The sequence below is a fragment of the Hibiscus syriacus genome, unplaced genomic scaffold (genome assembly GCF_006381635.1).
Source record: "Hibiscus syriacus cultivar Baekdansim isolate YM2019G1 unplaced genomic scaffold, ASM638163v2 tig00110622_pilon, whole genome shotgun sequence".
Taxonomy (NCBI): domain Eukaryota; kingdom Viridiplantae; phylum Streptophyta; class Magnoliopsida; order Malvales; family Malvaceae; genus Hibiscus; species Hibiscus syriacus.
The window spans coordinates 436105-508193 of NW_024062803.1; the positions used below are offsets into that span (position 1 = coordinate 436105).

The 72089-nt window shown below is 32.6% G+C and overlaps 2 protein-coding genes and 3 pseudogenes across 2 annotated transcripts; 2 read left to right on the forward strand and 3 right to left on the reverse strand.

Annotated features, from left to right (window-relative positions):
• Positions 1-11521: 11521 nt before the first annotated feature.
• Positions 11522-32351, reverse strand: LOC120136320 (annotated as a pseudogene).
• LOC120136321 lies at positions 21769-25200 on the forward strand (annotated as a pseudogene).
• Positions 32352-36832: 4481 nt separating the features above from the next.
• Positions 36833-38537, reverse strand: LOC120136318 (annotated as a pseudogene).
• Positions 38538-55120: 16583 nt separating this feature from the next.
• LOC120136324 (transcription factor MTB1-like) lies at positions 55121-57307 on the reverse strand. The gene has a single exon (XM_039152385.1). The coding sequence runs from the start codon at positions 57235-57237 to the stop codon at positions 55390-55392; it is 1848 nt and encodes a 615-aa protein (XP_039008316.1). The 5' UTR covers positions 57238-57307; the 3' UTR covers positions 55121-55389.
• An 8120-nt stretch (positions 57308-65427) lies between these two features.
• LOC120136294 (ethylene-responsive transcription factor ERF023-like) lies at positions 65428-66015 on the forward strand. The gene has a single exon (XM_039152366.1). The coding sequence runs from the start codon at positions 65446-65448 to the stop codon at positions 66001-66003; it is 558 nt and encodes a 185-aa protein (XP_039008297.1). The 5' UTR covers positions 65428-65445; the 3' UTR covers positions 66004-66015.
• Positions 66016-72089: the final 6074 nt, after the last annotated feature.

Consider the following 72089-nt stretch of genomic DNA (forward strand, 5'->3'; position numbering starts at 1 on the left):
CTGTCATCGTTCAAGAGGCCTCTCCTATCGTTCAAGAGGCCTCTATCATCCCTCAAGAGTCCCCTCCCACCGTTCAAGAGGCCCCTGTCATCGTTGAAGAGGTCTCTCCCAACATTCTAGAGCCCGATTCACACGGCATATTATATCGAATTATTGAGAAACCCCCTCCCGTGCCAGACATGATGGATGACTGTTGGCTTTCGTATAAGTTACCGGCCAGTACCATTCCGGCAGATGAAGTGGAGAGGAAAAAACTACCGGAAAGAATTCTGGATAATACCCTTTGGGCTAAGACCGCAGTTGATTTTTATCTACATGAGCGGAGCCAGGGGTGTTACGCTGACATATACAAACTCAACGATGATATGTATTTGTTGATTGATCGGTCTTGGTGGGGTGTGTTATTAGGGGTTGAAGACAATGGCTATTTCGATGGGGGGTAAGTCTTATATTTTTCTTCTTATATTTCATTTTGATTAATTTTTTTAAATTTATGTAATTCACTAATATATGTCTTTTTTTGTAAACAACATATTGATGCATGGGTGTCACGTATTCTAATAATAAGGGAAATCAAGAAAAATAAAAAAAATACGCGATATACAATTATGTCGATGTCTTTTCACATAGTTCACATGAAGAATCAAGGACAGGAATCATATGTGTTGGCTAATGGACAAGCTAAACTTTATCCTGCATGGTGGGAGGTCGATAAGGTTAGTATTTATTTTTTAAATATTTTAAAGGTGTTTATAAATAAGTGCGCAGTTGAATTATTACTTATGATTGTAGGTGTTTATCCCTGTTTTGGAACGTACTCATTGGCTTATCGTCGAGCTTCAGCTTCCATCCCTGAAGACAATAGTATATGATAGCATGATAAATTACATATCATTGTCTGATTTGAGAGATATTATTAAGGGATGGAGCTCTCATTTGGCTAAATTCTTGGATGCGATTAATTATTGGACTTATTCTGGAAACAAGAAGCCAAAGAAGTTTAATATTACAGTTATCAGAGACGAGACCGCGCCACAATAAACGCAAGAAGCCTGAGGGGATTGTTGTCCTCTCGTATGCATGTGCTTGGAGCGTTTGACGACAGGAAGTACAAAGTTTCTACCTCCCACCGATAGAGATAGAGGTGCAGTAGGCTTGTGGTTTCGGCATTTTATGGCTAGAACGATATATGCGAGACGCTGCCTACCTGCATCCGCGTTATGAAAGTATCCATAAACAATTGGTAAGTCAAATGCAAGTGTTGTTAAGTACCTAGAATTCAATATAATTTGATGTTTGTTGGTTTTAGATGTGTAGAAAGTGTTGTTTGAGCAAATGTTTGGTTTCTGCAGGTTAATCCTGAAGTCAGCTGCGTGAAATTGATGTGCATAAACAACTGTCTGGGGTACACTTTTTTTTATTGTAATTGATTCTTAAAAGTCTTACTTGTTTAATTGATGATAAAAATAATATAATAAGAGTTGATTTGTTTAATTGATGTGTAAATAATTCTTATTTGTTTAATTGATGTGTAAATAATTATTATTTGTGCTTATTTAATTGATTAAAAATTTATTATTGATGTGTAAATAATTCTTATTTGTGCTTGTTTAATTGATTGAAATGTAAAAGTTGATTTGTTGATTTCAATCTGCATCATATTCGCGTTGCGATAGTCTAATACACTTTGCGATTTTCTCGTTGCGATAGTCAAATTCCCGTTACGATAATCAAATTCGCGTTGCGATAGTCATTTCGTGTTGCGATTATCTCAGTGTGATAGTCAAATTCGCGTTGCGATAGTCATTTTCGCGTTGCGATAGTCATTTTCGCATTGCGATTATCCCGTTGCGATAGTCAAATTCGCGTTGCGATAGTCATTTTCGCATTGCGATTATCCCGTTGCGATATTCAAATTCACGTTGCGATAGTCATATTCGCGTTGCGATAGTCAAATGAATGTGTAATAAGTGATAACAACTGAATAAATCATAGCAATGTTCAAACTCAAGTTACTAATATACATGGGCCTAACTGAAAATGTTAAAAGTTTACACATAAAATACACATAATATAACGTTTGCATTTAAAAATCACCTAAGTTAATAGTCCCAAAAGGTGAAGCCGGTTGTGATTGAGATTTTGATTTTGATTGCGATTTTGATTGCCTTTTGCTTGACACCATATGAGCTTTGGATTTTGATGATGATCCATATTTTGGTAGAGGAAAAGATGATTGTGATGGCACTGGTGATCCACATGTCAACCTTGTATGACCACTTTCTTTGCACTGACTACATATCGATCTCTTATTCTCTTCACCCTTAGACGGTATACGATCGTGACTTTTTGGTCGGCCAGGTAGCCTTCTGTCCATGGCTGGTGGCAAAACTGTTTGTAAGTTATCTGGTATGTCCTACTCAGAAGGATGTGGAATAGGGTAGATAATCTTGGTTTAGATGAAGAGCAACTTTTATAACATGGCCACACGGATAACCAGATGTTTGCCATTTCATACAACTACACGTCTTTGCATTTAGATCGACAAGCCCATTTAAGTTATTATCCAGTACTTCAAACAAAGTGTTTGAACATGGTTCAACTCTCCATGACGTTGACTTCACAACACGTTTCGTTATCTTTTTTTCAGTCCATGGTGTAACATGATGTTCCAATGTTCCTGTAAATTTAAATAAATAATACTTAGTAAATTATATGATAAGTTACGAATTTAAAGAAATAATACCTTCCTGGTTTCTTTTCTTGTAGTACCACTATTGAATAGAGGCTCAAAAAAACTCCATTAACATAGTAATGGGTAATTTCCGGGAATGACGACTTAGAGCGTTGATTGATTCTGCACTATTAGACGTCATGAAATCATATCTTGCTCCAAGTTGGTGTACTCTTGACCATCTTTCAAACCCGACATCTTCTAGTGTTTGAGCACACTGAGGCAAAACACGTCTTAAACAATTTATATGCTTATTAAAATCCACTTCCCGATAAGCTTTTACAGCCTTCTAGTATGTCAATTTGTGATTTTTTATACCAGCAGACCTTGATTTTAGATTTCTATATAAATGAACACCACAAAGTCATGAAAAGCATCTGGGAAACACCTTCTAATAGCGTTGTCAATTGAGTTTGCCCTATCGGATATGATTGTCAGATTGCTAATAGGACCTATGCAATCCCTAAGATGCCCCATAAACCATGTCCATGAATCAGAGGTTTCAGATTTGCCAACCCCGTAAGCTATTGGTAGTATCCCATTGTTAGCATCCATGGCTACTGCTAATAAGTTTACTCCAAGGTATCGACCTTTTAAATGTGCTCCGTCAACTATAATAACTGGGCGCATGCAAGTAATAAACGAATGAATCTACAAAATCATATACACAAGAAATATAATCATTTAAATGTGAAATGCATGTAACTAACAAAAATGAGTCAACAAAATTATATTGATTTACTAACCGCATCACCAATGGCGATAAACAGCAACTCAAAGCGTCCATCTCTATCTGTTTTGATATGAGTTACCGACCCAGGATTTTTCAGCTTTAAATTGTGACAATAAGCCGACAGTTGGGCAAACGATGCTTCTGGCGACCCCCTCAACAATTCTAAGGCATAACATTTGGCTCTCCAAGCTTGAGAATATGAGATACTAATCTTGAACCGAACATTCATGTCAGTCATAATTTCATGTCCCCGATATACCCTGCCATTCAAAAACATTAACTCAGCCAGAAAACCACCCAACACCTTTTTGTTTGTCTGTCTATGGTGAGGAAAAACTTGGGTTCTTGAACATGTATGTTTATCAATAAAAGTCCTAACTTGAAACATTTCGCAATCTTTTATCATCTTTGCAATCATACGCCACGTACAATTTTTGTCAATCATACACCTTATTTCGAAACGATCTTTGCTTGATTTGTTAACTTTTAGTTGATAGCCATCTTCCACACATTTCGTATACAAATCTATCTTCAAGTCTTCCTTTGTATCAAAACAATCATCTTTCTTGATACGAATAATTTTTGTGTAACAATCAACTGTTATTTTTACCAACTCTTCTTCCGGTATCTGAAGTAATTCTGGCATATTCCAGTTATACTCATGTGGCATTTTCTTCGGGGATTTCTTCTTCTTCTTTTTCTTCTTCAGGGTTATATAAATTACATAATGGATGTTCAGCATGTTCATTCACAGTCGTAACTTCCTCCTCATTATCATCAACAATATCTTCCTCGACAGTGGCTGTTTCATCATCAAAATTTGGGTATTGACCAATATCAAAATCATTACACGTAGGGTTTGTTTCTTCTTCTGATACATCATCAAAATCTGAGTATTGACCAAGATCAAAGTCCGGGTATTGACCAAGATCAAATTTCGAATACCGACTAGTACTCACAATTTTTTCTGTTGGCTCATCATCGTTTAACTGGTTAATACGAAAACCGGAATTTGGTGCTGAAAGTTTATTGGGATTTGGATTAGGGAAAGGTTGTGGGTTTTGAGATTGTGTTTGGTATTGGAAATGTGGTGAAACAAAATTTGCTTGGTGATGAAATTGTGGTGGAACCATTAAATTTTGAGCACCATAAACTGGGGTTGAAAAACTTAGTTGATTACTACCCGCTATTGACCCAACTTCACTACTTCTAGGTTCAACAACATACAATGTAACATCATCTTGTGAACACTAATGTAAGCAATGAATCGTTCAACATCTTCATTGTCGGTTAACAAATAAACTTTACCTTTTCTCTGATAAGATAGCCTAAATCCACTTAAGGGCTCTAAATTCAATTTATTTGCAACACGTAACATTAGAGTTTCATAAGTTAACTTTTTTAATGACAGTTTTAGTTGAAGATTCATGGGTAAAGGCATATATTGTAAAACACCATGAACATTCTCCCATGACCCTCCAAAACACAAATCTATCCAAATATGATCAACATTAGATGATTTCATTATTGTAAATTAATTTACTAAACAAACGAGCTGCGAAACTAAAACCTGTTGCCTAATGGGGAAGGATGTCATTGGATATAGGAACGGATGTCGTCGGAGAGAGTGATAGATGGAGATGGAATGTGTTGCGATTTAGGGATTTAGGTTATGAGTTGATGCTGCTGCGTAGTAGTTATATACCCATTTGTGTTGCGAAACTAAAACCTGTTGCGAATTTGAAATTTAGTGATGCGTTAGTCAAAATCGCATTGCGATCACGTATTATCGCGTTGCGATAGTCAGAATCTCGTTGCGATAGTCCGAATCGCGTTGTGATAGTCAGAATCGCGTTGTGATCACGTGTTATCGCGTTGCGATTTACATATTCGCATTGCGATTATCTAAAATCACAACGCGGATTTCAAAAATCGCAATGCGATGATCAAAATCGCGTTGCGAATCTGGAAACTTAATTGCGATAATGGAGATTGCGTTGCGATTTTGTTGGTCATTTTGGCAAATCATAAAAAAGTTGGTTAAAATCGTATATTAAAAGAAATTTTCGATCACTGAGGTTATTTTCTCAACACATAAACCATTTCTATGTATATTATGTTGTCATGTTCTCAAATTGTGTAGTCAAATAGTAAAATTTCAAACTTCTTTTAATAGTTTAGAATAAAAATAATATATTTATATTTTTTTGTTGCTTTTCCAGTTCGAAGGTTTCACCTTAATTAATTTTATAATTTTTTAACTATTAATATTGTGTGTGTATATATATAGGGTTAGGATCCAGTTACACAATTTAAAATTCTTTAGTTTTACACAGATTTAGGACCGTTGGATGATTGAAAATAGATGGCTGAGATTGACTCCTTATTTTTTCCTAGTGAATATCTTCTCATTTCCTACTGTTAATCTCATTCATCTATTTTCACTCATCGAACGTATCTGTGTAAAATAAAAGAGTTTTATATTGTGTAACTGGATCTTATCCCATATATATATATATAAACATAATTGTTAGAGTATAAATCTTTTTTAAAAAAATAGTATCTTTTATTCGTCATTGAGACCACTCAATACATTTAGTTCTGACATTTATGAACTCGGTTTTACTAAAAAAATATATTATCCTTATAGTATAGAAGGAACATCCAAAATATATGTAACCGTGAATATAATAAAACATATAAGGTGTTTTCTTTTGTTAAGATAGTCAAGTAATTAATTTCAAATATATATATATATATATATATATATAATTACATTTAAAATTAAGGATTTAAAGCCTTAAGATTGTTAATAATCCTGAAATTTAAATTACAGTAGTAAAGTGAGTATAAAAGAAATTAACATATCTCTCTTGGTTTTCTCATTTATTTTGTTATCATTCGACAAACACTTTCAATTCATTTATTTGTTGTCTTTTTTCCTTTAACTACCTTAGATTTCTTTTTCGAGGATTAATTTATGTGATTAGTTTATAATTTTCTCCGGCCGACAAAAATCATCGAAAGGACAAGTGTAGAGTTTTTATTTTTTATTTTTCCTCATTCCCTTTTCAGTTTCTTTTATTTATTGTTTATAAACACGCTTACAAGTACCTTATAAAATAGCTGACAGTTTTACATTTATTTTCTTATCTAAAGTTTGAATATGTCTAACCTCGATCATAAATAATCCTACATCCACAATCTATTTTTATATGTACACATTCTTAACTAATGTCATGTACGCTGTATTTAATTAATTTAACATGATTTGATTTAAATTTTAAGATATATCATATGATAAATATGATCTATTGTATTTGTGTTCTGAATATGAACATGAGAATAATTTATTATTTTTTAATGATTTAATATAATTAATTTTATGAATTCATCTATAAAAATGATGTGACATGTGATATGTTATTTAAAATTGACTTTGAGGGATGTGATACATGTCACGTCACTTAACGTGATGATATTATATGTAATAATTCACTTAAGATAATGATGTAATATGCACTACATAACTTATAATGATAAGATAACATATATTACGTCACTTAAGATGATGATATGATATATATATATATATATATATATCGTATCATCTAGAATGATGATGTGACATGTGATATATCACTCAAAGTTATAATACCCACAACCCGTACCCGACCCGGATATGAGTCCGAGATGTCACATTGACTTTTCAAACAATTACTTTTACAAAAGAATGAAGAATTTCAAATTAATTAAAATAATTGGTTTACAAAACATACCAGAGCGTATACTATTCAAATCTCTTAATTACATGCCAACTATATTCATTAAAACAAAATACATACTAATCATTTCTTTTTTGATCTGATCTTCGGAAATGAGAGGCTGACATGTCTTGCTCATATTTACTTCTTAATCTTCTCGGAACCTACGTATGAAACATTCACACGCTAAGTATATGACTTAGTGAGACATATAACACGTATAATCAAAACTCTAGATATTTAACTATGCATGAACATTTCACATTTCAAATATTAACATCATATAATAATTCATATTGCAACTATATATATGCACATATATCAACACTGTCCTAATCACATCATTGTCATTATCATTAATCCCTTTAAAACATATAATCTTGTATTTAAACTTTGGTAACACTTCATACCACACATATCACAAACAAAGCACATAGTATCATACAAGGTTTATTTATATCATCTCTTTTTTTATTAGTCCATGTATATATATGAGAACTAAAGATATACGAGTACATTGAGGTTGTGCACCTATGTTGTCACCACAGCTCGTATAATTATATTGATGGCATATGAAATTTGTCCCGATGGACCACTATGTCCCGAAGGACCACTCCTTAAGAACCATATACATATTCCAATTGATCAAATAAGTGTACCAAAGTACCGCATATATGTTCCAAAGGATTACATATATGTCCCGAAGGACCACGTAGAACCCTCAACTCTTGGTATACCAACTATACCTCTAGCTCTCATGACACATAACATGGGCATTATCATTTATATCATTTCACATATTCACATATGGTCACGTAGTTCACTTTCACATAATACATTTTCATATAATTCACATATCACATATCTCATGTCATATTCTCATATGGTCACATAGCTCATATCACTTAATCTCTTATGTTCACATATCACATGTTCATATCATTCCTTATGTCCATATCATATAACTTATATAATCACATAGATCAATTATATTGGTTCATATGGCTTATCACACTAGCATATATTCATACAAATCATGTAACACATGCAATAACATATAAACACATATACTCATATCAAACATATGCTTACATTCATGAATTTATGTCTTCTACTATAAGAAATAGACTCATCGCAAGTCCTATTTCCATTAACCATCATACATCACTAGTATGCACTTACCTGGCCTCACTAGTCAATATTGATCCCTTATCTCTTCTCGATGACTATTACTTGTTAACTTGCCCGGACTTTATTCTCGATCGATATCTACACAATCATACACTCTATATACATATATGCATTCTAAATATCATAATTCGATCCTTATTTTCTTAGACCAAAAGAAAGGCTTAATTCCATTTTCTACTTGGAGTAGTATTGGTACCCCTTGTAGGGTATCAATACTTCCCTGGCTATGGTATCGATACCAAGCCTGGGTATCGATACTCTTTTTGCATTCAAAATCCTTGTTTCAACAATGGATACCGATACTGACCTTATGGTATAAGTACTTTTGATATTGATACTACCCTCTAGGTATCGATACCCCATGAATACCTTTGTCATATTCAAGCTTATAGTATCAATATTGTTTAACCAGTATCGATACCCCTATACCAATTATCACTCTTTTACTCTTGAAGTATCGGTATTGGATGAAGCAGTACCGATACTCATAGCCCAGAATTCACTTTTCTTACCCGAAAATCTTACCAAACGTACTTAATTCTTATACCATAACCTCCTTTTAGTCCTTTAAGCTTAACTACACTTATTCAAATCTTATATCCAAATAACCCATCATCATCTTTAATAACTCAACTTAATTCTTGAAACCAAGAATCTTACAAAATTTCCAACATGTTTGTAATTCATTTCTATTACTTCTATCTTCTTAATTATACCTTTGACAAGTCAAATGTGACTTCTAAATCCATTTAATCCTTCTTTTTCAATAATTCACTTAAAAACTCATTTTACTTAATCTCTCATAACTTGAAATTCTTTTAGTATTAAGCCATTCTAAGCTTCCCTTAAGCTTACTCAACATCCCAAGAATAAAACCAACTCAAAACTTGCAAGAATTAGCCAACTGAAAGCATTCTCACCTTAGCTATGGAGACACGGGAAGAGAATGAGAAGAAGCTTGCATTCTCCAAACTTTTCCTTTTTCATTTCCCATTTCCACATGTTATATCCCTTAAAAAGAGAATAATAAAAATCTTCTCTTAGAAAAGAACATAATACCCTTATTACTTTCAAACTTTACTATTAAATCCAACATCTAAATTTCTGAACTTTTTAATTTTTCAAAATTGAACACAAAGTTTTCAAAACTTCCATTTTAGTCACTAGTCTTGATTTTAGGATGTTACAAAAATGATGATATTATATATGTTATGTCATCGAAAATGATGACGTAACACTTGTCATATTATTTTGGTTGATGATGTGGTATGTGATACGTCAATAATTTAGTACATAAAAATGTGATGTCAATAATATAAGTTGTTCGTTAGTGAATTAATGGTTTTCATCTAACAATAGTCATTTTGATTGAAAATCGGAATGTAAGAGAATATAATAATTCAAAAAAAGGAATTAAAGTAACTATATTAATAAACATTGGATGCTATTTTGGCATTATACGAATTATATATTAGCTATATAATCCAAAAGATGTTATCTTGGTTAAATTTAAAAGTAATATTATATTAAATTTGAAAATATTATTTTATGTATATCAAATAATCATTGAATATGAACACATCAAGTGATCTCGGTGATAAAAGGAAAAATTGTTCTTCCTAGAGGTTCTGGGTTTGAGGAGCTACGTCCATAAGGTGTGTTTAATTTGTCAATTGATTTAGAAAATTCTAAATAAATACTACCTTGTAATCGCCCCAGACTATTCAAAGAAAATAATAATCATATGTATATATATAATTTACGTTTTATCTTTATTATTAATATATTAAATTTAAAAGGTCTACTCCTTATTTTAAATTTAAAAATACTCCAATATTAAGTTTTAAAATATTATTTCATACATTTAAAACGATTTTGAAATTTACTATATAAATACATGAGGTTATTCTAAGAATGTTGCATATAGAATTTTTCGAACACCATAATAGATTTATATCATAAATAAGTATTTAAAATATGTTTTTTAAAATGTTTAAAATATTTTTTTTATCAAAATAAATATCTAAAGATTTTTTTTTATTAAAATGTGTACTTAAAATATTTTTTTAATCTTAATCAAAATAAACACTTAAAACATTTTAAAATAATGATAAAGAAAATATGTTGATTAACATTTATTTATTTATAAATAAATGACAAGAGTAATTGCAATTAATAATAATTTTAAGAGGACAAAAGACAATATAACATTTTTTGTTATCTAAATTTGTTTTGCTATAATTATTATTTAATTAATTGATCCATTAATTTTAAATAAGATGTTATACAAATTTATTATGAAATAACTCTTTTAGCATAACTTGTTTTTATTTATTATTCAAGATTTAAATCTTAAATAATATTGAAATTATATAATATTTTATATCATTAAATCAACCGATAATTAATTAAAATAATACTAACTTTGCTGCAGGGTAGTTGAAAACTTTTTGGACGACGAATGAGTGGCTAGCTTTATGAGAAACAAACCTGGATAAGGAAAGTTAGGTTTAGGGACCTATAGCTCTTCTCCAACATGTTATCCATTTCTCTAATCATCTCCACCATTATTATTAGAGTTATTGGGAAAATGGTTCACGTCATTTTCAATGCAATTTATATTTATGTATTAATGGTAATGAGTCAAAATTTAATAGCATTAGATCACATCAAAATGTCATTATTTTTTTTGTTAAAAAAAGTTGAATTTATAATAAAATGACGTCGTTTTAGATTTCTACAAAATCATTTTTCTTTATTTCCCTCGATTCATTCTTTACTCAGATTTCGACTCTATTGTTTATTGTGATCAACCATTGTGTCGATTGCCATAGGTCGTCATCGAAAGTAACCGATAAATCCTAAATTTTCCTATCAAATTATTGAATCAATAAATTCTCCAAACTCTACAAATCAATTTTGAATGCTTTGATTTTTTTTATCTTTATTATTTATATTTAGGTAAATTCCGAACAAAGATATATTATTTTTCACCCTAAAAAAAAGCCAATACATCATTCAAGAGCTGTCTTATATTCAAACTACTGATCATCTACAAGTCCTGTTTTGTTTTGAAGAGCTAGCATAACAAGCAATGAGTCCTCTTCCACTTTAATTTCCTCATATCCAAGACATGCAGCAAAGTTATTAAAAACATGTTAAAGTATTATTTTTGAAGTGAAGCTGAAACGCTAACCTAATCTTTCTAGATCCTTTTATTTCATTCAAGTAATCTTACTATAAAAGAAAAGGGCCAAGCGGCAGCTCAAAAATTAATAAAAAGAATACCATGACAAATTAGAGTTAGAGAGATAATGATAGAATGGTCAAGGGAAATTAATCTTTAAAGTTGAACGATTACATTAAAAGTTCTTAAACTTTAATGACTAAAATATGAGTGAGAATAAAATTGATTGGTAAAATTTAAAATTTACCCTATATTAAAAAGATACTATTACGTTTTGTTCTGCAATCTGCATGCATTATGCAGAAAAGCCTGAATAACCGACAACCGAGATGATAACCAACACAAATCTAACTCTCTTCTACATATATGAGAGGAAAAATCCCCGTTGTCTTTGAATATGGGGTAATATTTTGGTGATTGATGAAAAGATGGTTAGGCCTTTATCTTGATAGGGAACCACTGCATTTTCAAACATGTTTTTATTTCTATAATTAAGATATAGTTGTTTGTGTACGATTGACTACTGCAAAGTTGAGGTGTACAAAAATATTCAAATATATATATCACGGCTAGTGAAAACATTTTAATTTAATATTTAATAATTTTATATTTATTTTACGAAATCATGTTAAGGCATGACAAATTATCTTGATAAAATGATGTTTAAAGTTTAAATTTGATCTTTCCTTTTAAAATACAATATATCTTGTCATTATATTCAATATTTATGGATTAATAAAACGTTTACGGATATAACAGACTTTGAATTTATTTGGACATACAATGAGATTAAATGCTTAGACTTTTGGTAAAAAATACTGGGCTACGTGAAAAAAAGAAAAGAAATAAGCTTTAAAGATATAAACTTAAAAATATATTGATAGAGTATTTTTATGTGTATCTATAAAAAAAAATAATTGAATCGAAGTTAAGATGCATCCCGAAAAAGAAGTTGGGTTTGGAACAAACAAGTTGTAGTCGTTTTCAAAGGTCTCCATTCCTACCGGCCAAAGCAATTATGCAAGCAGCAGCTTTGAATGTCGTTTTCAAAATTCTAATTTAACTGATGATTTTTAAGCACGTGTTCTTCGAGCTTCATATATGCGCCGAAATCAAATACGTACGACTATTTCGTGCAAATTTCGATAAGATAATTCTTTAGATTCTATATTTAATCAAGCAGTACTTACTACAAAAATAGAGAAATAGGGTTTTTATTGCTCAATGATTCAAGTTAAATATGAGAGGATAAATATAGACGAACGTAAGATTTTATGTTGGATGACAAACTCATAAAATTTGAGGGATGAAAACAGATATTCAATAAAAATTAATACAATAAAATATCTAAATATTTAGTACTTTGAAATTTTTAGAGAGTTGACCGCTTCACCCGTACCCTCAGCCCGCCTTGAGAAAAATAATTGTTTCCGCCGTAACAAGAAATGAAAGAAACAAAATGGCTACTCACGTGGTGAGACTGCTTTGGCCGTTAACCTTTGCCCTTCCCCAATACCACGACAAGATCAAGTCGACTGACCCTCTGAAGTTGTAATCTTTGTTAAAATAATACTAGTTTCTTTTTTCCTTTATCATCACGTGTTAAACGTCTGCCTTTCTCTTTAATTGCTTGATTTAACTTTGCTGCAAAACATACATCAGTGCCTGCCGCACTTGGAGCTCTTTGTCCTATAGCACCATCACCGACTGAAATGGCTGCTGAACATAAGCCATTCGAATACATAACATGCCCCAATGGCTTATAAACTATATTAATCTTATAGATTTTTTTTAAAAAAAAAGTATGCACTACGTGTCCTACTCTTCCAACGTACATGTTCTTTCCTGCATGTCGATTGTCGACATTGGTCAAATCTTCGCCAAGCAATCTCTTTATGTCCAAATCTATTGGCAACTATGAGTGTCATTAATTACTGTCACATGCCACATGCATGCAGCTATATCAATTGATATTTTATTCATAACAATTATCATATATGTTTTCGATGTAATCAACTTAATTATTTATTCTTTAATAATAAATATTTAAAATTTATTAAATGATTTCAATGATATAAAAATATTATTTTAAAAAATTAGTATTCAAACAGTTATATCTGTAAAGTGTGTGTATTATCAATATGTTAAAAGAAATTCTAAACAAACACTATTTTTTAACCATTCTAAATTATTAAAGTAATGATTATTTAAGAATTTGAAGGAATATGAACAATTTGGACATTATATAAAAAACTTCCAAATATATCTTTAAACATTGAGTTACATTATTTGTCCTAATATTTTTTCCACCGTTATTTATGTATTTTAATGTGGTCTTAAAAATGAAAATGGAATAATAGGAAATCTCACTAGTTCACTATTGGAATATTTTGTCTCATTTAACTTTGTTGATATGTTAAAAATTGAATATCACTAATAATCCATGAATGTTGGATAGGATACAATCGGGAATAGATATAGAATTCTATGTTAGAGATGCTAATTTTTAAAATTTTAAGAGGAGATGAGCTTATAGAGTTCTAAGGAGAGGAAACATGTTTTTTCAGAGAAAATACATAGAAAAAATATAAAATATATGATAATTTTAAATTTTCAGGAGACGTCTGTCCGCCCACCCCTTGATCCATCCCTAGATACAACTATAATCGTCCTATTCATCCTTCCTCCGCCTCCCATTTGATAAATAAAAGTAGTTATTTCTAATAGATTTAATGTGCATTTGATATATAAAATTGAAGATAATCGTCCTATTACTATATTTTTCTTCTTTAAACAAATCTAACTTGAATTTGGCTTGTTGTTTGAATTTGATCCATATATGATTCGTTGATTGTCCTGAAAGTGATTCTTTGAACTGACCTGAAGCACACTCACATTTGTAACCCGAATCAGATCCATAATCGTCCTATAATCAAACTCGACCTGTAAGCTCTCTGACTTGTATCTATTGACTGTTTACTTTAACATGTTAGCTTTAAAGTTTTAGCTTAAAATACTTTATTTCAGTTCATATTTATTATGTATCGATTGATTTAATTATTTCTAAGTTTCTAAAGGTACCTAATTCATTCCATAATTTGTCCAATTCAATCCAAGCCAGTTTATTCAAATAACTTGGAGTTTGATATCGTGTATTGTGTTGTATAGGTTGTACCGGAGAATTTAGAGTTTCTTTAATACTAATAATTTTGTTGAATAATCGAAAATTGTATTGATTAGATGTCGTATTTTGTTATTATGACGAAATTTTTATCAGCGTCATCTTTTTCTCGGTTATAAGATAAACATTTGTCTATATAAATTGGATGCTGTTTCTCATATCTGGAATTTGTTGTTTAGGGTTGTCATGTAGGTTTCAAAATTGTAGACAAGAAAGAACTTAGAAGCAGGGGGGACACGATGGATGTTGGTGTTCCCATAAAGTCCCAAGAGCTGGATATGCAAGGTAAATCTTGATTTTAAAGATATATATGGTTCCAATTTCATTATGAGAACACCAACATATATATGATTCCAATTTCTTTTTCTTTTTAAAAATAAACAGTTGATTTTATTTAGGGGATAAATAGATACTTAGTGAACTTTTCAGTGCATAGATATATATCACAGTGTAATGTTCCATCGAGAGAAATCACTAGGAAATTCCCAAGTATGGCCTTGATTATGATATACCAAAAGCTACATCTGACATATGCTTTGCAATTTTCTTGAACGTATTTAATACATTATAATATCAATAAATACGTTAAAAAAATATGGTAGATGAGTACAATTTCGTGAATTTCGCACTGTTTATTCTCTAATTGAGGTGGGTGTGGATAAAAAGTCATACTCGTCGTGGATAGTGGGTAGGTGATGGGTTTGAGGCCTCACTCATTCCGTATCCGCCCGCCCACTAACTATCCAACATATAAATTTTGGATCATTATGAATTTATGTATAATTTTAGAGATTATTATATAAATCTTAAGATTTTATAAGACATGACTTGTAATTTAACCAAATGTTAAGGTATAAATATTTTATTATGCTTATTAATGGATGTGTTTGTTTTATGTTTTATTGCTAAAGTAATATGTGAGGTTGTTGACTTGTTGTCCGACATGTATAAGATAGATAGTGAGTATTTAGTTAAGTAGTGGGTGTGGGGTAGAGTTGAGAATGTACTCGCATGAACGGTTGAGGAATTAAAAAGTTTTATTCGTTATAGATAGTGAATATGAAAATATTAGATAGATATAAAGATTGGGGAATAAATATCTACACCCGCTCCCCTTTGCCATCCCTAAATTCGCATTGCTTAAAATTATATATATATATATATATATAAAGAGGATTAGCATGTTTCATGCCCTCACATTTTTTACAAATTATTCAAATATTTATTTATATAATATTAAAAAAATTATTTATCTTCTTTTAAACTGCTACACATATATACACATAATAATAATTATTTCTTACTTTATGCTTCGTGGAAAGCAAACTAATTGACTTTAAAAATATTGATGCTAGTGGACGTTGAAATGTTTACCTTAAGTCCCTGCCAATAGACCTGTAAGCAACTATAACGAACTTAAATGAGGGTGTATTTATGTTCGACTATTTAATTTTAACCGAATAAACGAATGAATACGAATAATTAAATAAATATAATTTTTTATTTGATTTTATTCATGTTCATTCATTAAAATAATAAACATACATAAAATATATATTTTTTTAAATCAATCAAAAATTCTTAAAAGAATATAAATAATAGAACATAAATATAAATTTAATTAAACAAACGAACATAAATGAGTGAATTACCGAACGAAAACGAACATAAATGAATGGATTATCGAACGTTCACGAATGTAAATGAACGAACAAGGCCTTTGTTCTTGTTCGTTCATTTAATTAAACAAACAAATAATCTTATTCATGTTCGTTTGTTTAATAGAGAAACAAAATTCTCATAGAACGGTTCACAAACTATTCACTAAACGTTTGGTTTGTTCGTAACTCTACCTAGCAAAGAGAAGCACAGTGGATTATGCTGCAATGTAGAATTACTATAGTAGATACAGCGAATTTTGTTACTTGTAAATTGCAATGTATGAAAAGTTACAATTCCTACTCCCCCGCGAACAGAAAAAATATATGAAATTAGTTCAAATTTTGAACCTTTAGAATTCATCATGTGCTAAAAATTCAAGAACGCGGATTGTATTGTCGGATTATGTTCAGAAAATTAGATGACAACCGTGGGATTTGAAGATATTCACCAAGGAAGATGCGGCCCAATGTCCTTCTTCCGAAGTTGTTGCTCATGGTTTCTACCTATTAGTTCTTCTGTTTTCAATAATATTAAATGAGGTAAGCGATTAAAAAGAATATTATTTTTTAAAGATTTTAAATTTAAGTGATTTTATTTGTAAATATATTTACATCATCAATAATTTAAAAAAATTAAAACTGATATTATCCTATAATCATTTTAAATTATTCAAAAAAAATAAAAAGTTATATAACGTAAATTCAATGATATAAATGTTATACAAATATTAGAATTGATGAGGCACGCCAAATATAATATAAATTTAATCGCATAACAAATTATAGTTTTCCAAATCATATATCACATGGAATATATATACGTTACAAAAAAAAAATATCAACCAAACAGAACGTTTTAGGAATTTGTTTGAACACAATTATAATTTTATAATAAACCTTAATTTAATATCATATATACAAAAATAAACATCAACATAAAATATCATAATTTACGTCAAAACTAAAAATTATGTATATTATTATAATATAGTATTTGGACAAATTTTTAATTGAATGTATTGGATATATAATTCCTAATAAATAAATCTACTAACTTTATTTATTTACATATTTTAATAAAGTTTAATATAAAAAATGTTCAAACTATACACATTTATCTATTTAGATACTTAAACTTTTTCCGGTCAATATAGGTGCTTAATGTTTTCAACGTTACTATTTTAAGTGTATGATTCGTCATGTCCGTTAAAAAATTCCATCAATCACTCAAAATGTGACACATTATGTGTTTATAAATTTTTGAAAAAATATTTTTAAAAGAAAAACTTAAAATGTTTATTTTAAACAAGCCCCCAAATTTATCTAAAATATCAACAACAAAAACCTAAACTCCTATTTTCAGACCCCGTTATCACCGTTGACCATCTTCGGCCGCCACCATCATCGTCGGTCGTCTATCAAATGGTTTCCGGACTCCACTGCCAATTATCCACCTTACCATCACCTCTAAATCTCCAAATCTCCCTAAATCCCCAAATGACACAGCCCTAAAATTCTCAAGCAGTAAGAGCTCATGCTGACTGTTATCGTTCGATTCTTTGCTATTTAAAACAAAGCCCAAGGCATTAGAGCAAATGCAATTCGCCCAAAGCATTGAAACGAATTGGCGTATTAAAGTAAATGGAAAGCAGCTCAATTAGCTGCCGACGATAAGGGCAATGACCGATTAATGAATGTGAGATGATGGGTGATCAGCATGCAGGCCCGGCCCTGAGTGTAGGCGAGGAGGGCGACCGCCTAGGGCCCAAGTTTAGAGGAGGGCCATTCTTAAAAATATTTTTAAGTTTAATAATTAAAAAAAATATTTTTATATAATTTAACTATAAACACCATTGTTTTTATTTCAAACCCCACTCCATGCTTCTTACACATCATTTTTTTAATTCAAAACTCACCTTTTACCCATGCCTTTCCCCGTATGAAGCACCATAATTGAGCATATCAAGACCCTACCCATGCTCCACTATACACTAGTGCCCATATTCCCACCCACTCACGCATATCCGGGAGCACGCCAAGCAAGGAAGATTAGTTTAGTTTTTCTCTACCAACAATGGGGAGCAACACATTATGAGGATATATAAAAACATTAATGAGCTCCAACACATCCCACTCACCTGCAAAAAAAAACAGAACACAAGGAAGTGGAATAGTTTTTTATTCGATTGTAACTGGGTATTTAAGGGCCTAAGAAAACAAAATGTAAAGGGGATTCGAAAAAAATCCTTACAAAGACACTGTAAACTCATCTTCAAGGAATAATAGATTTCAAAGGTTACTTATTACTCAATGTTTTTTTTATTGTTCGAATGCATGTTTTTTTTATTGGTTCATTTCTTATCTTGCAAACCATTATATTTACTTTTAGTTCGTATAAAGCATATTACATACTTTTTTTACTGTGATAATTCTTCTAAAACCCAGATCTAGCATTTCAAATATATAATTTTTTTCCTTTTCGAGCATGGTAGCGCCCATATGTTTTTAGGAGCCCTTATCTCTTATTTTGCCTAGGGCCCTTAAAATGTCAGGACCGGCCCTGTCAGCATGTGAGTAGGTGATCGACGACGATAATAGTGATGGGTGATGATGCTAGTGGGTGATATTGAATGGTAAATGAGATCTTTTGAAGAATTTTGGGGAATTATCTAAAAAATAAAAAAAAATGAGGGTCTTTCTTAAATTCATAAATTTTATTTTTTAAAAATTAAAGAAAATTAAAATTTAAGCCATGTGTTATATATTAATTGGTTGACTAATTTTTAACAGTTTTTTAGAATCATTTTTATAATGTAAACACTTAAAGTATCATTTTTGTAAGTTGAATACTTAAATTGACAAAAAAACTAAACACCAAAATTAATATATATATATATATATATGGGCACTTATTTTTATATTGAACCTTTCAATTATTACTAGTATTTAATATTTTCAGAGCGGCTCTTATTCATGACGTGGCAACTGAGCAACGCCGTCAAATAATCATCTATGTTTCCGTTTCTGGCAAACGCAATCCACATTAAAATACATGTCAACCACTGAAATGGTCACTTTTATTTCATAAATATTCACTTCTAGTCATTGAATTTAAAACATAATATTTCAGTCACTTATGTTATCTATTTATAACTTTTCAGTCACTAAAACATAAAATGTTGCTAGTTTGATGAATATACGGTTAGTAAAAGAGGTTAATTTTTTAATTTAATCTCTAAAATTGAGATAAAAATTTAATGTAACTCCTAAACTTTAGATAAAAATATCAATTTAAACTATAGATCCAACTAAACTCTCTCATTATCAATCACGGTGATGATAACCAGTAAATCTCAAAATTTTCAATTCATTTTTTTTATCTCTTGGATGCGGGTTTTATTTTTATGGGATGTCAAAAATAGTCCAATAGCCTGTCTAAATAACATTGAACACTAAACATGTGTTTCAAACTATTTTGACTTTATTAGTGGTTTGTGTTATGAAAATGAATGGTGCTCCTTGGGCAACAACTTTTCATCAAGTACTCAAGGCATTAATAAAACATAAGTCAATAAATCAAACTTTGGAACTTGCATTTGGAAACTTCTTGACGATGATTTGTGTAAATACAGGTGCAACTATTAAGTTTACTTTTGCTACAGATAAAACTACACTGCTATTGGCTCTAAGGATGATTGGGTGCTTATGACAAATATAGCCGAACATGTAAATTTTCCAAGTAACAGATAAAATATAATGTAGTTATCAAATGATGAGAACAAGAAATTGAAGCCGAACAGGTAAATTTGACAAGTAACATCAGCTTCAAAGCTTTGCTTTGTTTGGATGATTGGGTGCTTATGATATAAACAACTATCAAATAAAGGCAAACGGGAACGGACATTAAATGATGTGATCATGTTCAGCACCAAATAGAATCGCCTCGTATCATTAAATTTGTGAAGTTATAGATTTTTCCCCAATGTAACGAACATTGGATTTAAATTCAATAGGGTAAAAATAAATACATTAGAAATTTTAGAGTGCAACAGTCGTTGTTGATGACAACGACAGAGGATAATCGATACTGATTGGAAATGATGGTAAGCGTTGGTTGGCGGGGGAAATAATGATTGAATTTAGGGATTAAATTGATATTTTATCTAAAGTTTAAGAGTTAAATAGATATTATATCTAAAATTTATAGGTCAAATTAGGATTTTATCTAAACTTCAATGGTCAAATTAAAAATTAACTCCTTTTACTAACATACTGCATCATCAAATTAAAGGAATTTGATGTTCTAATGATCAAATTGTTATAAATCGATAACTAAGTGATCAAAATGTTACTTTTTATAATTTTGTGACAAAAAATGAATACCTATGAACAAACGTGGCCATTTGATAATTTTCTCAGCTACTCGCGAGTAGTGTTAGTTCCTTTTTCTCGCTTCCATCTTTTCGGAGATCTAATACGATGTTATCGAATTTACCAAAATAATAATAATAAGATGTTGTCGAGACCAGCGGATTATAATGGGGCTTTCTGCTCGCCCAATCACTTTCCTCCTCCTGCCCAGCTATCACCAAATGCCATGTTGCGTTTGGCTTCCCTTTCTACAAATTTGGTTTATTATTATAAATCCAATTTACTCATGAAAATGAGCTGGGAATACATGTACTCTACTTGAGTTTTAATTAGATTTTTTTAATAGTTGATGTAATTATAAGGTAATATTAATTTATAATTTTTAAATTTATTGATAATATGCATATTTTATAAATATAATTGTTTGAACTTAGGTATGCATGAAGAATAATATAACTATCAAAATAAAATAAAATAATATTAATAATCATTTATATAGGAAAAAATATGATGAACGAAATAGGAAGGATATAATAATATGGTGATTAATGTTTTTTATTAATATAAGATAAATACAATATAATATTTATTCAAAGATAATTCTCAACCTTTTGATATTAAATACGTATACCTAAAATTTTTTATGTTTAAACTCGACACTTTAAAAAATAATAATAAATTATTTTATCACCGAAGTCACCGATTCAGTGCAAGAATGTTTCAACTTGAATTTTAATTAAATCGGTGAACAACGTTGATTAACCCGTTTTCGACTTAACCCAAACACGCCTCAAAATCTTGCAGGAATCCCACCTAACAAAGCACTATTAGATCCCTCCACGTGACACACCGTATACCTTTCACCTTCTACAGTAAACTTGTCCAAACACACGCGCTGTTTGCAACGTCCCACACGCTCTCAAATAGTTGAACATGAGGTCTCACGTCCTCCATCCGTCACAACAACACCTCTAACACAAAAACTAGAAAACAAGGGCAAGAGAGGAATGCGGAGCTTCGTTTCACTGTGAATTGCTTCGGAATTCTGATCCTATTGACGGCTGGAAATACCTAACTGATATCCCGATAGATTTCGTGGGGTTTTGTAGCGAGAAAGGGACTTGCCTTTTTACTCTGTTTTTTTATTACTGTTTTTGGTTTTTAATGGCTTCGGAGGACGTGAAGACTAGCGAAACGGCGGTGTCGACGATCGTGAATCTGGCGGAGGAAGCGAAGCTCGCGAGGGAGGGTGTTGAGGCCCCTAGCTATGCTATACTTAGCATCTGCAAGTCTCTCGTTGCTGGCGGCGTAGCCGGTGGAGTGTGAGCTCTCTCTCTCTCTCTCTCTCTCTTTCACTCTATGGAGTGATTGTTTGTGTCGACTGAAAATGTCTCCGACGACACTGATTTTTCAACTTTTGAAGGAAACCGAAAATGGATCTTTTGTTTAATTTGTCTTTTTACATGCAGGTCACGAACTGCTGTTGCTCCTTTGGAACGTTAAAAAATCTTACTTCAGGTTCATTTTGTTTTAGTTTCATTTTCATTTTGTCTAGATCAATGAAATTAAAATTTTTATTTTCTTAATTAACTTTTTCTCCCTTTTTTTTTTCCTTCAATTGCAGGTTCAGAATCCACATAGTATAAAATACAATGGAACAATTCAAGGCTTGAAGTACATTTGGAGAACAGAAGGTTTACGCGGATTATTCAAAGGCAACGGTACTAATTGTGCACGCATTGTTCCAAACTCGGCGGTCAAGTTCTTCAGCTACGAGCAAGCGTCAAAGTAGGATCTCTAAACACTGTTCAATCAATTTATCATACTGATATTGTTTATTGTTTTTAAAACTAAACTTTACTTATTCCGCGCAATATTGATAATCGGTGAATTTGTGACTTTGGACAAAAAGCATATCTAATAATACTATGTATCATTGTCTTTGGTTATGCAATTGCAATCCATCAGCATTAGGGTTCCTTGAGAGTGCAAAGTTTTCTTTTCTTTGCGCTGCACCTACCACGCATGTTCAAGTTTTGAACTGAAGGAAACGTTTATGTTTCCGCTGCTGATTGTTCCTTGTTATTGTTTGTGACAGGGGAATCCTATATCTGTATCAGCAAACTGGCAATGGTATGGTTAATATTGTCAAAATCTTTTTGCTGAGTAGTCATCTCATGTTTGCATTATATGATAGACATAGACCTCAGTTATGTTTTAGGTTCATTTGACTGCATTTATGGGAATGCTCTCGTCCTACGAGGATGTTATAAATCATGAAATTTATGTTAAGATGCACTTAAAATCTTGGAAGCTCATATGATGCTTTTCTGTTACTGCAATCAATTTTGCAGAGGATGCTCAACTCACTCCTCTTTTACGCCTTGGAGCTGGAGCATGTGCTGGAATAATTGCCATGTCTGCAACTTATCCAATTGACATGGTACGGGGCAGCAGGCTCACTGTACAGGTATTGTCTCTAAAATATCATTTCCACAGATGCATGATTTACACTTTTTAGTGGAATATAAAGCGTCAGAAAAATTTTGAATTCTACTTAATTCTTTACAGAATATTGATTTCTTTTTGAACTGCAACATATTCTTTCTTTGATGTATCAAATTGTTTGTTGCCGATCGGCTGAGCATTTAATCATTTAGTTGTGTATATCGCAGACAGAGAGCTCTCCTTATCAGTATAGAGGAATGTTCCATGCTCTGTCCACTGTGTTGCGGGAAGAAGGCGCACGAGCATTGTACAAGGGTTGGCTCCCTTCAGTCATAGGAGTTGTGAGTGATTTAGTTCTTCTATTTGGTGTTTCATCGTCAAATGGTTTTGAATGTTGTGGATATCATGAGTGCTCGCCTTCTGTGCCAAAGATAATGGATTAAAATAGAGAAATGGGGAGAAGTGATTTCTTTCTAAGGGTCACATAATTATGAGATCCACACTCATTAGAAAAAGCTTCTCCCACTGCATACCCCCTGGCAAAGAGAATGCTTTATTTTTTGTATGTTGATTTGAACTAATCTTATGATTGCAGATTCCATATGTGGGCCTCAACTTTGCTGTGTATGAATCTCTAAAAGATTGGTTAATCAAAAGTAGACCATTTGGGATGGTCGAAGACTCTGAGTTGAGCGTGACCACCAGGCTTGCTTGTGGGGCTGCTGCTGGAACTGTAGGCCAAACTGTTGCTTATCCTCTGGATGTGATTCGCAGAAGAATGCAAATGGTAGGATGGAAAGATGCGGCCTCAGTTGTCACTGGTGATGGGAGGGCCACTCTTGAATATACTGGCATGCTTGATGCTTTCAGGAAAACTGTTAGGCATGAAGGCTTTGGAGCATTATACAAGGGTCTGGTCCCTAATTCCGTGAAGGTTGGTGTCTTTCAATTCATTTATTCAAATGTGGATACATGCAGGAATACTGTTTCCCATTTGGTTGGTTCTCTGATAAGAAATTTTAGTTTAAGTTTTGGATGAGATGTCTATAAAAAACGGTTGCATGGGAGAAATATTTCATCCTTAATCTTTTGTTTTTCGGTTCTTTGAGAAAAATAATGATACTTTCCTGTTTTGCATTATCATAGACCAAATTTATGAGCTTTTAGACCTCTGCATATTATTTATTTTTATCTTGATGAGTTTAGGCGTTGATATGGGCTAGACTAGACTGACAATCTAGTTAAAGTATTGATCCTGTGTTGGTTGAATGCGTGAAATGGTTAACTTGCATATTTTCGCAAAAGTTTGCCCCATTAAGCTTTTTGTGTAACCAATGTGAACAACTTCTGTCTTCCCCTAATGGCTTATAAATCTTGTATCCAGTTACATCTCCATCCTTCTACTACAAGTAGTGGTGTAGTATTGAAATGAACCTACTTAATTCCTTGCTATTTTTTTCTTTGGTGGAATTGAGTATACAAATATCATCTTAAAACGGTCATTTTCTAATATTTGTGTTCTTTTTTTTTTCCAGGTTGTACCTTCAATAGCTATTGCATTTGTGACATACGAGATGGTGAAGGACATTTAGGAGTCGAGATTAGAATATCAGACTGAAACGGTGCCAATTCAACTTAATATTTATGAGGTGTGGTAATTTGTAGGCCAAGGGGATGGAGAGAAAGGTAAAGTAGGGGTGATCTTCTTAACCTTTTTTGTCTTGCAAATGAGCTTAGAAGCTTGCACAAGCCTGTTCATAATTTCTTCCCATGTTTTTCTAGCGAACGTTGCCGCTTTAAACTCCTCATTCACGTGCTGTGTCGACGAGGATGAAGGAATAATTCTAGAAACACAAGTTGTGCACCTCTGCATAAAAGTAGAGAAGCAATTTCGAAGCCTTCTCTGTGATATTGATTGTGTTTTCTCTGTGGTGTGTAGAACAGCTCATCTCAGTAAGTTTGTTTGATTGAGCTTTAGTATGCAATAAAATTCAACTTTAAATATTAGTTGATAGGTTTCCTACTATGTTTTGGATCAACATGAATCTGGTTGCTCATCTGTCAATCCATTTCACCTTTGTTTGCATTTGATGTTTGGGATGATGTGTGTGCTCTTCTAGTCTCTCATTTTTAGTAATGTGTAACTGCCTCATTTCATTCCCTAATTATTTCAATTTCTTAGTTGCACTCAATTTGTTTATTATGCTTACAACGGTGGTTATCGTGCAATGATAACGAAAGGGATGGTAGCTTAGGTGCTAAAATTTGAACCTCTCACCTAATATATTTTTTTATTGGTGATGGTAGGTGGCTAATGTCTCAAATTACATTACATTAGTCAAATTGGGTTAACTAATAATCATTTTATTACCTATTTACTACAAATTTAGATTGACCATTAGACATGAAAATATATTTGGGTTGGTTTTAAGTTGTTTCTTGGATAACAATATTTTGACTCGGATAATAATAATAATTCTATGCTAAAAATATTATTTATAAATCTAGATCAAATTTAAAACTTCAGGCACATCAACTTCATTCTAGAGTAAGAAAAACTTCAATTTAAAATGTTTACATCAAATCAACATCAATAATTTTTTTAGAAAATGAATTGTTAATACAAAAAAATGAGCTGTTTTTGAAAATATTTTATCTACTGAAATGTACATATGGGATTATGAAATTAAGTGATGAACTTCTGGCATGCATATATATATATATATATATAAATGTGCTTGTGATAACTTAAGTTGTGATACCTATGAAATTTAGAATGATTCATGAGATTATGATGTGCGTTGTTGTCCTAGTAGATGGCTGCCATACCCTAGAATGTTAATTGATGTGAAAATATGATTGGTCTTGTCAATGTCATACGAGTATAGGGAAACATGACAAGTTTATAACATGTTATGATGTGCAGGTTGAAAATTCTTATAGATACACTTGATATATGTGATAGTACATTCATGGCTTTGAGAATGTTTGGCGTGTTTAAAGTTGTAACTATGCCATAATTATATATGAGAGATTTAATTATTGTTGGAATTGTGATATATGGAAATGCTTGTGTCTGATTGTAAAAAAAAACGTTAGAAATATGTCTTAGATGTCAAGTTGCATATTTGGTGTGAATGGCTTATGTTCAGTGTGTATTTTCACAAGATCAATTATACAAAAAAATTAGGAAGTTTTCATGACGTATTGATATTATATGAGTAGATTTAGATATGATATAAATGCTGGAATAATCATTATCCATTAAATTGTACTACATTGAACAGTATTAATATATCAACAAATTCATTATAGATCTCCAAATTAATAATATAATTAGTGTTATATGTGTAAATCATTATGTCAATATGATTAGATGTAGCATGTGTTAATGGAATCAATAATATTGCAAAAAGAGGCTCTATTGGATCATTGATGCATACCCCATGATACCATTTGATGCATATTCTTGTAATGTTCATTGTAGCCCTGCTGTTAATGTTGAGGATTCTTGAATTCTGTATGAATATTGGAGGCTTAAGCCGTTTCTCAATTGTAAAGAGAGTAACTATGCTGTAAAATATTGAGATAAGCGATCTAAACGAGCTTCGCTATCGAATCCTTCCCTCCATGAAAAAGATGTTGGTGTAGTGAATGAATGGTACTAGGATTACTTTATCTTGTTATTAAACGTCATCGTTTATAGCTCCGAAAGGGTTTAGCGTTCTCCGTGAGCCCAACGTTCCTACAAAACCTCCTCCACTCTTCAAAGCAAAAGCAGCGTCTCTAAGGCTTTTTACCAAAAAACCTTACAAATTATTTACAACTTTGACACATTTAACTAATTGTTTATCAAAATGATATAATTTTTTTATTGATTCAACGGATCAAGTAGAGTAAAGGTGTGCCTGATCAGTATCAAAGAAATTGTTTTATTCCATAAAAGATAAAAATGTAAAGTGCGTTTGAGTATAAACGTTTTTATTTTCTTGGAGAATCTCTGCACTCTAATCTTATTTAGTTATTTTTATGATTATAATTATGTTTAAAATCTGGAGGTTTGATATTTATAAGAACAGACAGTGTTGGGTGAATTTTAAAAAAATAATATATTTCTCCTAATTTAGAGTTGATCTCATTTCTAAAGTTAGAGAGTTCACAGATACTAGAATTGAAAAATAGTCCAATTTTTACATAATTGAGTATCACAATATAAATACTTCATTTATTTTATATTTGTTTATTATTAAAAGTGTATTATATGTTAATATTGTGTGATTATTTTGTGGCCATCTCGTACGCTTCTTGCAGTGCCTTCCCAACTTCTAGGCTGCAACTGTAGTTTCGGGCTTCGATCTCGTCACCCAGGAAACGAAGGAATGCCATATAGAGGGCCCATCCCGAGCTGGAAGGCTTCGAAATGGAGACAGAAGTACTGAGTCTGACCAAAACCGTGGAATACCTTTATAGATGACAGTCTATTAATTATAGTTCAGTTCACAATCAGGACGAAGGTGGTTTAAGAAGAGTGCTCTTACCGTTAACATCCACGTGGCGTCTTCTACTTCCCGAGGATTAGACTTCACATACGATGGTTGAACGTGCATCCAGAATGCATTTCCACCTTGTGGTGATCCATTAGATGAGCAACAAGGGACGGAATACCAAAATAACGCACATTCTGATCCAGCACACAGGCAATTGTATGGTCTGAAGTTACATAAGGCCTCATGTTTGAGTTTACTGTAGTAAGGGAAGATCTCCGGGCATCCAAGTGAGGTGTATTTACAAGGCACTTCGAGCGATTCAGCTACTTTCTCTAGTGCCAGACACCTAATATCACCGAACTCCGGTCTACAAGTGGGGCACCGATTGGTAACCTTTTACGGGTTGAACAAGAGTATGCCCATTGTGGCACTGTGGAACAACAAATCGTTAAATCGCCGGTAGTAAGTTGAGAATTCGTTATAAGAGATGAGAAATCCCAGTTTAGTTTACCAGCATTCTAAGGTGATGAACAAAAACATATACCCTAATACATTTTTAAATTACTTCAGTTATAAATACAAACAATCTTACCAGAATTTTTATTTTCTAGATTAAGCCAAAATTCAAATGCTTTTTTTTACTGCGAAATTATTGCCATTGAAAACCATATATTTATGATTTTATTGTCCAAGATATCCTAGTAAACTGTCATGAAAACAATTAAATGCATTGTTTACTTCTAATTTTTGCAGCATGACTACTCCTATTTGCTCCTTTTCTATCCTACTCATGGAGATGCTATTATGAATTTCATCATTATATGAAAGGATTCATGCACTGTAATTATACAGCAAAACTTAACAACAGAAGATCCAAAAATCAAATTCTCAAAAGATACAACTTTAGATACATGCCATCCTCCAACCCATAAAATTTTCCAATCAATAGCCCTAATTCTAACAAAAAGAATTATGATTTAACGTAGAGACGTTTCATGGACACTGGTGGTGCTCGACTGAACCGTTGATGACACAACACTGTTGTTGCTGTGAGACTTCACAAACGAGCACAACTGATTATGATAATGATGAATCTCATCCTCATCATCAATGGCATCCGAAGATGTCACAAAAACCAATGCTATCAATCTCCATGGCAAAAGGAGATGGAAAAATCACCAAAATTGACCCGTTATTTCCTGATGGTGGTAATCCTTCTTGGAAAGACAACAACTTTGGGGTTCACTTTGTTTGATGCAAAAAAAAGTGGTAAATATTGATCAATTTTTCCTCGTTGAATTCAGAAAATATAATATTTAATCATTTTTTTATTTTTATTTCATTAAGATGTGATCATATTCATTTTTATTTGATGATATGTGAGCACTTATTTTAATGACTTTTAAATGTTTAATCATTAAAATTTTGATTGTTGCTAGTGAGGAAGTTAAATAAGGTTATCACGTTTTCATTAAAAAAAAAAAAAAGTGACCAAATATTCTTTTTTATATTCGATAAGGAAAAGTGTACAAAACTAAAACGAAAGTAATCACATATAATTTATCAACAAAAAAAGAGAGAATGAATGCTGATAAGAACATGAAGTGGATCTATATTGCTATTTTTGTTTAAGAATTGGACCAAATATGGGATGGGTTTTAGAATTAGCTACTTCTCATGCTTAGACCCAATTGTTAATAAATTTGTGCTCTTCTAGAATTATAAATATAAATAATTTACATTTTTTGTGCAATGAACGAGTTAACTTATATACACAAATTAAAATATATTAAATAATTTTAATATTAATTTTATTTATTTTGCTTAACTACTTATTTTTAATAAATTAAATAATTCAAATGGAGTATTAGGAGACAATTACCATAACCCATTGAAGCCGTAATTTCCAAGGTAGATCTTGCCAGCTTTATAATTGATCAGCAATAACAGTTGAACAAAAGGAAAAAAATTGAGCAATAAATTGAAATAATTTCTCAAGACAGATAAAAAATATATTTGAAGGAAATAATTTTTTGCATAGCAGAAGGTTCTCATGCGGTACCTTTTTTGTTCTTTAACGGGAAGAAAATGTCTAAAAAAAAACAGTATTAAAAAAATATGTTATCGAAAATGTTAATTTTTAATATTTTAATAGAATATTATTTAAGATGTTATTTTTTATCGAAAATATTATTTAAGTAACGAAATTAATATTTACGATAAAAAAATATCATTTTAAATATCGCTCTACTAAAATTATTAAAAAAATATTAATTTTTCGTAAAGTATATTTCTTTAGTCTTATATTATTTTAGGTTACCTTACAGCTGAACTACACGGAAAAAAAATATAATTGCATTGCTCTTTTTCACTGCAAAGCACAACTCTTTTGGTACATGATTGTACATGTCCCACTCCGCCCATGCTTTGAGTGGGGCACCCACTTTTGTTCATTGCAAATGCTGGCATGCCATAAAACCAGCATTTTGTAACTTGGTTCCAATCATGAAGGTGAAATTTGTCGATTCTGCAAAGCCAAAATAAGTGATTTTGGCCCTGGCTTAGAGCATGCACCCAAGTGTCCCTTTATTGTATCATGGACATAGCAACGTGGAGGGTGCAATATCAGAGAGTTTCATTCATCCATGTCTCAACTGCTGATGAATATGAACGAAATAATTATAAAATAAATTTATTCATTCATATGCTCAACTGTGGATTAACACATGCTTGAAGTACTGAATGAGTAGCCCATATGCTCAACTGTGGATTAACACATGCTTGAAGTGAATGAGTAGCCCAAGCTAAAAAGGGAGCTACTACGCCCAGGTCCACTGAAAGAGATCCCTCAATTTACTAGCAGGCAGTAAATCAAAAAAATGGAAGTTAGTCTCAACTTGTAATTAATTAAAACTTGAGTACATTCATCTTCAAATACAGCTGACAACCCGTGAAAAAACCACATTGATTCATCTAAACAATCTACCTCCTCTCTTCTCGTCTCATTCTAATCCATGCAAGATTTCTTTCTTCCCTTCTTACATTAAAATAGAGGCAGGGAAAGACGTATCCCTTACCCATTGTTGAAAGAGAAAAGAAGCGTAGTCGTGTCTAAGCGCATCCGCGGGGGGCAAACCCAATCCGAGAACCCGCTAAATCGAAAGCCACCCGGAAACCCTGCTGCTGGATGTTTCCGATTATGGACAAACCACTCATGGTACCCGCGAATGCGAAGCAAAAGGTCCCGCTGCTATCCACCGGAATCAAATAATTCGTTGCCGGCAATGACACGTCCGCTCCTCTATAATGAAGTACTACCGTCGGTACCTTAACGGAAGTCTTTCCCGACAAGTCGAAGCATGTGTCGAACAGTGAGAAATCGGGCGCCCTTTTCAAATTCGAAGCTCCGATACGGAACGCATCTCTCGTTGCTATGTAAGCCGGTCGCGTCAACCGGGTGACAGATGTTCCCGAGTCGATAATGACGCCTCCGTTGCCAGCTTGATCCATTTTGAACAGAGAAGGCGTCACCCCGCGGACACGTGCGCCGCCGACACTGATCCCAAGTAGTTCAACGTAGTAGAACGTGTCTAGCTTTGGATTTGTTAGCAGAGGTGTGAACACGGCGGTTCGGGGAATGGCAGCGTCACCGAAAATCATGGAGGAGGGTTTAGAGGAAGCGGAACGGTCGACCAAACAGTAAGATAACTTCCGGTTGAAGCGTCGTCCGGCTTGGGTGGGAAATGATAATCTCCCCCGACCAAGGCCTAACAAACCTGCTGCGCCGACGAACAAACCCTCATTGTCGTGACCGCAACCCAGCGCCACGTGTCCAACTCTGTTCTTTCTAAACGTCAGCGTTTCAGTGGAGAACTCACCAAAGGTAACCGAACCGTCGCCGTAGGATACTTGGTAAAGACACATCCGACGCTGATTACATCCTGACGACTCTAAGCTACGACAGAGCGGGATCCGCATGGAATACCAGAGAACGAGCGTGATTTAGTCGGGTCGAAAATCGGGTCGGTCTGAGAATAGCAATTCTTGCAAGGCGAACACTGAACCCACACGACGTCGCTTCCTGTATCGAGCACCATAAAAAGATACCTCGGAGGAGTACCGACCCCTAGGCGCGTGAAGTACTCTCCACTACCCTGAGCAAGTCCGGAGATAATGGAACTACTGAACCCCGAACGAACTCCAGGCGCGCGTGGAGGTTTACGCGCAACCGCCTTCGAAACAAGTGAGTAGATCATCTCGGCACGGAGAGCGTCGCGCTGCAGTCGAAGGACGAAAAGTCTCTCCGGTGTCTCTTGGGAAGAAAAAGCATCTAAGTGATGTAATTCTAAGTGCATTTCCAGTGTGGTGTTGGAACTAACAGTGTTGAGTTCCGCGATTTCAGCGAGGGAATCTGATTCGGGTTTGAAGTCTGTCCATGATAATGTGGGCGGAGAAGGAAGAGGGCGGGGCAATAGGGTTTGCAGCTGTAAAGGGGCGGAAACAGCGGCGGAGAGTGAAAGGAGAAGGAGAAAAATGGAAGAGAATAAGAGTAGCGTGTTGTTCCATTTTTCTGCCATTGACTAGTGTGAGACTGAGAGCGAGGGATTCGAGTTTTGAATTTAAATACCAATGGAACGCAGTGGTGTGGTGAAACAATAATTACAAATAACCTTAGTGAAAGGTCTGTATTACCCTTGTGGGGATTAGAAATTGAAGTCTGACGACATTGTTCAGTTCCACCGCCGTAAACTGATTATGAATCAGTTTGTTTTCGTCGAGGCTCGAGCAGCATGTTCCTTTGGCTCCTCGCTACATTAATCCATCCTTTGAAGTTTAATCATTAGTAAATATGTCCTCTAAGTTTATTGTCTGTAAAACATGTATTAACAACTGATCTATTGCAAGAATAGTTGTTCCCTTTCGTTTCTTTTAACAAAAGAAAACATTTGGTTTGCAGTCCTATAGGACTAGCATTGCCTGGGATCTCGCAATCGTCAATGAATAATGTCTATAAATAAACAAAACCCTTAATTGATCACCGTCGATGAACCCATCACATGTTTTTCCCCATTAAAATCTCTTTGAATCTGCTTCATATCTTCCGAGACTGCCCGCTGATCCGAATTTTGGTTTGGCTTCTTCAGAACAGATGCAGCATGAAGAACTTTTCAATTCCTCTTGAGGAACAGCTCATTGTTAACCTCAGCATAGATAAGTTATGCTGCCCTATGCTATTCCTTAGAACATCCTCTTCTCCTCTATTCTGTGACATGCCTGAAAAAGACGTAATGAAGCTATCTTTCAAGACCTCCATTGTGACACTGTAATTTTTCATCGAAGCTTGAGATGGGTAACTCACTACGCTGCTACCCAATCTGTTTGCAGGCCCTTAGCTGTTCGGCAACCTGAACTTATCCGTTGACAACCCCCCCAACCAAACTGGTATTGTCTTAATTCGGATGGTGTGGTTTCGCGATTGACTGGACTAGCCTCCCTTGGTGGTGTTATCCATGATAGTGATGGCTCATTTCTTCTGTCTTACAATAAAAGTATAGCGCGATCTACGATCCTCCAAGCATAATTATGGGGTGCCTTTGAGGGTATTTCCCTCGCATGATTAAAAGATTTTGAACGTGTTATCGTTCAAACAACTATGTCGATTTACAAGCTACTCAAGCAATCCTCTCGCACTAGTCCGCGCAATTGACAGTCTTTGCCACAAAGCATGGTGGTTGATTTTATTCTGATAAATCGAGAAGCCAATTCGACAGCCGATTTCACTGTAAGGTATGATACCTCTCTGACGGATCTCTTAAAGTCTTTGAGTCGCTCCCTGATCTCCTAGTTGACATAATGTCTGGGGACCTTCGTGCTCTCCTTATCGTCGTGTAAAAAAAATAAATTTTCGACTGTAGCCTCCTTATTATTAAAATAAGAAAAAACACAAATATTTTATTGAAAGATAAAGAATACAAAAAAACATAGGTACAATGGAAATTATACTAACACCACTAAAGTTTAGATTAATTTCTCTTTTATCATAATATTTTTAAGTTAATTTTTCAATGATAAAAATAATGATCTCATGAAACTAGAAACATTAAGGGGTTGTTTGTTACCTCTTAATTGAATCATTCAGCGCTGAATGTTGAATCGTTAAGCATTTAGCGCGTTTGTTTTGCACCTCTGAATGATTCAAGCTGACTGATTCAGCAAAACATGCTGAATGATTCAGCACAGAAGTACATTCTGAATTATTCAGAGCCATTATCAAACAACATGTCACATTCAGAGTTATTCATACAGAGCCTCTGAATCTCAGCATTTAAATCATTCAACGCTTAATCATTCTGAAGTAAACAAACATCACCTAAGTAAAAAAAGACAACTAAATAAAGTAAGTAAAGAAATTCTCGTATAGTTAAAAATAGACCATTTCAATAAATCGTTTTATGTTAATTTTATATTTTTAGTTGAATTCATTAGTCGAGTGAATGTTAAAATTATTATGACAAATTTAAAATGTTTTTAAATGTTTCATGATTTATTAATGCTTTAAATATTTGGAATTCTAACTTAATCTAAATTTTCTGATTATAGTTTCAACCTAAAAATATAAATATTATCAACAAGTAAATAAATTGTTCAAGTTCATGCAACGGCTAGACGTGATATAGTTGGAGACCAATATTTGAATCCTACCTTCGATGTCATTTTCCATCAAATCATTAGATCAATCACGTGGTGATACGTGTTGATGACAAAATTTATCTTGGTGATCAAAATGAGAACGAATATAATGTTAGTGGCTATTTACGAGTTTAAAATTTGGGTTTCAACAATGAAGATTTGTATAGTTAGAAGATTTATTTACCCTAAAATAATCTCCTAGAGGATCGTGCCTACTAGCTTGATGCAACTTTCACTTCGTAGTAGCTTAGCTGGTGATTGAATAATAATATATAACATATAGCGCAGCAGCCAATGCCATAGCAAACCAAAACAGAAGAGGAGTGCCCGTCTCTTCAGTCACTACAGCTTCAATCTACCAGTAGGGCAGCTTCTACAAGGTAAATACAGATATTTACACTGTATTATTCTCATCATATGTTATTTTTTAATCACAAAAACTATACCTTAGAGATTCATTGTCCAAATGATGACTGTTGAAGCTATTTTTTTTAATATGAAGTTAAGAATGAACTATGTGTAGAACAGATATAAATAGTGCTCCCGAAGATTAATCAGAATCCTAGTACTCGAAGCATAAGGAACATGCAAGTTTTTAAGCATGTTGTTTTTAAACAACAGCAAAACACTTGTATGAAGAAGAGCTAACCGAGTTATTGGATTCTCTAGTAGATGAAGAAATATATGACCAAAACTTAATGTCACAAGCAATGGATAAAGGAAGTAATGCCTGAATAGGCTGCAAAACATAGTAGCAGAATGACATGGCAGCTATGTCTCATAAATGCACATCTCTCTCTATCTTTAAGAATAATGTGTGTTATGTTCTCACCATACCGCATTGATTTCCACAGTACATTATATGCTGTTGCATACCCATTTCTGTTTGAATCGATAGCAAATAAACGTGAATTTGGAGAAAATTTATGAAGGTTCTGATATGGTCCTTTTGTCAGAATTACTTGAATAACATAAAGTCATAAATCAACCACTATAATTATATTTTGCACAATAGAGTGGATGCGACATGATACACAACTTGGTTACTGACATGAATATATAGAATATACCTAAAGAAAGGGATGGCATTAGCAGATAGACTTTATTACAGTAGAAGGAACTTAATGAAATTAAAGGAGGTGGGAAGAGGGAAGAGAAAGATAAAGAAACCCACAACTACTCTAAAGGATATCCATTGTTTCGCAAGGGGATAAGCACTATGGCATGAGTAAGCACCAACTTTCCCCCTTGCATAAATTTAACCGAGTGGTGTTCTAAAAAGCCAAAAAGAAGATGAAAACCTAAAGGGTGCAAAAGTTGAGGAGGCTATAAGAATTACAGAAGAAGACATAATTAGGGCAAATCAAATACACTAAAGATAAAGTAAATGATACCCGAAATTAAAAAAAAATGTCAGTGTTTGAAGTCCACGTAGTGACAAAATATAACATGCTCCTGCCATGAAATTTGGGTCATAGTTTCTAAATCAGCTAGTAGTTGCTTAAGAAAAAAAATCTATAAGCATCATGTAAAAGCTATTAAAAAGCAATTGGGCTATGGATTTCACCTTTGCTTGCAGACTTGCAAGGCAGGAGAGTGGGAGGAATGAATGATAGTATAATGCTATTTACTAACATCCTAAAGTCAACTTTAAGGAGAAGAAACAAACTAATTGAAGCAAACATCTGAGTTAAAGTTTATCTTTAGATGCAACAATCAAGCAAAGCGTTCTGCAAACTAGAATGGGAAAAATATTCTGCTGGTTCTCAGTGAACCCAGGAAAAAGAAAAGGTAGGTCATTTTTAAGTTCTTATTGTTACTTTCAAAATAAAAAAAGTTTTAATTATTACAGTATTAATCCCTAGAGGCTAACTTTCCATTTTACCGTTAAATTTAAATGCACTTACATGTTGCAGGCAACTTGTAAATAATCCATAGAATTAAGGATCGGAAATACCTTGAATATCTGTACCTCACATTTTTTGCTGTTTCCAGACTAGTCGCATGGGGTCATTGCCTCCTAGGAGTAGAAGCATGCAGGAACTAAATGTAGAGATTTATGCTTTCCACTTAGTAAGCCCCCTAACAGTTGCAGATCACAAATGGTTCAACCATTAAGTGCTAACATCTATATCTCTATCTTTATTCCTTCTATAACCATACAATGAATACTTTACAATTAATAGCCTTCTAAAAAGGTGAAAAAAATTAATTTTTTTTATCAAATAAGTTCATGTGCGCTTAAAATTTAAGGAATAGTGTAGAACAGGCAAACATTTGAGAATTACAAATTCCAAAAAGTAGCACGAGTAAGATCGACTTAAAATTGTTTATAGGTTGTACGTTAACAAGCCCGCTTATATTGTTAGTTCTATTGGAAACATGAAATATGCCACCAAGTTTCATGGTTAAAAGAACCGAGAATATAGTCACTCTAATGAAAAAAGCAGATATTCACTAAATTACTGATCTCCATAACATTGGCACCAGTGTCTCAGAATTTTATTCCTCCCTGCACCAGTATCCACTCTTCCCACCAGTTTTGCGCTCAAGCTGTACATCTGTGATTTGGATATCTTTTGAAGCAGCCTTGCACATGTCATACACTGTTAATCCTGCTATACTCACAGCAGTCATGCTTCCATCTCAACCCCGGTTTTAACCTGTGCTAGCTGCTTCCCCTTTTATGTCAACACTAAAATCCTCAGGATTGAGTCTTAGGTCAACACAGACAGAGCCAAAGCGATGTTGTGACATAGTGGATGAGAGTACTTGTGTGCTTTGCTCCGTTTATTGCCAGCAATTTTTGCCACAGTAGAACATCTCCCTTAGCCATCTGATTGGCCAAGACCAAATCGAACACCTTCTTCCCCAGAAGTACCTTGCAACTGGCAATAGCAGTTCTACTACTATTTTCTTTGGGTGAGACATCCACCATTTGAGCTTTCCCTGTGCTACCAACATGGGTCAAACCAGGTGCTTTTTCACCTAAATTATGAGATATAGAGTTAAGTTCTTGAGCTGTAAACTTATCATTAGTAGAACTCAAATGCACATGAGAATTATGTTGTGATTCTTGAGCCATTAAACTTCTATTTCCAGAATTGGCCAGTCCATCCGGAGGAAGATCACCAAAGACCGATTCCATTTCCTGAAACCAGAATTTGGACATAAACGCATGCATTATTGTTTCTCTTGAGAGCAAAATTTTGTAGTAGATGGAGGCATTGGACTTGTCACAGTAACACAAAAAAAAGACAATGGACTCGAGTTACATATATCAAATCAAATAAAAACAAACAAATCCAAATGGATTCAGTTCAATAAGCTTCATATTGCAGCAAATGATAATTAAGGAACAAACAATGGACTTGTACCATTTTTTACCATCGCACGGTAATGCAAAATATAAAAACCTCGAAAATTTTATGACCAAAGGTTAATTAATTACCTTTGCTTTAATAATAAGAAGATATTGACAATACCTTATTGAGTTCAGCTATGTGCTTGCAAGGTCCAGGCTATCTTTACTGCTGAAGAACCTTGTAGAGCGAGGAATTATCACAGCAAGCCGACGAAGAAACATGACGCCTAGGATCAACGCTGCGACAAGAAATAGTACAGCTTTAGGATCTTAATTCTCAAAATATTAAAATTAAAAGCAGGTTCTTATTCAGGCATTTTCTCAAACAAATTACGGTCATTTAGAAGAAAAGCAGAAATGCAGTAAAATACGCAGAAAAGAGGGAAAAGTGTCGAAATTTATATGTTTTGTGTTCGATTAAATTAGATAGAAGTATAAAGCTTGAAGGTTAAAGAAATCAGCTTGAGCAATACAGATTTGAATGTGGAATTTTATGTTCGAGTAAATTAGGTAGAAGAAAGCTTGAAGGTTAAAGAAATCAGCTTGAGCAATACAGATTGGATGTGGAATGAGTTTTTGGTCGATGGCAGTGAGAGTATCAGTCAGTTTGAGTATGCGCGATCGTGATATAACGCCTAGACAAAAAGAGAAAGGTGTTTGGGAGAAGAGTCGAACACAAAAGCTAGGCAGGCAGGTGCCAAAATGCATGTTCGTGCTGTGTTTGCTTGTACAATTATCTCGGTTTTTCTTCCTTCATTTTCACATTTCTCAAGAATAATATAATTAAATTTTTTAAATATTAATAAGATTTTTTAAAATTATTATATAACATAGATTATAATATTAAAAAATTAACTACTACGTATTAAGCGATTTCACTGATTAAAAAAATAATTTTTAATTTTAAAAGTTTTGAATTTGATTACATCTTATGTATATGTGTGAGAACGTTAATGTCATATAATGAGAGTTTATCCCTAATTAACGTCATATGTGTTGTAACTCCAAGGGTAGTTATGGAAATGAAGTATGCTGAGAAAGTGGTTGATTTTGGGCTTTGTACAGTTTCTGGGCCTTTAAATATTCAATGCACTTATTTGGGCTTCGGCCACTTATTTAAGGACTATAATTATATAAAAGTATTAAAAGATACAAATTCATAGAGTTAATTGTATGATATATCCTCAAAGTATGCCTATTATTTTAAACTGATCCCTAAACTTTTAAATATTCTAATTTTATCCTCAAACTATGATTATCATTCTAAATTAGTCATTAAACTTTTAAACATTTCAATTACATCCCCAAACTATGACCTTCATCATAAATTGGTGCCCAAACTTTTTGAACATTCCAATTTCTTCCCAAACCATACATATATGCTAATCTCACCCTTGTTAATAAAACCAGTAGCCCAAGTTATATTGTTATATGTTTGAAAAAAAATTAGGTTAAATTAGGGTTGAAACTAATTACATGTTTGGACAAATTTGGGATGAAATTGGAACATTCAAAAAGTTTGGAGATTAATTTAGAAAGAGGTCATAGTTTAGGGATGAAATTGAAATGTTTTAGAATGATAGTTATAGTTTGGGGATGAAATTGGAATATACAAAAGTTTAAAGACCAATTTAAAATGAGATTTGTAGTTTGGGGACAGATTATGCAATTATCTCTATAATAATATTTACTATAATTTAAAATAAGGGTGTTTTAATCTTTTTTTTTTTAAATTGAATTAGTGTTAAATTAACTCGTAACACTAAATTATATATGAATTTTGATATATAATATAGCCAATTTTGAATCATTTTGAGTTTATAATATTTTAAGATTAAACATATTAAATGTTTATAGTTGTGTGATTAATCGTGTAATTTACTCTTATTTGAATTATTCAAATTCACGAGTTAAAAGATAATATAATTTTAATATATTTAACTAATATTATATAAAAACAATAATATCAATTAAATAAAAAATTGACAAATAAAAGATAATTTTATGTCGGGAATAAATATCTTTCTTCACCGCCAGTCAAATGGTATGAAAAATATGTATCACTGAAAGTGGAATTAATTATTTAAAAGAAAAGGTGAACATATTTATGAGAATTATGAATTCTTGCTGTGTTTCTAGTTTGCCAAAATATGGTAAAAGAATGCGGCTTACTGAACTCCGCGTTTCGTGCTGGGTCCTAGTTTACGTGGGAATGTCAAAATTTTCTCAATTACTCGTACACCAATCTTATTTTTTTCTTTAGAAAAAATCTCCTAATGACTACTGGGGGACCATTATTGTATTTTTTGACCTCTTATTTCTCTCTTTCCAAAATCAACCAATTTTACATTTATTACCATCTCCTGGTTTTATATTAATTTTACCCCCAAAAAATGAACCGCTACGCTTTAAACCAATGATAGATTTAAAAATATTTTTATAAGTGGATATATATATTATTAATAATACAAGTTTTACATGTAGGGTAGGCATTAATAAAATTTTAACATCAGGAAAATAAATCACTAATTGAATGAAATTTAAATTTCAGGATAAATACGACAATGTATATCCACCACCAATTTAAATGTCCCTTATTGACTTCTTAAAAATCAAATTTTTTAAACTTTGATCATGATTATTTTAAATATTTTAAAAAATTAAATCTTCTAAATATATATTTCAAAATTAATTAGTTTAAGATTTTAAAAATATTTTTATCAATAATAAATTTTAGGCATAAGGGTAACTTTTACCCCTATAGTAGATCCAATTTATCATTTTCTTCTCTATCGTATTTTCGCATTAATTTAGCCCTCGAACTTGTTCAATTGTATCATTCTATACCCTACTCCTAACCTAAAATCTTAAATTAAGGGTTTTAAGTTAGGGTTTAACATTTATAGTTTAGGGTTTAGGTTATCAATTTAGGCTTTTAAGTTAGGAGTATGGTATAGAATGATGTAATTAAACAACTTTGATGATTAAATTAATGCGAAAATACGATAGGGACGAAAATGATAAATTGTGTCTACTACATGAATAAATGTGACTCTTAAACCTAAATTTTAAATAATAATGAATTAAAGTTGAAAAACTTAACTAAAAAAAAGTCGATAAAGAAATAAGTGGGGGTGGAGGGAGTAAATTGTTATGCATATTCCGTAAATAAGTTGTAAGAAGCAAATGAAATGGGGCCTTAGATGTGTACTACAAGGTAACGTGGGAGATGGAATCAAAGGCAAATAGAGAGAGCAAACGGTTGAAGCAACCTTCATTGGTGGGCCCCTCGTTTTTGGCCACATGTTTCAGCAGTTATCCATTGTTCAAAATTCAGACAAGGAAATCTTTTTCAATAAAGAGAAAATGGGAGCATTTTCAAGTAATCAAAGGTTGAAGATGAAGTGATTAAGGCCAAATTATAAAAATCTTAGTTCAGACTAATTAAAAGTTTGCATTCAAGAAATACAGGGGACTGTGACATCATAAGAAAACACATGTGCCACGTGAAGAATGTCAATAGTAATTGATTGGCTGGAAACACTGGAGCAACGCGGATTGTATAGGACCACTTAACCCATATCTACAGTATTATTGAACCAGATCTGCTTGGTTTAATCAAATGGTTAATCATTATCCTAATTTAGTTTTTGGTTCACAATGTTCTTTTTCTGACAAAATTAGAGATACCTCAAATTTTACTTTATAAAAAGGAGAGCTGCAAAGGGATGGCCCTGAATTGCAGAAAAGAATCGGTTCTCTGCACACCCTTTTTTTCCCAGGAAAAAGAATGATTCTTGTAGAAAATATACTGTACTATATCTACTTTGCTCGGTCTTTGCTAGAAATTGTCTTCTTAGAACCAAAGTTCTAACCTACCCTTTATTGTTTTTGCAGGAAAAATGGTCAAAACTGCTTCTGTTTTTGTCAGTGCAATCAATATTACCAATGCAGTTATCTAAGGTAAAGAGAGGGGAATGTCTATATATACGGTGTTATCGGATATATTAAAAGATATTTAATAAATTTGGTTTAGCGTTACTGGAAATGTTGACTAATAATAATGTAGTAGGTCTAAGTCGTGAAAAAATATTAAAAAATTGTGCAACCGTCAAACTTAACTTGTCGGTTCGTGTCGATCCAAATTAAAAATGTATCGATCCACAACGATATAACAGGTAAAACTATGACAAAACCAGTATTTAAATGATAAAATCGGTAAAGCGGTACCGAATATATTTAAAGTTTCGGTACTTTAATATAAGGATCGACACTTCGTTAATTTAAAAGATAATCAGTTTTAACGCCTATAAAGTGTCGATACTTTCAAAAAATATATCGATCAACAACGATATAACAGGTAAAAATATGATAAAACTGGTATCAAAATGATGAAACCGGTAAAACGCTACCGGATATATTAAAAGTGTCGAAACTTTATATAAGGATCGACACTTTGTGAATTTAAAAGAGAAGCAGTTTTAGCGCCTATAAAGTGTCGATACTTTAAAAAAATGTATCGATCAAACAACGATATAACAGGTAAAAATATGATAAAACCGGTATCAAAATGATAAAACCGGTAAAATGATACCGGATATATTAAAAGTGTCGATACTTTCGTAAGTACGTGTAATAAATTATCGATACTTTCAAAGAAATACGTAATTATCCTTTCGAAAGTATCGACACTTGACATAAAAGTATTGACACTTTTGTATTTGTATCGATTAAATATAAATAACATATCCGATGAAAATATAAAGGCCATAGCTAAATATCCTCTGAAAATAGATAGAACGGACGAGTTTTTGAAATCGAAGCGTAATTGTTGCTGCATTTCAGAATGCGTTTCTAAAGCGAAGTTTGTTTGTTTGTTGCTGCAGTCGAATCGAATAGTATGTTGTCGAAACCCTAATTTTTTATTATTACAGTAATCGCGATAGGGTTTTTATGTGTTGTTTGGGGTTTTAGAGTAAAGAAGCATTTGTGACCGATTGAAGGTAGAAAGTGATATTCAAGGAAAAATATAAATATTGATACTTTTATTAAATATTATAGGTAGAAAATGATATTATAGGTTGTATAAATGTGCCGACACATTTTGTAGTGGCTATTCAAATTCTTTTGAAGAAAACCGTTTTACCACAAGAGTAGTTATCTATATTTGTATATTGAATAAAGTGTATGTAACAAAATAATTTGATTTGCGTAAACTGATATATAAAGGCCATGAAAAATGGAGTCAATGGGTTGGAAAATTGTTGGTGGCGCATATGACTTTGAAATTGAGGCCGAGACTCGAAAGCAACCAAATGGTGGATATATGTACTTATAGTAAGTATCAATGTCTTTTTGTTATTATTGTTGAAATGGCAATTGAATTAAAGTATCGATAAACTTTAAATTGATTACAAATTTTAAATGTTGACAGTATGGCCGAATGCAAAAGGATGAAGGAAGATGGCACACAGAGCGGTTCGGTATGTAAAATGAAATTGACATTGAGTATTATTTAGTGTTAATGTATTGATTAAGAAACGTTTATGTTTAATATTAGGTGACAAAAGATGTGAGGTCCAAATGGAATTCGATGAGTGATGCTGAAAAGGAACCTTACATCACACAGTCAATGAATGATAGTTAATAATACAAAGAACGGAGGAAAACACATGAAAATAAGGTATTCATTAAACTTGTAAATACGTTGATACAAAATATATAAGAACTATAACATTATATATTGTTAAAAAATGTAGGAAGTGTCGACAAGATGCATCATTAAAAGGGTGAATTCATTAATTAAACACCTTAAGGAGAAGGGTCAGTTGAATGTGCTGGGAGAAATAAGTTTTGGATCGTTGGTAGGAGTAAGGGATCGACCTATTCGGAGGGAATTGTGTCGATCCTTGATGGCGCAATTTGATGTCAGACAATGTATTGCTAAGTATGGTGATTTTTCATTTCCTCTCGGGATCCCATGTGCTGCAGCCGTATTAGGGGTAAAAAATGAAGGCAAAAGTGTTGTAGAAATCTGTAAGAGTAAGGACTGGAAAGCACTTGCCTCCAAATATGGTTTGAAGCAAAAGGTGACATATGCTGAAATTGAAGAGGAAATAAAAAGTGGATCTTACGGGGGGGATGAGCTAAAGGCCAAAGTTCTATTATACCTTGTCGGTATCTTTATTTGTCCAACGGGTGATACGTCAACGAACAAGGAATATATGAAGTTCATTTGCGATGAAGGCTTGAAGGGTGAATTCAATTGGGATGAATATATCCATTCGAGATTGATTGAATCAATAATCACCTTTAAAAATGGCAGCCAGAGATACCTCAAAGGGTGCATAGCAATCTTTAGAGGTAAATGAGTTGAATAACTTTTTTGTGTTTTTATATAAAATGATAGTATAGTTATTATATAAAAATATAAATTTTATTATAAATGCAGGTTGCATTGTTCGATTTTTGGTCGGGCTGTGAGGCAGTGTCGGCTTATGAAAGAACCGAAGTGGCACGCATCCGTGCATGGGGGAAGGAAGAGGTTGTTAGAGTGATGTTGAAGTTGAAGGATGAGCGAAGAAGCAAGAAAGGGTAATAAATGTAATTAAATAATATTAAGAATATAATCAATGTCTTAATATTGTAATTTAATTTTGAAGGTTATTGGCAATGATGTAGAGGAGGTAGTGGAGGTAGAGGAGAAGAAATGAGAGATGGTTGTATTGGGGGATGACGGTGAGGGGGACGACGGTGAGGGAAAACAGAGTAACTTCGACATTTTGATGTCTGAATTGGCTTATATAAAAAAATCCAGTTTTATATCATGCAAAGACAATCAAGAGTCGAAGATACACTTGAGAGGCATAAGGGGGTAGTGGAAGGAGAAATAGATGGAGTGGTGAAAGAAGTAGAGGTGTTGAGGGGTGAAGTGGTGAAAGAAGTTGAGGTGTTAAGGGGTGATATTAAGATGGTTACGGGTGAAAAAATTTGAGGGAGTGGTGAAGAAGGTTGTGGAATTGAGGAGTGAACTTACGGGGGTAAAGGGGGTGGTTGATAAATACTTGGATGAAAGAGATCAATTGAAGGGTGAAATAAAAGAGATGAAGAGCTATGTAGAGAAAAAATACGATGAACTGAAAAAATATGAAGAAGAAAAGAGGGAGGAGGAAGAAGAAGAGACGGAAGAAAAGAGGGAGGAGGAAGAAGAAGAGATGGAAGAAATGAGGAGGAAGGAAGTCGATGTCATTTATACATCGGAGAGTGTTATAGCAGCAGATTTGGATTCAGAATGTCATGCACCCCAGAAGAAGAAGCAGAAGGTAAGTTGAATAAAATAAAAATTAATTTGATCTTTATTATGTTGTTGTGACAAAAATTTGTATGCAAAATTGTAGGTTGAAAAAGCGGATATTCCAAGCGGAATTGATGACATCGAAGCTGCAATTTGTGATTATTTATGGAATAGTGAGTTAGAATCGGGGTAAGTGAAATATATTGCTTTGTGAGTGATATTTAAATATTTCATGACAACATATTAATCCTAATGATTCATACAGATATTCTGTAATCTCAATGGGAAATCAATTCGCCACTGTATACGACGTTGCAACGTTGAAGCCTACGAAATGGGTTGGCGGTGTGGTAAGTAGAAAGTATAAAATGTTAAAACTTATTGAATATGTTCCGATTATGTAATTAATTTTGTTAGGTTATTGATTTGCTCGCCTGAACAGAATGCTACGATTCTCAAAAGTCACTCCGGAGGATTGACTATCTTCCATACCACTTAGCGGTGAGTTAAATTAATAAATGGAGATAAGTAGTGTTATAGACGGTAAATTAATAATGTTTGTTGCGTAATTGCAGCATCAGGCGTTGGATGCCAACAGGAAAGAAAGTGTTGAGAGTATTGCTACCTTCTGGGGTCCCATATTGGATAACTATGTGAAATTCACCGACTGTGAGAAGGTAAGACACCATACCAATTGCAAATGTTGTTTCCGGATATAGAATGTTGAATTTTGTCAAATTGGGTGTGAAATTTGTTGCAGATCATGATCACAATAAACCATCATAATTCACATTGGTATCTGTTGGTGTTGGATATGGTAGATCGTGTTGCAACAATATATGATAGTATGTTTACATCTGAAGCAGCTAAACAGAGAGTGAAGGATGCTAAGAGATTGGTATGTATGTATGTATGAAAGGACATTATGTAAATTATAATGCATAACTTTTTTGGATCATAACTTCTTCTTTTTTAATGCATATTAAAATATTAGATTTTTTTAATAAGAAACGCATTTGGGTTGAATACTGTGGATCTCTAGGAAAGTTTCCCATGAAAAATTTCAAATTTGTAGAGCATAAGAAGAATAAGCAATTGAATGGGTATGAGATGTTATCATAAATAGAAAGCTTAATTTATGCAGGATTCATCATAATTGACATGTGTGGTTTTCAAATTTTGTAACAGACATGATTGCGGCATGTATGTGATGATGTGGATAGAATCGATCGGTTCTACAGGGGCAACTGGTGATTTTGTAAGTGGAAAGAAAAAATTCGTTTGTGGTAAAATTGTTAAATGTCGTAGATTGAATGTTGTAGTTTACAATACTTAACGTTCTGACAATTTGAATATAGGTTGTTGGAGAGTGGGATCGATCACGAATATTAAACGATCTCGTAAGCCACAATTAGAATCAACGAAGACAGGAGATAACAAAAGCTGCCATGAGACATAAGAATAACAAAAGGATGTAATGATGTAAATGTAGGGTTAATTTTGTATTAGATTTATAATTTTGTATACGATTTATAATTTTGTATGTGAATGTAATTATGAATAAGATGAGAAAAGTTAGCAGTAGGTTGTTGTACATGGCATGTTTCTTATACACATTAAGAGTCATGTTGATACTTACTATATATGGAGATTGTTGTCTGTATTATACCAAATGTCATCATAATTGTCATCATATGCGAGACTGAATGGCCATTACATATTGAGAGTATGTACAATAACTACAAAATTAACTTTAAAGCAAAAGGTAAATTTACAATATGGCAAACATGGTGCAACCATAAAGTGTCGATCCATATATAAAAGGTGTCGATCCTAGAAACATCGAAACCCATAAGTATAATGTAATAGGTAATTTTTCAATCTAACCAGTATAAGTATACCAGATTTATGAGAGAATAGGTGTAATATATGTATCAACACTTTTTAATTTTGTGTCGATACTATTGGTCCAGAATGAATGGCAAACAGGGTGTAACCATAAAGTGCCGATCCATATATAAAAGGTGTCGATCCCAGAAACATTGAAACACATAAGTATAATGTAATAGGTAATTTTCAATCTAACCGGTATAAGTATACCGGATTTATGAGAGAATAGGTGTAATATATGTATCGACACTTTTTAATTTTGTGTCGATACTATTGGTCCAGAATGAATGGAAAACAGGGTGCAACCATAAAGTGTCGATCCATATATAAAAGGTGTCGATCCCAGAAACATCGAAACCCATAAGTATAATATAATAGGTAATTTTTCAATCTAACTGGTATAAGTATACCGGATTTATGAGAGAATAGGTGTAATATATGTATCGACACTTTTTAATTTTGTGTCGATACTATTTTTAAATATCGAGTGTTTTTCCCCGCTCATTATATTATATATAGTATATAAACTCTAAATCGATAAACCCTAAACTTTTACTAAAGGCAAGCAGGCAGAAGAGAACTCTTCCTATCCGAAGAATACTAGCGTTATCATAACAGTGACGATCAGATATTCAGGTAAATGTATCGATATTTTATGGGTTTGATTGATTTCTATATTGGAGTTCTTTTCCTAAATGTTTGTGTTCCAATTGTAATAGCATCCAACCAAAATGGCTCCAAAACGTCAGCGTCAGAAGCGCGGTCTTTCTCAAAGCTCTTCTCAACCCAGTTCTTCTCAACCACAACCTCCTTCTAAAACAAACGATTCTTCTGAGGAAATCAGGTCCTTTGAAACTCTGAACTTTAGATCCGATATGGAGAAACAAAGATGGCAGACGAGTTTTAAAGTAAGGAAGATTCGTCCCGAACATGTCATTGACCTGGGTTTCTTGTTTGATGATAAATATGCATTTAGTTTTAAATCCACATTTAAATCTTGGGGTTGGCTTGAATTCCTTGGTGTAGAACCAAAATATTACCCCAACCTAGTTAGAGTCTTCTACAACAATGCTTCCTTACAGCACGAGCCTAATAATACTAATATAATAGAAATTAATACACATGTCATGGGGAAGGATATATATATATATCTCCGGAAACTATTGCAGAGGGTTTAGGTGTAGCGAATAAAGGGGATTCAGATGAAAATGATGTAGATTGGTCTATAATTAAATGGGTTGCTAGAAATAGCCCAATTCACCTAGATGTAGAGTCGAGAGTGTTTCACAAAATGCTCACATGGTATATCCGGTCTAGTGGGGGGAAACATTCAACGCTTCGAGACAGCGATTATTGGTGGATAACAAAGTATAAATCCAAATCCAAAACGGCTCCAAACATTGCTAAACTCATATTTAATACAATTGTATATATGGTCACAAAGGGAGCAACAATTTCAACTTCACTACTATATGGATATGTCATCACCCATCTGTTGAAGAAGAAAGAAGTTGATTTTTCGCATGACGCCCCTGTTCGATTAACCCGCAAGATTGACATGTTATTTATTAAAAAAACGGGATATGATTTTGTTGAAAAACTCGGTTGGAAGCGTGTCAAAGAGGTCAGATTAGATCAAGAGAGTGAGGAAATGGACCCCATTGGCCATGAAGAAGAGCAACCAATTGGAGACGCAATGATGGAAGAAGCTCCAGAAGCTCCAGTTGCAGAGGATGTCACAATTAAGACCGTGATGGAATACATGGTCAATTTTCGGGAGCATATTGATTCCCTTGTGAGTGGAATGCGAGCCGATATTTCATCATTGCGTGATGAAGTCTCCATGTTGCGTGACGAATTACGTCAACGACATCAAACGAGTTAGGTAATTCAACCCTAATTCATCATTTATTTTTCTAAGCATTTACACGTTCTGAACTGTATTGTATTTTCTTTTAACAGGTGTGGACAACCAAGCTGTCAATGAAGATGAAGCTGACGATGAAGATGACGATGAAGATGATGATGATGATCCAAACAATTATATCGTGTCTGCAACGCCGCCTTCAAGAAAACTTTTAATTTTTGATCTCAATGGTGTTCTTGCCTATATCCCAAGACTTCCTGCAGGTTTTAATTATATTCTTTTGTATCCATTATTTTAACATATAAGCGTATAACTTTAATCTCATTTTCTTCATGTTGTAGATGTTGTCCTCAGAACAGGATTATTTGAATTTATGCAATTTTGTGTCGACAATTTTGTTGTTGCCCTTTGGTCTTCAAAGATGAGGTTAGAACATGTTTGGATCAATTGAATTACTATAGTCAAAATCGTTAATATACATTTGAATGTTAACATTCAAACTTGATTACAATCTTAGGCATAACGTCGACCGTGTACTTGAGAAACTACCTTTATTTTCTGAGCATTTTCTATTCGTTTGGGTAAGATGAATGTCATTACAGTTTACTGACTTTTCGTTGTCTATGATTCCTACATATTTATGTTCGACTGTTTGTGAACAAGATCAAGCAAAATACAAAACATACGATAATGTTACCTACTGTAAAGATCTCAATGATGTTTGGAACGCGTGTCCTGATTTTAACGAGCTAAATACACTTTTGGTCGATGATTCAGCGGAAAAAATGATTTATAATCCGGTAAGTTGCATTTATGCAATATGTTTTTCCAGTTGAACAGGTGTTCAGACATTGATTATTTTAACAACTTATGTGTTTATATAGAAATACAATTACATATGTCCACATACCTTTCACGATGCTTCCCATTCGAACGACAATGCTCTAGGTATGACATTCAATTTATTCATGCTTATGCGAATTTAGTTAATTGTTATTAAAATTGCACCTCATTAGTTTGATAATTGAAATTATTTATGTATGTCCTCAGAAAAAGGCGGAAACATACGAGAGTATTTGGAAAATTTGTTGAAGGCCCCTAATGTTCCGGACTTCGTTAGAAATAACCCTTTTTCATCGGATTAATTTCGTTTATCGGTATATTATTTGAACATTGTTGTGTATGTATCTTTTGGTTTGATTATATTGTATGTATATTTTCATTAATTATTCCATATTTGCTTCTCTGTATACATATACATTTGAGGATTGTTGAAATATCAATACTAGTTATTAATGTATTTTACATCTGCTTGCAAATGTATCCAAACTTAAAGTCTCCCATAAAGTCTCGATCAATATATAAAAAGTAACGACCCCAAAAACATCGAAACTGATAATTATATTATAATGGGTAAATTTTCATTATACCCAAAAAATATCAGCATAAAGTGTCGATACCTTTTCAAAAAGTGTCGATTGAAAAAATATCAGAACCAATAATTATAATGTAATAGGTAATTTTGTAATATAACCGATATAGATATACCGGTTTTATGAGAGAATAGGTATACAACCTATATCGACACTTTTTTAATATTGTGTCGCTACTTTATGTCTAGAATGGATGAAAAAAGTGTCGATACCTTTTCAAAAAGTGTCGATTGAAAAAACATCAGAACCCACAATTATAATGTAATAGGTAATTTTTTAATATAATCGGTATAAATATACCGATTTTATGAGAGAATAGGTCTACAACCTATATCGACACTTTTTAATATTGTGTCCATACTTTTAAGTAACGCGGTTTTTCTTCCTTCATTCAATATTTATATGTACATCTTATACACAATAGGAGAGGAGTCATGTTGATACTTACGATATATGCAGATCGTTGTCATTCCATTCTGTCTTCGAAAAAATCAGTTGATGTAGGTTGTGTTCTTGTACTCAAACTGAGCTTGACTTGAGGACATGTTAGTTTGTTATGTCCCTCACCGTTGCAGTACCCACATCGCCTAATTTTCTTCTCGACCTTGTTCTTCGGCACTTTTTTTCGCTTGCGTTGTTTTCGTTGAGGGTCACGAATATTGTTTACTACAATGCTCTGGTTGACTGAATCATTCAAACCAAACGAGTTTTATAATTCTTCTATTAGTTTTTTCATCTCATCTCTTGCGGTTTTGAAAGACTCGTCTGTCTTTGATGCAATGTAGCATAACCTACTTGACGTTGAACGTAGAGTAGCGAACCTTGCCATCTGCATCACTTCTGGAGACACATTCATGTCAACATAACTGGGTGCAGAAGCCTTCGCATCATTATTCCACCTACTTTGAATCAAAGTCTCGGGCAAATATGTGTAATCCAAGTGCTTCAAAATGTGAAGTTGATGGCGACACGTAAGTCCAACAGTCTCGAATTTTTTGCAGGAGCAAATTAGAGTTTTCGCACGAGAATCAAAACTAATTTCAAATTTCCTATTTTTTTCTGCGTACTTTGAGAAAATATAATGTTGACATTCATCTGATAAGGACTTAATCTCTGCCTCAATCCGGTACAATGTCTCCCGTATAAGTTCATCTTAGAACGCACGAAAAGATTCGCGGGTAAAAATCGCAGCGGCATGGCTTTCAAGGTCGACCAGTTTTGTGATCTGGAAGGGCTTCGTATGGGAACTTAAGTAATCCGCTTTCAACTCGTTCATACGCATTCTACTAATTTCATCTTCAATTGCACGAATAACATCTAAATATGTCTTCTTGTTTTTCAGTGCAATCGCTAGTGAAGCATTCATAGACTCGCACATTTGTGTTGAGCGAATATTGGCAAAGAAATGACTGGATAGGTATGCTTGTGCCCATAAGTGTCGTGTATTTCCCTTCTCAATCACCCATGGATGTTTTTGGATGTTGAATTCTGAAACAACCGAACGCCATTGAATATCAAATTCCTCGGTTGTCCACCAGGAAGCCATGCATTTTGAGAATACTGCTGTAAACTTTGGGTCACCAATATTAGCTTGTGCATTGCGAGAAAGATGCCAAGAACATAATCTATGCTTAGCATAAGGGATAACAGATCTGATAGCCCTCTGCATTACCCTATCCCCATCGGTGACAACTGAAATAGGTGATTTATTCATCATGGCTTCTAAAAAATTCTGTAGCACCCACTCGAAAGATTGAGACATCTCGTCAGCGATTATGGCAGTGGCAAACACAATTGTGTTATGGTGATGATTGACACCGACAATAGGCATAATTGGTCGACCATACAAATTATCTTTGTACGTTTTGTCGAACGCAATTACATCACCGAAGCATGTGTAATCCGATCTCGATGTAGAATCCGACCAAATAAGATTATCAATGCCCCCGATTCGTCTACCGAGTATGTCATAAAAAACTCGGGATCATCATGTTTCTTATAATCAAAGTAGGCAATAAGCGCATTCACATCCCCATCGACGATTTCCTTTGCTTTACCTATTTGAAGTGCATTGTAGAGGTCTTTATATGTAAATCCAACATTATGATAGCCCCCTGCCTGTTGCGTTAAATAGTTCATTACTTGTGACGTGCCAACACCGACCTCTTTCAATGTTGTTGCCTCATCGATATCAGCCTTACTTACAGCTCTATTAGAACGCATAAATGGTGTCATAGCAGGTGTGCACAATGCATGATTATGTTTCTTATCAGACTTACTTATAACCCACTGATCGTTTGTATTTGTTGCTGTAACTAAGACTCTAGCCTTACATCCTGTTCTTGTGACTGGCGTATGAGCACGTTGACGATCAACAGTATTGAGTTTTGATCCTCGAAACCCTTCTTTGGAACAACAAAAATCTTATGTCTTCACATTCCCTTCCACGTCAAGCCGTGTTGTTCCCTTACGTGCACTAAACCCATGTTCCCGTGCGAATCCCTTGTAAAAGTACCAAGTTTGATCACGTGAACAGAAGAGCTGACCAACCAATCTGTCAGATTCATCAACATTATGTACTTCATGGCATTCCTCGGTTGGCTTAACATTGTCTACATCAGTACGATCCATGTCAAAAATTTTGTTGTGCAAGTTCAGTGGTCCCGGAGTTGATGGAGATGTAAGCAAAGGTTCATTTTGAACATGTTTCAGTCGTGCTGCTTTCAATAGGATGTGGTATTGGTAATGGTAGTTAAAGGGTGGGTACACCATTAAATTCGCAATACATATTTAGGTATGTACAATAACTACCTAAATATGTGTCAATACATTTTCTACCTAAACATATTGTTAAATTTAAATTCTAAATAATATTTTATAAAATATCAAAACAATCAAATAATTTTTTGTGTAAATGAAATTATTAAATTAATATTGTTGGTGGAAAACATGAAACACTATTAAAAAAAATTGAAACATAAATTACATAACTTTTAAAAAAATATGGATCTTTTTTATAAAAAGTATGGACACTTTCAACATATCAGGTAAATTTTACCTTTTTTAAAAGAGAAGAAGTTATATCGTCAATAAAGTGTCGATACTTTATAAAAATGTATCGATCCATAACAATATAACAGGTAAAAATATGACAAAACCAGTCTCGAAATGACAAAACAGGTAAAGCGCTACCGGTTATGTTGAAAGTGTCGATAATTTATTATACGTATCGACACTTTTGGAATTTAAAAGAGAAGAGTTATAGCGTCAATAAAGTGTCGATACTTTATAAAAATGTATCGATCCATAACAATATAACATGTAAAAATATGACAAAACCGGTCTCGAAATGACAAAACAGGTAAAGCGCTACCGGTTATATTGAAAGTGTCGATAATTTATTATAAGTATCGACTTTTAGAATTAATAAGAGAAGAAGTTATAGCGCCAATAACGTGTCGATACTTTATAAAAATGTATCGATCCATAACAATATAACATGTAAAAATATGACAAAACCGGTCTCGAAATGACAAAACATGTAAAGCGCTACCGGTTATGTTGAAAGTATCGATAATTTATTATAACTATCGACACTTTTGGAATTTAAAAGAGAAGAAGTTATAGCGCCAATAAAGTGTCGATACTTTATAAAAATGTATCGATCCATAACAATATAACAGGTAATAATATGATAAAACCGGTCTCGAAATGACAAAACAGGTAAAGCGCTACCGATTATGTTGAAAGTGTCGATAATTATTATAAGTATCGACACTTTTAGAATTTAAAAGAGAAGAAGTTATAGCGCCAATAAAGTGTCGATACTTTATAAAAATGTATCGATCCATAACAATATAACAGGTAAAAATATGACAAAACCAGTCTCGAAATGACAAAACAGGCAAATCGTTACCGGATATGTTGAAAGTGTCGATAATTTATTATAAGTATCGACACTTTTGGAATTAATAAGAGAAGAAGTTATAGCGCTAATAAAGTGTCGATACTTTATAATAATGTATCGATCCATAATAATATAACATGTAAAAATATGATAAAATCGGTCTATAAATGACAAAAGGTGAACGCATATAGTGTCGATACATTTATAAAAAGTATTGATCCAAAAAATATCGAAACCGATAATTATAATGTAATAGGTAAATTTGTAATGTTACCGGTATAAATATACTGATTTACTTATAAAATAGGTTAATATAAGCGCTACCTATTACATTATATAAGCGCTACCTAATATGTTATTGTACTTGATAATATTTCCGGTTAAATACTTATTTTATTATATAAGCGCTATCTATTACATTATATAAGCGTTACCTAATATGTTATTGTATTTGATAATATTTCCGGTTAAATAATATAACATAATCGATCTAAATTTTAATCGATCACTTGTTTAACCGATCACGCCGTATATTAACCGTTTTTTAAGCGTCGCATAGCAGAACTACCCTACAGCAGAACTACCCTAATGAGAGATGTTGGAGCATGTGAACAATTACCAAGTTGCTAAAATGACTTGTTTGTCATAGATTCTGGTGGACTGCAGTTGCAAGTTTTTTATTTATTTGGTTTTCAGTTTTCACCTGTGAGTCTGTCATGTTTGACTAAAGACTCGGCCTATATATGCGTCCTTAAAAAGTGGGTGAAATAGTGGTATCTAAGTTAACTATGCAACGACCAATTTGGTAGCTCTTAATTTAAACAAAACACTTGCAGATCACTTGCAAAAGGAACCAATTTGCATATTGAATTGTAACATGGCGATTATGATGAAATAAAGTACAAAAAACCAGATTCAAAACAGCCAACTAAACATGGAAATTTAATTTATCTTGCAAAAATAACTCATTATGCCAGAATATATGTATATAATATACAAACAAATCACATAAACTTTGCTGCCTACTTGGTCAATAAGCAGTTGTTTCTACTCCTACCAGGCCCTTCAGGCTCCTGTTTTAAGGATCCCTTGCTGTATAATCCGAAAACCTCTGAAGAAGCTTCAAATCCGGTTCTTCACATTAATTTTTTTTATGCCTATGGACAATGTTAAAATGCAATTGTGTGCTATCCAAGAGATGATGATAATGGCTGTAACGAATTTGGTTGGCGTGAAAATGCGGCAATCAGCTTTTCCCTTGTTAGCTGTTCAGATCCTTGAGACTTGATAACAAATGTATGAAACACAGAATCATCTGCTGCAACGAGTTTCGAGTCTAGTATATTGATATCTGCCTCTTTGAATGCTTGGATTACTCCTGATGCAGGGTGTGAATCTAAAGAGCAGCTTACTCTTACAACAACCTCATCGTGAACTGCTTGGACATCAATATTAGCCTCTCCGATATGATTCTCTGTGTTTGCAATGGTATCTAACCCTGACGAATCCCTTGAAGTGCTACTGAACTTTTCCCTTTCTGATTCCATGACCTTAAGTTTTGCCTGAAGTTCATTGATGTAAGCAATTGCATCTCCTAACAATGAAGCTTTGTCCATCTTGGATATGTTGGGCACCACAGCTCGTAAGGCATAGAACTGCTGCTTCAGTTTCTCGCGACGCTGCCTCTCGGCTTCAACATGATTAAGAGGTTCTTCTCTACCATTAGCAGGCTTACGACCCCTTTTCCGGGACCTCCTTTCATCAGTTGCACTTGGCTTCTCTTCCTTGCAAGGAGCTTCAACATCCAACTGCTCAGATTCAGCACTTAATGGCCGAGTAGCTGCAGAAGAAGGCATTGAGGTAGCCCTTGAAAAATCAATTTTGATTTGAACAGGCTTTTGTGACTGGTAGTGATTAAGCCGAAACTCCTCCCTATCCCCATTAACAAGCTCCTGAATATTATTTTCCTCATTTTGAGCAACATAGAAGTCGGTAGGACTCCCTTGTTTCCCACCAAGTACATATGGCCAACCGGAACCATGAACGCCATTTTGATTCCTCGAAAACAGAAGCTTACCACCATTAGCATAATCTCCCCAGGTTGGCCTATCTTCCATCTTTCTAACAGCGAGTTTCTCCCGATGAATGGAATTAACATGAGAAATGTTGTTCAGACCCTGCCCAAAAATCTTTGGAACACCTTCCACAATCCCCAAATTTGAAAAATGGGAAGAATTCTCATGTTTCTTCTCATTCCCCACAGGTACTGCTGCTACAGCCATTTGCTTTCCTCCAAGAACCGAAGAATTCGATGGAAATGAACTTCTTATCGACTGCAACAACTCTAAGCTTTCCGTCACAGATCTAACCGACCCCAGTTCAACAACACCAACATCAGTAGGGACCAAAACAATGGTTTGAACTCCAGCAGACTTTGTCAAGAAAGACCGAACACAATAATCCGAACCCGATCTCAATGCATCCGAGACCCATACATCTTTCCCGGACAAAAAACACTTCCCAGGGCCTCCCTCTCCTAGTGGGAAAGAAAAATACATGGAAGCTAAAAAGAACATCTCAGTATCAGTAAGTCTGTCCAAGCCAAGTGCATAATTATCCTCATCTGATCCACCGAACAAAGTATGTAATTTCTGCAAGACCCTTTTCCTCATCTTCTGCTGAGTCTCGTCCTCGAGGCGGAGGTTAAGAATCCTAGTCGTCTCTGATTCTTCTCCTTCTTTAGGCTCTCGACAACACCCGTCGCCCCAAACGAGGACCCAATCGCCGGACTTGGACCTCGAAATTTGCCAGAAAATGGCGTAGTTCCAGCTGAAATTAGAAGCGTTGGGACGGTCCACGAGATCTGAGAGCTTGTTTTGGAGATTTTCATCATTGCTTATGGTCATTAAAAGGTTCTCATTTGAAACCGAGCTTGACATCAAGTAATCAAATGCTCTTGTTCCTAATACAGCGGCAACCATAGCCTTATCTTCAACGTTCCAAGCTCCATCTCCCATACCCAATACAATTTTCATCTCCTAAACCACTCCAAACAACCCAATCCAGAAAATCCAAAAAGAAAAAAGAAAAAAATTGGGATCAGCAGAAGAGTGAGCACGAGTCACAGTGCACTGTCAAAAACAAAAAACACATGCACAAAAAATAGTTCCCCAGAAAAAGAAAAGAAAAAAGAGGACCAGTTAAAGATGAGAACACAAGAAGTAAATAAGGCCTTCGTTCAAATTCCCTTTCCGCAACAAATCGTAAGGTAGAAAAACAAGAGAGGAAATTGAGAAGGGGAATTGTTTTTTCTTTTCCTTTTGTAAAATCCTAATTCCAAAAAGCAAGGCAGATTAGGGTTAAATGCTAACTATAGTAAAATTTTGGATTTAATTTTAATTGATTTTGAAGTTAGATGGTAAAAGCCGAAGTTTTCTTTTTCCTTTTTAATTATTATTATTATTATTTGTTGTAAAGATATAGTTTTGTAAATCATTTCTCGTGCTATAATAATATATTAATGCTTTCAATGATAATAATGTGAAAGATAATGAAAATGGTTTTGCTGTTTGACACACAAATCATACAAATCTTCCAAAAGAAAATATATCTCATGCTGAACAGTGACATGTAACAATAGGTTTAATAGCTATTATCACTTGTACTCTAACTTAGCTCTCAATTTAATCCCTATACTGTTTTTTCATCAGTTTATCCATGTACAACCATTTTACCTAATAATTTATCTCTTCATCATTACCATTAAGAAAACTTATGTCTTAATGAGAACATATCACGTGCAATCAAAATTGAGAAAATATAAAAAGAAACAATTAAAAATCATAAGAATAAAAAAACTTTTAAAATATTAAAAATTTCTAAAAAGATCTCTAGTTTTGAGAATTTATGCTTTTAACTTATATTTTTCAAAATTATAATTATATTTAATTTAAAAATAAAAAACATACATCTATAAAAATATAATAAATGATATTTTTAGTCTTTTAAAAAGAAATTCTATATCTATAAAAGTAATTTTATATATGAACGTGGGCCTTAACATTTAGACACAAGTATTTTATTGTCAAAACGTCGTGCGAAAAGTATCTTAATATACCTGAAAATCAAGCAGGTGTGTTAAAGGAGGGTAAACTGAAAATCAAGTAAGTGTGTTAAGGGTGAGTAATTATAGAATGCTTGAGGACATTTCAATTTTTTTATAAATAAAAATATTTTAATTGGAGTATCTCAACAAGAACATCTCACATTTCAATTTTAGTCTTCTTTGATTTGGTAGATGGTCATGGATGAATGCTTTATTTTATATTTAAATAGATCGATATATTCCTTTTTTTATTTTTTATACGGTTGTCTTCTTTTTATTTTTTTATTTTGTTTTTTATTTGGATTTTTTTGTCAAACAATTGGTATAACACTTATCTCATTGATTAAAAGAGAGCATTACAAAATGATATATTTCGAGAATTATATTATTATATATTCTAATATTTAATTTTTTTGTATCATTTTCTTTTTGAATAACGATTTACTCTTTTTTATTTCAAATGTAGAGTCATATATTACTTTTAACTCATACATCTCATTTAAGGGTAACTTCCTTAAACTGACGAATGCATCTAATTTGGAGACATTTAGACAATCTCTTTAGCATTAATTTGACGATGTGACTAGAAAACCTAACTTTTGGTTGGAACCTGCATTTTGTGAATTAGAATGGTGAGGAGAAAGTTGATGTTTTAGGTAAAAATAATAATATTTTAAATATTTTTTAACATCTTTATTATTTAAATAATAACAAAATCGGTAACACTTTATTTTAATCTTATATTAGGTGCCGCACCTTAGAATTCCCTAAAAATTGTGACGATCAAATGATAGAAGCACAAGATAAACGAATAAGAAGTTAAGATATTTAAATGTAAATTTACATTACTTGAGGCACTTTTTTTATAAAATCAACATTGATTTTTTTACCTAAAACATCATTTTTTTTAATATTTTCGGTAAAAATACCTATTAATAACAAAATTAATAGAACAAATAATAAAATCAGTATCACTTTATTAAATTCGATAAAGTGTCCAATAATAACAAAATCAGTAGAAATAATAATATTTTTTTATAAATTTTTATCAATTTTATTATTTAAATAATAATAAAAATGATAATATTTTTTTAACCGTATTATTAAAGCTACCGCACGTTAACATTTTCCTCATCATTAATGAACGATTAGACCAGATTTTCAGATAAAAAAGAAGAGACGAGAAATTTTGAAAAGAACGGAAAAGAAAGAAAGAAAGAAATAATATATCGACTCTCAAAACAATATTATTTGAGGTCTGATTCGCACACACGACCTGAAACCATGGATGTGAAATAATAAATTATATTTGCAATCCCTCTTTTTTCATATATTGTAATTTAGTCCATTTTAATATGATTTAATACCATCTTAGCTCTTTTTATTTCTCATTTATTGTAATTTAGTCCATCAATATGCATATTTATGTTTTAACCCTTTAATTTATAGCTTCATTTGATTTGCTCCTATTTTGTGCAATTCCTTTCTAGGGGTGCTTAATGAGTTAAGCAACTCGTGAGTTGCTCGAACTTGATTCGGACAACGCTTGACTCGGGTAGACTAGACTCAAATTTGAGATCTTACTGAGTTGAGTTGAGTAAGGTCCAACTCGACTCGATAAGTTCGTGAATTGTTCATTAACTCTTTTATATTTTTTTGGTAGTCGCCTTAAAAAGTTATTCCAATAAAAAATAATTCAAATTAATAGTTAATAATTTACTAATAGATAATAAGAAAGATACTAAGTTACTAATTAATAATTACTATTAATCTATTAAAAATAAATATAAATAAAATTTTGTTCATTTAATTAAATGAATGAACATTAACAAAATGCTTGTTTGTTCATTTATGTTCACAAACATACAGTAATCCGTTCATTTGTATTCGCTTAATTCGGTAAATCATTCGTTTATTTTAATTCGTTTAATTAAACTTATATTTATGTTTGATTATTTATATTATTTTAAGATTTTTTTCTTGATTTAAAGGATATATATATATTATGTTTGTTCATTTGTCACTTTAGCGAACGAATATGAACGAACACTAGCAAATTACATTTCTTAATGAACGAACAAAACATGACATTTTGTTCATTTAGTTTTCTTGTTCTTTCGTTTTTTCGATTAAAGTTAAACGAATGTACATGAATATATTCTCATTTGTGTTCGTTCTGTTAGTATACATGTCTATGCACAATGTAGCTTAACTTGCTAAAAGCAAAAATAAATAATAAAAATGAATATTATATTATTCAAATATGTAACATGATATGTGCATTTTGATTTTATGTAATTTTATTCATTAAGCTTTAAGTTTGATTTAATTGTACGTATAAAATTTTAATTTTATTTTAGTTGTACTTATTTTTAAAAATAAATACATATATCTATTTTCATATGAATAGAAAATTATTTAAACATAAAAAGATGTGTTGATAATACATTTAATTTTTAGTCAACATAAAATCCTAAACTGAGTAATGGTAAACGAACCAAAAAAGTTGAAATGATTAAAGCGGGTAATAAAGTAGAGGGTGGGAAGAGCAAGAAACGCAAAACACGTGAATTAGGGTGAGAAGAACGTGATGTGCATTTAACTAAATTACCCTTTTTTATAATAGTGTTTGGTGTTTGCTTTAATTTGGTAAAATAATAATGAAAAAAGGTATAACGTGTTAGGCGTGTCTCAGAATTTGATAATCCCACGACATTTGAGCCCAGCTCCTACCACTCACCTGTCAAAATCAGTCCCATTCTTACCCATTTTCAACCGCCGCACTGCTTTGCCTGCGTTGGTTGGCGTCCAATGCTAAACAATTCAAGCAAATTACTATTCCCTTAAACCCATAAGCTTGGCCCAAATTACCATGGATATTTTTCAACAACCTATCAATTCCTGTTTTTTTTCCTTAAAAAAATGCTTAGTGTATACAAATAAAATTAGAAAAAACATAAAAAATCTAATTTTGTGAGAATATAATGATTATTTATAAAAAACATGAGAATATAATTAGAAAAAATCTATATTTATAAGCATTCAGATCAATTAAAAAATCTAATATCTAAAAATTATTAAAAATGATATTTTGTTTTTATATAAATTTAAACTCATATCAATTTATTAAGTTGAAAATTCTATTTTAATTTTTTCGTTTTAAAAAATAGAAAAAATAATGATTATTTTTTAATTTTTTTATAATTTTAACATAATTTCATTCTATCTTTTCTAAAAATTCAACAAAAAACGTGATTTTTTTCGTTGTTTTCAATTTTCTAAAAATAAAAATAAAAATGATATTTGTTTTATAAAACTTAATGCACCCTTAGCCCTTAGACTTTAATTTTTAGAATACTTTTTTTTATCTAATATTACTTATAAATTTATTTTTATTATTAATATATCAAAATATTAATTAATTTTAACATAATTATAACATTTTACCTATTAATTGTGTTAAACAGAGGAAAGCTTTGGTGTTTAAGCAAGTAGTTGAATTTGTCATTTGCGAATTAGAGACGTCTTTTGGTGTAGCGAAAAGCAAAACTGAAAAATGTGAAATGTCTGTCACGAGGCACCACATGTCTTCACAGTTGACACTGACTTTGGGACCACTCCACTGATAAAAAGGCAATTTCCGATTCTAAAATTAAATAAATTTTTATCAACTTTTCATTTTTTTCAAAAATGTAAAATATATATATATATATATATTCATTTTAATTATTTTTTAAATTAACATCTTCTTATATCACGTAAAATAAAGACACATTATGTGAAAAGTGTCTTTGAAAGTGTGTCTTACATGATGCATCTTCTGTCTACATGACAACAACATGAGCATATGTTGGACTAAAATGAAAGAAAAGTGATGTCAAAATTATAAAAAAATATTATATAAATTTTATCTATAAAATAAATGTGTACATTTCGTGTCAAAGACACACACTAGCCGGGAACGACAGCAACACAAGTGTTATATGCATTATTTTATGGACAATCACTCAATAAATATATGTTTAAAAATGATATATTTAAACACTTAAAAAACACATTTATATAAAATAATAAGATTTGAAGAATCCACTCAAATCTTACATTGTTTAGGTACGAGGGTTTTTAATTGTTTAAATATAATATTTTAATCATGTATGGAGTGATTGAACATAAAATTAATACATACACGTCGTCCTATCAATATTCATATAAATATATATCTTTGACATGTACCATACACATTTATATATGTCGATTTGAAAAATAATTTAATATATATGTTAAAATGAAAAATATTTTTTAATTCGTGATATTTAGATAAAAACCTGTGAAACAAATTTATATTCATTATTAATGTTTTACGCTTATAATATGATTAGATTTTATCGGTACGGATAAATGATTATATATTGAACGATAAAAGAATCGCATACAAATCTATTACTTATATCTGATTTTAAATGATAATTTTACTTTTTATAAATAAATAAATATCTCATGTGAACAAATCCAAAATTCACCAATTTCTCTATATACGCCGATTATTATTGTAACTGACTTTGTATTTTAATGGTGTGAATAACATTTGAACTAAAAGAAAAATGATCTGATTTATAATTTCGATGGCTAGCACTTTTGAATAGTCTTATTAAAATATAGAAGTCGCTATTAGAGGTGGGTATACGGGCTATCCGCCCGTTTAGCCCGCGGATTTTGATGGTGCGAGCTTAAACGGAGCGGTTTAAAAAGTCCGCATTCATAAACGGTTTTGAATTTTAAGGTCCGCGACCCGTCCATTTAACCCGCGGGCTAAACGGGCTTACCCGCGACCCGTTTAATAAAAATAATTTTAAATGTTTTAAATGCAATAAAAATAATGTTTTAACTTACTACACCTTTAAAAATGATCGAGCAACTTAAAAAGGAATGTAGCATTGTCAAAATAATAAATAATATTTAAATTTTATTTTAAATAGCAAGAAGTGATTATAAAATAATTTTTAAATTTTTTTTAATCATTAATATATATATATAATGATATAATTATTTAAACTCAAATTAAAAAAACAATATTAACTTATATCACCAAATTAAAAAACAAATAAAACAATAACCACATTATATTTTTATAAAACACAATTATTCAAGGCTATAATAAAACTAAAATACTATATAAATTTTTTAATTTTTATTTTTTAAAATGAAGAATAATTTGATACATTAATGATGTATATTTAAATGAAAAAAAATATCAAGCAGCAGTAGAATTATGACAAACGCCCTAATAAATTAAAGAACTACAATAGTTATAAGTAACATCATATTTATAGGTAATTTATTTTCTTTTTTTATAAAATTCTTTAAGTTTATTTTCTCTAAAATTTTATAAATTTTAAATTAAGTGGACTTTAACGGGTTTCGCGGGTAGCCCGCGGTTATATCCATTAAACCCGCGAGTTTAACGGTCCAGGCTAAAAAACCCACAATTTAAACGATTTTCAATTTTTTAAACCCGAAACCCACACGAATTACGGATTAAACGGTAACCCGCGGATCTTAACCCATATGCCCAGCTCTATAGCTATACCAAACTTTCACGTGCTCATATAGGTGGGACTATGAATCCTAATTCATGCTCGACCAAAAGATCTCTCATTTCTTTTAGGGTTTTTGGGATGGGACAACCCCCACCCTATCTTATACTTATTTCTTTTATTATATTTAATAAATAAAACTTAAGCTTTATAAATACATATTCTTTTAATAAAAAAGTAATGTCTTTGACATCGTAGGAGGGAGATGATGAAACCCACGAGGAATTAGTCAAAAATAAAAGGTTGATGAAGCACCGACTATTTAGGATGGTAGTATATGAAAAATGACGAAAAAATGTTAGGATATTGATATGCAAAAAATAATTTCTCATTTGATGTTTTTAGAAAATTATTTATTCTAAATTAATAATAATATTATTATAATGATTATTTTATATTTTATAATCTTTAAAAAATCATTAAAATTCAGATATCCAAAAGCCAATTGCATATTTCATAATATTAATATATAATCCAACGTAACATTGGACGAGACTTGAGAGCAATTGATTGATTCATTCAGAAAGTATGGGAATTTAACCTCACCACAAACATTTGATGTCCGAAGAGGCTTAATTGGTGGAGATGGTTCAGCAATATATACATGTGATCCATTGGAAGAAGTTAGAATCAGGACAAAGTATCTCCTGTCGTGCACGCGTCCCTGAAAGATCATATGACTGCTATTGGCGAACAACACAAATTGGATTTATATTTGCTCAGTAAACAACTGTTTAATTGCTGGGGAAAGTAAATGTTGGTCTAGGAATTAACTCAATTCAACACTACTAAGGTCACATTCTCAAAACCCATTGTTACTGTGGTACCTCCAAACACCTAAAACGTGCATATATAATCCTCTTGGATTATGAGAACATAAATGATTACAACTGTTAAACTGAGAGTATTCTCACATCCTCTTGTTACCACCACCACGAGCCGAGTCGGACGGCGGCGGCGCACGAGATTTTCCCTTGTTCTCTTTTACTCAATAAGGAAGTGGGAAATCCAAACCATAAATACTCATTCCCAATAGTATTTCCAATACTATATGGGATTGAGCATTACCAACAGTTTTATGACCACGACGATTCCGAAAGGGTAACTTGGTCATCATCATGCCTTTGGGAGGATACAGTTTTACGTCATACTTGTATTATCCTGTTTCTTTTCCATAGCATATTATGTTTGATAAATTTTATATATTTCACTAGTACTATATTATAACATCATATTTTATTTTATTTTTCAAATCTTTGTTTATTTCCAACATGATAACTGAAGCTATCCTAGAAATCAATCCATGGAGTAAAACTGTGAGCCTCTTTGTTAGAACATCCAATATTAAAAATCATTAGTTTTATTTAGTTGGATGTTACTACAGTACCCAATAGTATCCAATATTAAAAATCATTAGTTTAAATGTTTGACAAATAACATCCCTCGCTATTTATTAAGTGTATTCCTGTAATTTTAATTGATCGCACGAACGTCTGAAGGAAATATAAATGCCCACCATTCTCCAAAACCAATGGTTTTAATTAATGGAGCAACCGTCTTACACAGAAGATGACTTGAACAACTCCAGCTCCACTACCACCACCAACAACAACCGTAAAGCTAACCCCAAACACGACACAATGCGAGGCAGCACGCGGCATGCTGTCTATCGAGGTATCCGTAAAAGACAGTGCGGCAAATGGGTGTCGGAGATCAGAGAGCCACGCAAGAAGTCTCGCATTTGGTTAGGCTCATTTCCCTCCCCGGAAATGGCCGCTAAAGCTTACGACGTCGCGGCCTTTTGCTTACGTGGAAGTAAGGCGCAGCTAAATTTTCCCGACCAGGTGGAGTGTTTACCGAGGCCTTCGACGTGCACGGCCAGAAATATTCAGGCCGCAGCTGCGACAGCGGCGCATTCGGTAGTTCCGCGTGATAAAAGTGAATTATCGGTTGAAGAAGGGAATGGACAAAGCGGAGATGACTTTTGGGGCGAAATCGAATTGCCGGAGCTGATTATAAGCGGCTGTCAATGGAGATTCGCGGCTGACTCGGCGGCGTGGCTAGAAGGAGAGGCTCTGCAACAGTTCATTGCATGTCTTTGATGGTGTTGCAGAAAAGAATGAAGTAAAAAATGTTTCAAATGAACCTCTTCCAATTGCTGTATGCGTACTTCAATTATGGCATGTTATATGACATGCTTCAAGTTTTGTGATTTGGCATTGGCATGGAAATTTTGTACCATATCACAAAGTTTCCAGTTAAAACACTGTTCAATTTTTAGGGCTTGATTTCTATAATTTTTATTATGTTAGGATTAAGATGAGAAAAAAATCCATTTACTTTTCTTTATTTTTCCTAATTTTGAGTTTTTGTACTAAGTATAAAAGAGTAAGGATTCATTTATATATATAAGATCCACTTACACTTAATATATAACTTTTAATTTTACACGTTTTTAGGATAGTTTGATGAGTGAAAATAGAATATTGAAATACACAAAAGATCACTAAATTATATTGAAATATTTTTTTGACCAATAAAATTACGAAACTTACAAATTATCATTAAACTTATTGAATTGTTGTAAAATAATTATTAAATTTATCAAACTATTACAAAATAATTCTTAAACTTATTGAAATTTATCATTATTTTATATCGTACAATGACCATTTTTAACATTTTAGTAAATTTATTAATTATTTTATAATTTTTAAACTTTAATAATTAAAAAACTGTTTTAACATAATTTATTGACTATTTATATATTTTATGCCATATTAAAAAGTATTTTTCTTTATTTTAGTATGATTGAATTGGGTGCCTTGTACATGTTTTTATTTATACACCAATGCAAATAATTAATTTGCTAACAAATTATATCTTATAAATCATTGTAAGTGTATAAACTTATATATTATCAATATATTAAATATAAATTTAAAACTAAAGTAATTGACATGAAAAGATTTTTTTATAAATTTAAATCTTTTATCAGTCATTAACGAGGCTTTGGTTCAAGCATAAAATTGAGGCTTTCAAAATTTCCGACTCCTAATTTTATATAAATGTACATTTTCTTTAAATTTATTTTAATTTAAATCACATTATATCTAAATTTATTCTAATATAAATATATTTTAATTGTCAATCAAATCAATTTACAAAATGATTATTAAAATTTATAAATCATTACGTGAATGTATTAAAATTTGTGGATTAAAAATAAATTAAATATTATATAAAAACATTGAAATAGTGGCGACCTGGCTCTATATTATATATTGACATTGTAGTAACTTACCTATATTTATATTGTTATAATATATATATATATATATATATATATATATATATATAATGTTTGATGGCTAAAATTTAGAATAGGCTTAATATAAAAATAAGTGTATAAATTTTATCTCGAAAAACATTTTAGTGTCTAAAGAAATTTTCGTTAAAAATAGGTGTCTAAATTTTCATCAGAGATTTTACGTGTTACTTTCTGATAATTTTAAAATTTTATTTAAAAAATTAAAAAAAATATTTTTTATTAAAAAAACAGTAGCCACATCCTGCGTCTCCCCCATCCCCTTTCTCTTTCCCCTTTCCATGGTCGTCGATCGACCATCCGTGACCGTCACTGCCACCTTTATTGACACCGAAGCCGACCTCCGATCAAACCCCCGTTGGCCTTTCGTCGTAAAGTGCCACCATTTTTTGTAGAGAAGCGTTCAAATGTTTGTCAGGTTTTAAGATCTCATCATTTATTTTCGTCGATTTTGGTCGATCCTGATGTCCATAAGCCACACCGCCACCACCATTCGAACTACCGTGCAAATACGATCAAAACTCAAGTGTTCGTCTACGATGGTGGTTGGAGATGGATGGTGACGGTTGGTAATAGGGGTTGAAATGAGATATTTTAGTTTTTAGAGTTTTTTTTATAATTTCATTAAAAGTTTGAGTTTTTTTATAAATAAATTAAGTTTTTTTAAAAAATAATATTTTTATTATTAGAAAAATTAAAAAATTTAAAAAAATATAAAGATAAACACTTAAAAATATAATTAAAAAAAATAGACGTTTATTTTTTAATAAAGAGTTATATATCAAAATATTTTTCGAGACATTATTTAGCCATTTAAATTTTTATTAATCGTTTCAAATATTATGTTCTCGAGGTATCTATATGTGTTTTGATTTGACAACACATATATATGGCGAGTTATACTATGTAATGTTTCTGCATAAGCATAACAAATAGTATGAATTTCAACCCTCAGTTCTGTCTCATTTCACGGTCACTTGCACGAGATTTTTATATATCGTACCCATCAAATACGACACAGCTTTGAAACTACTGAATACTAAAAGAATAATCTGAATGCATCTAAAATGTTATCGATATATTTTTATTATAGTCTTTTTATTTAAGTGATTATTTTTAATTAAAAATATAATTGAAATTCTACATCTTAATCGTCAACCATCCAAAGGTTCCAATAGGACCAACAATATACATTTTATAACTGTGCGTTTTATTTACCAACAGAGTTGACTTAACCTAATCATGTCTATAAACAAGACTGAATTGTCTGTCCTTCTAATTAATTATTAAAGACAATTTTTTAATCTGATTCTTTTTAATATATATTCGTTTAATCTTTAGAAATATCGTTGTTGGACAACAGTGACAGATTTCGACAGAGGACGTGAAAATTGGAAACATGATGTAAAATAGATAGAGCTAATAATTTTATTCATTAACCTCTGAGTAACCATCGGTAGCTTTTAAGATAAAAAACTATTTATTGTATAACATTAATAGAAAAATGTTTGGGGGAAAATTATCAATACAAGTAAAATGTTAATGTATCACAGTTTGAACAAAAAAGGCGAAGCGAGTATCAAAGAAAAGGACCCAGCAATTAAGATTCCACCTACAAAATTTTGGTACATCAAGCAACATGTGGTCGATGATAGAGGCACATGCATGCAAATCAACAACATACTGAAAAAAAAATATTTTAATCTTGAAGGTAATGTCTACTTTTACGGTCACACAAATTTAGACGATTTGCTTTTAAGGCAGCTACTTACACAATACAATAATCACATTCTTTTATTTTATTTTCATTTTACTCCAATAATTTTACCAACATACCTTGCACTTGGCAGTACTGCTGATGGGGTAGCATTGTCCGATGTGCTTAAGGCTGCAGTATGTGGGAAAAAAAAGTCTTTAAGCGGTAAAGAATGAGGAGTTTCAAGGTTATTTAAATGGTTTTGCGGCAGAGGTGACAAAGCGGCTGTTACTGCAATGAAGTTTCTAACCAGGGTTAGTACAAATGTGCATCATAATTGGTTTGCATCTGAGGATATTATACCATAGATTTGTCAGCATATTATGATTGCAAATGCGCGATTGAGGGATGAGGAGCTCTTTATGATGCATTACGTTGAGTTCATATGAAGAGATATGGAGGGGAGAAATCTTGATACGCGACGAAGGATAGTTTGTGAACTGCTTAAAGGAATCGCAAACCGATTACAAGAAGGAAGTTAATGATACTGTTTCTATTCAGATACATAATTGATTGAGCTCCTTTGCTGCAAACCCTTCTGCCAATTGGAAGCACAAGGACTGCACCATATATTTAGTTGTGTCGCTTGCAACGAAGAAGGCTGGGGGTACTTCTGTTTTGAACCATCTTGTGTATGTTGAGACTTTCTTCACATCAGTTATCATACCCGAGTTGCAAAGCCGAGATGTGAATGGCTTTCTCATGCTGAAAGCTGATCCTCTTAAATTCTTCACGATGTTCCATGGTCAGATATAAAAACCTGTTGCATTTCCATTGTATCCGGGTCTGGTTCGATGTTTGGATGAAGAATCAAATGTAGTTCACTCTCATGCCTCTAGCTGTGAAGAAAAACTCTTGCTTGTCAAGGACGAAGGTGGGAAAGCTAGATATATTTCAGCTGGTGTTATTCCTTCTGTGTGTCATAAACTCAAATACTCAAGCTATATTTCAGTGAAGAACAAGAAATTTCACAAGAAATTACAGAAATAGAGAAGATAAGAGGAGAAATAGAAAAGAAGAATGGAAGGGAGAATTAGAGAGGGAGATAGAATATGTGTCGACACTCATTTTTCGTCATGTCTTTTAATATTTTATTATTATTATTAATTTATATACAGCTAAATACAAATAAATTCCAGAGCTCATTACAAAGCTCAACATCAACCCAATAATTACATGACCCAACTTGAAGCCCAAGTACCACACCCTTACAGCACCATCATCACGTGAAGCACCCAAATCTTCGGAGAACGTCATTGCATACGCCCAAATATTCACCTGCTCCAATCAAAGTCTCACCAAAAAGAAAAAAATTATCATGCAACGACAAAGGAATTTGGTGAAGAAAATGGAGATAAAAAACAGAGGGGAGGAAAAAAATGAAGAGGGGAGCAAAAAGAAGAGGGGAACCATTCGAATGAAAGAATATATAAACAAGGGGACGATCAACTCTATCAACCATCAATTGGGAAGTAAATTGGGGTACGAATAACGATAAAAAAACGGAGTGAAAACAGTTTGTAAGTCTGGTTCTTCAATAGACAAAAGGGATTCGTTGTAATTAACAAAATGATGTTACAGTGGGTTCTACCCGTTTTTTAGAAACAAATACAGAACGCAAGCTTCAGAAGCATTTACTCATCTTTCGAGAACTATTTTCATTTTTTGGTTATGAATGAAATAGAAATTATAAAAGATAAGAAAAAATTTCGTTTTGTTACCTTCCTCGCTTGTTGTCCCGTCGTTGTCGGAGCATCTGTCGCCGAAGTTGGGTGAGATCGTGGTGAGTTGTTTTGCATCCTTGCATGTTTTCTTTTTCGGTTTAGTTATCATTTATTGAGATTTCGAAAATAAAAAATGGAAATAAACAAGTTTTAGGTTCTTACTTTATTGTTGCGAGCTTTTACTGCCGGAGTGGTTGTCCTCGTGGTTGAGAGGCTACGTGGTCGGATGGTTAGGTCCCAAAACAGTGGGGGTTTGAGTGACCTTTGTTTTCTCTCGAGTAGAAGAAGAAAGTAGAAGAGGGAGCAATAGTTGTTAGGGGCCTTTCGGTTTTATCATGCAGAGGTCGGAGAGACGAAGGTCGCTGATTTATGGCGTGAGTTGAAGCCCTTAAGGCTTTCGGCGGAAAAGAAGATGAGAGTACAAGAGTGGAGAAGAGGAGCTTTAGTTTGGTTTTGTTTAGGGGGCGGTTTTGTTCCTCGTTTGGTTCGATGGAGGATGCGGCTGAAGGTGTGTTGGTCATAGAGGGTTTGGGTTCTCTGGTTCGTGTGCCACCGAGGAAGAAGATAGGAGAAGAGTAGATGGGGTAGAGGTTACGGCTAAGGAGAGAGTTGAAGTGAGGATGAGGCTGAGGGTTTAGTTTTCAATTAGATTAGGTTTATTTTAGTTTAGATTTTATATAAAAGGTTTTGGGCAAATTATGGTTTAGCCATCGTGATTGTATGGGTTAAATTAAGTTCATGCCCTCTCAATTTAAACACATTTTATAAAGCAGTCATTTGTTGGTTTTAATTTTCCGATTTTTTCGAATGTACAGGCACTGTTTATGTTATTTTACATATTATCTTAGCTTAAATTAAATAGGATAAATTGTATATGTAACCTTGTAATTTACCACTTTTGCGTATGTGTCCTTTTATATTCATACATTTTATGATTCAACCTTTGGTTAATTTATTCTTAAATCTCGATTGATTTGTGTGGAAATTAATTTAATATTTATTGCTTTTGTCTATTAGTGCCCATTTAATGAGAATGTCTCAGGAAAGGCGGGTTAATATACGGCTAATATACAGCATTACCGGATACATTAAAATGTATTTAATAAATTCGGTTTAGCGGTACCTATTATGTTGACAACTAATAATGTTTTAGGTAGAAAATATGAAAAACTATTAAAAAATTTGGTAACCGGTAAACTTTGGTTATCGGTAAGTATCTATCCTTTTTATAAAAGTGTCCATACTTTTAACATATCAAGTAAATTTTACCGGTTTTTCATAATGAATCTGGTTTTGTCATATTTTTACCTGTTATATTGTAAATTATCTATCTTTTTTATAAAAGTGTCCATACTTATTTCACTGTGAAAATATATTTAT

What these genes read in the sequence shown, in the direction of transcription:
- LOC120136324 (XM_039152385.1), bottom strand. Translation starts at nt 57,237, where the DNA reads ATGAAAATTGTATTGGGTATGGGAGATGGAGCTTGGAACGTTGAAGAT.
- LOC120136294 (XM_039152366.1), top strand. Translation starts at nt 65,446, where the DNA reads ATGGAGCAACCGTCTTACACAGAAGATGACTTGAACAACTCCAGCTCC.